Below are 65,773 nucleotides of genomic sequence, written 5' to 3' on the forward strand. Positions count from 1 at the left end.
AAGAGGGCACTGGATTCTCAGAGCTGGAATTCCAGGTGGGTCTGAGAGGACCAAAGAGGGTTCTGGAAGAGCAGCAAGTGCTCTTAACCACTAACCCGTCTTTCCAGCTACCATCACCCTCTTTTTACTATTTTATTACTTGCTTTAAGACAGTATCCTGTAGGTCAGGCTGCTCTTAACTTGCTCTATAGCCAAGAATGGCCTTGAACTGGTGGTCACCCTGCTTCCACCTCCTAAGGGCTGGAATTGCAGGCATGTGCCATCATGCACAGCAGAAACTAAATTCTGGGTTGTTTGTTTTGTTTTGTTTTTCTAAGACAAGATCTCATTATGTAATTTTGACTGACCTGGTACTCACAATGTAGACCAGGCTGGCTTTAATTTCACAGAAATCCTTCTGCTGGGAATAAAGGCATGCACCACCAAGCCTGGCTGTGACTAAATTCTTTTTTAAAGTGACTGTAGGTCTTTTTATGCTCAGAGTGTAAAGGTGCCTGCCTCCAAGTCTGAAAACCCGAGGTAAAGTCCCAGAATTCAAGTGGTAGAAGGAATGAGCCAACTCGTTTTTGTTGTTGTTTTTGTCTTTTGTTTTTCCGAAACAGTGTTTCTGTGTATTCTTTGTGTAGCTTTTGGAGTCTGTCCTGGAACTAGGTTTGTAGACCAGGCAGGCCTCAAACTCACAGTGTGAGCCAACTCTTACCAAGTCTCCTCTGAGCTACACACACTCATCCACACACACTTACACACACACAAATAAGTGCTTAACAAACTAAAAGCCAGTTGGCTGGTAGTGGCACATGTCTTTATTCCCAACACTCGGGAGGCAGAGGCAGGAGGATCTCTGAGAGTTCAAGGCCAGCCTGGTCTACAAAGCTAGTTCTAGGACGGGATTCAAAGCTACAGAAAAACCCTGACTCGAAAAACCAAACAAAATGAAGAAGAAGAAGAAGAAGAAGAAGAAGAAGAAGAAGAAGAAGAAGAGGAAGAAGAAGAAGAAAAGAAAGAAAATTAAAAACCAGTGATTGTATAACTATCTCAACACCAAACTTTGTAGTTTACAGGGCAGAGAAAACCTAAAACATTTCTGGCCCCCTCAGCTTTGAATTGGGTTGCTGACTAGAAGAAAACAGGGTACCTTTCCAATATGTGAAGATATGTCACTGTGATTGGTTTAATAAAAAGCTGAATGCCCAACAGCTAGGTAGGATTTGTAGGTTCAGAGGCCTCTGAGAAGAAGGCAGAGTTCCGAGGCGATGCAAAGGAGGCATGACATGTAGGAGATGAGGTATCACGCCATGAGCCACACGGCAGCACGCAAATGAACAGAAACGGGTTAATTTGAGCTAGAAGAGCTAGTTAGAAACAAGCCTAAACTCTCTGCCGAGCTTTCATAATGAATAATAAGTCTCTGTGTTGTGATATGGGAGCTGGTAGGCAGGACAGAGAAAGAGTCACAACATCACTTATATATGAACACTGGGCTCAGACTTGGCCTCCAGGAGCACTGACTTCATGTTGCCTAGAGATGTGGGGAGTACTGCCTTAGTGACAGATGACAGAATGCTAAGCATGGGTGAAGCAAATCCCAGAAGCAATTGGAAGTCTCCATACTGTCAGATTCCAATTCTTCCCAAGTTGATATACAGATTCAAGCCAGTCTCAACCAGGCCGAGGCTGTGTAGCTTAGCGGTCCAGTGAGTGCTTGGCCACTCACGAGGCTCTAGGTTAAGTCACTAGCCTAGAGAAAGAGGGAGAAGAGACAAAGGAGAGGAAGAGGAAAAAGCTAGGCAAGCTGTGTGTGAGAGAGAGCACGTACCTGTAATTCCAGCCCTAGGGAGGCTGAGGTAGAAGGTCACGAGTCCAAGGCCACGCTGGACTGCACAACAAATTCCAGGCCAATCTGGACAGCATAGCAAAAGCCTGTCTCAGAAAACAAGAAAGCCCTGTAATCGTGGGTATAAAGTTCCTGTTTTGAAGGATGGAAAAGCAAAGGTTTCATCAATCAGTTGCACAACAATATGTATATAGTTAACACTACTATATTGCACACTTACTCAAATGTTCTCTCTCATAGGCTGATTCTAGCCAATGTGGATGCTTTAAAAAACTGTGTCAAAAAATGTGGCACCAGAGATCAAACCCACAACCTTGGGGCATACTAACCACACATTCTACCACTGAACTACATCCTCAGCCCAAGACAAGGTCTCACCATGGGGCCTTGGCTAGCCTGGAACTCATAGATCAGGTTGGCCTGGAATTCATAGAGATCTGTTGTGGGATATTTATACACTGTGTGAAGATGTATTTACTGTGATTTCTGTGGTAAAAAGCTAATTGACCAATAGCTAAGCAGGAGGTATACATGGGACTTTTGGGAGAACCACCCAACTTGAGTGCTTGGAACTGAACTCAGGTCCTCTTGAAGAACAGCAAGTACTCTTAACTACTAATTCATCTCTCCAGCTCTAGTTTATGTATGTATGTATGTATGTATGCATGCATGTATGTATTTAGTGTGTGTTTGCATGCATGTGTCTGTGTGTGCCTGTGGGGGGGGGTCAAAGGACAACTTGGGGCGAGTCAGTTCTTTCCTTCTACTGTGTGGGATCTGAGGATTGAACTCAGGTGGTCAGGCTTGGCAGCAAGCTCCTTTACCAGCTGAGCCATCTTACAGGCCCATTATGGTATTTTCAAACATATTTTGCTCTTATTGATCCTCCTCCCTGCTCTTCTTCCCCATCCACTGCCCTTGTCCCTTGTACCCTTCCATCTCTGTGGCTTCTTTTTTCACTTGCATGCCACATGGGTCCTATTTTCCTCTTCCCTTCCTCAATAGCTCTTTTCTCTCCCTTGTGGTTTCTTTTCTAGTTTCATGACCTATACCCACACTCACAAGTATATATACAAACATTAAAAGTTAGGATCCAAGGTGGGGAGATGGCCCAGCGGTAAAAAGTACTTGCTATATAAGTGTGATGACGGCCGGGTGGTGGTGGCACACACCTTTAATCCCAGCACTCAGGAGGCAGGGGCAGGCGGATCTCTGTGAGTTCGAGACCAGCCTGGTCTACAGGAGCTAGTTCCAGGTCAGGCTCTAAAGCTACAGAGAAACCCTGTCTCGAAAAACCAGGAAAAATGCAAATTAAAACCGTGGGGCCAGAGTGATAGATAATTCAGTAGTTGAGAACACTTACTGCTCTTGAAGAGGACCCAGGTTTCCCACCCATGTGGCTGGTGTGGCATACAACTGAAACTCCAGTTTCAAGGGATCTGACCCCCTCTCTTCTGTACAACACTGGTACTGGGTTTGCACGTAGTAAGAAGGTCATGCGGGAAAAATCATCCATACACATAAAACAAAAATAGTGTTTAGTTGGGGACATTTCATTTCAAGACTGTGGTGCTCCTGTTTCAGCCTTCTTTTTTCCTTTTGTTTTCGAGACAGTGTTCCCCTGGGTAACCTCAGCTATCCTGGAGCTCACTCAGAAGACCAGGCCTCGAACTCATAGAGATCTGCCTGCTTCTCCCTGGGAGCTCTGAGATTAGAGGTGTGAGCCGCCACCACCCAGCCTGCTTCATCCTTTTAATAAGGGTTTTAATATTTTATTAATAGATGTTATGCTCTGCTGTTTGGTTGTTGTTTGTTTTGCTGTTTTGAGACAGGATCTCTGTGTTTAGCCTTGGCTGGCTTAGAACTAACTCTGTAGACCAGGCTGGACTCAAACTCACAGAGATTTGTCTGCCCCTGCTTCCTGAGTGCTAGGATTGTGGTTGGGTTGTTTTTTTTTTTTTTTGAGACAGGATCTGGAACTCAGAGATCTCCCTGTTTCTGCCTCCTGAGTGCTGGGTTTAAGGGGAGTGTCACCACAGCTGTCATGGGGAAATGAATCCAGGGCTTCATGCATGCCAGGAGAGCACTCTACCCCGAGCTTTCACACTTAATCATCATGCTTGGTCTTTTTGAGACAGGTTACATGTGGCCCAGGCTGCCCTCAAATTCTACTTAACCAAGAAAGGCTTTCAACTGCATGGTCCAAGTGCTAGAATTAAAGGCATGCAGCACCATGCCTGGTTGCCCTGTGGTGCTTCCTTCCCTCCTCCTTTTCTCTCTTTAAGATTTATTTATTTATTATGTATATAGAGTTCTACCTGCATGTGTGCCTGCAGGCCAGAAGAGGGCACCATATCTTATTATAGATGGCTGTGAGCCACCGCATGGTTGCTGGAAATTGAACTCAGGACCTCTGGAAGAGCAGCCAGTGCTCTTAACTGCTAACCCATCTCTCCAACCATATAGGCTATAATGAGATCTGGTGCCCTCTTTTGGCATTTAGGCAAATGTGCAGGCAGATCTATAAACAAAATAAATAATCTTAAAAAAATTTATTTGGGCCGAGAGGTGGTGGCGCACGTCTTTAATCCCAGAACTCGGGAGGCAGGGCAGGATCTCTGTGAGTTCGAGGTCAGCCTGGTCTACAGAGCGAGTTCCAGGACAGCTCCAAAGCGACACAGAGAAACGTCTCGAAAAACCAAAACCAAAAAGAAAAAAAATAAGTTATTTGGGGTTACAAATAGCCACTGACTAAAAAAAAAAAGGAAAAAGATAAGGGAGGGTGAGTTTATAAACAGAAACTTGTTCAGAATGCAAGATGGCAAAATGGGAGCTGGGCGGTAGTAGTAAAGGCTGTTCTGTCTCTTTAAGAGACAAGCCACGCCCACTCCCTCCCCCATCCCCTGAGGCCGGCTGGTCTTCCTTTCTGCTTGCAGCCTGAGTTCTCCTTCCTGTCCCTCTCTCCCATGCCTCCACTCCCCCTTCTCTGTCCCTCTCTACTCTTCTCCTCTCTCTTCCCTCCTTCCCCCTTTTTCCTTTCCCTAAATAACCCACCTAATAAATTTCCAACTTTACTCTACACGATGTGCCTATCTCTGTGTCTACCACCCGCTGCCTATCTGTTGTTGCCGGAAGACCAGCCACCTTCCCAGCCATGTGGTCTCTGGGCCTGGCTGCTTTTGAGTCCCCAGCAGTCCTGGAGACTCATAGCATCTGTGCCTCCCACCCACCGCCTGCCCACACTGCTCACCAGGACCAGCCAGCCGCCACTTTAGTTTGTGGACCTGCCCTGTAGTCTCGACCCCACAGCAAACTGCAGCAAATCCATAACAGTGGTGATACACGCCTTTAATCCCAGCACTTGGGAGGCAGAGACAGGTGGGTCTCTGTGAGTTCGAGACCAGCCTGGTCTACGAGTTCCAGGACAAGCTCCAAAGCTACACAGAGAAACTCTGTCTCGAAAAAAACAAAAAACAAAAAAAACAAGATGGGGCTGGGGGGTGTAGCTCAGTTAATAGAATGCTTACCCAGCATGGATGAGGTTCTCAGTTCAATCCCCAAAACCCAATGAACCAGGCACATCATCAAAGTCTGTAATCACAGTATTGAGGAGGAGAAGGCAGGAGAGGCAGAAGTTCGAGGTCATCCTGTGACTCAAAGCAAGTTCATGACCAGCTGGGATATATAAGAGCCTGCCTGTCTCAAAAGAAAAACAATGAGAGAATTTTAAAAGACCGTTTTCTTTTTAGTGGTGAACCTAGAGCATCAGACATGCCAGGGAAACCACTTTCTGCCAAAACTATGTTCTTAACCCCACCCCCACCTCCCTTTTTTAAGACAGGGTCTCTGTACATGACACAGGTTGGCCTCGAGCTCATAAATTCCTGATTCTGCCTCCCCGAGTGCAGAGATTACGTGGGCGCCAGCATTCACAGAAAATATCATTTCTTTTTAAACAGACGATGAAAGTAAGATCTCGAAGATATTTAAAATTTTAAATACAGATGCAAAAAAAGAGGGTTTCCTAGGTTCAGCTTAAAAAAAAAAAAGGTGCGGACGCTCTTTTGACAGCTGGCTTCCAGAAGCTAAATTTATGCGGATGAGACTAACATCACCTCACCATCCCTAGAAACTTCTCCCAAGGAACAAGGGAGGGACTTTTTCCCTCCAACGGTACGCCCCTGAGCCCCAGGCCTCCGCGCGAGGGCGCTCTGTCCGAGTTCCCTAGGGACCACGAGGCTTGAGCGTGGCGAGCTCACCACGCGGTGTCATCCTCTGGACCCAGAGCCCCAGCAAGGCGGAAGAGGATTCCAAGCTGATATTCCTTTATTAGGTTACAGAAATAGGAAAAAACGAGTGAATAAATTAATGAAATAAAATAAAAGAGAAATTTCCACTTTCTGACTTTACAGCACAGGCGAGAAACCCAGATGCCGCGAAATTCTTCCGCCCGGCACCAAAAGGAAACGGAAATGGCTTCTCTATCCAGCGCGCTGTGTCGCACGAATAACCCTCCCCTCAAGGAGGGGGGGAGCAGGAGGTGCGCTAACCTGGAGCTGTCCTCAGTTTTGCCTGCACAAAAAAATCTAACAGGACTGCAAGGAATACATTCCAAAACATTGTATCGTGTTTGTGAGTAAGGGTGCGGGTAGTTCCTGTGCAAATTCAAACAGAAAAGTCCAAGCAGTGAGATCAGTGCTGCATTTGCCATCTTTTTTACCAGGTCTGGGCCGTAGTCCACCTTCCCGCTGCTCCTTCTTCGCTCCGCCCAAGGGGACCTGCGTTAAATCAGGCTGTTGCCGAACAGTTTCCTTCCTCTCTGAGCAAGATGGCTGGGGGTGAGGTTGGAGTGACTCTCGGGCAGCCACATCTTTCCCGACAGGATCTCGCCACATTGGTGAGTTCTCGATTTGCGGCGGGAATGCACCCTGAGCTCGGGGGAGGTCATGGACTCTCGGAGGGCGTGGCGAAGAGACACCGCCCTTGTGTCTGGAGCGCGGGAGAGAGGAGCCATCCTAAGGCTGGACCCTCTAAGGCTAAGGCGTGCCATTTCCGCCGCCAGTACCTTGCCTAGTCCCCAAACTGGTGAACGATTGTGAGACTTGGAACTCCTAGAGTGTGTGGCTAAGCTTTGATGATAAATATAATTAAGGAGTATGGGGTTGCATCTCCCTGTGTAGAGTTCATACTTAGCAGGCGCCAATCCCGGAGTTCCATCTCCAGAAGTGCATAAGCGCACGCTAGTAATTCCTAGTACTTAAGAGATTCCAATAGGAAGATCAGAAGTTAAAGATTATTTTTGGCTACCTATCAAGCTGGAGGCCTACACGAGATTGTCATTAAGTCTGTAAAGAGTTGGAAACCGGATTACACTGCCCACTGTGCTGGACCCTTGAGGACTTGCTGAGGCCCCAGGATTAGATGGCCTCTTATCTCCAGACCTCTCTTAGTGAACGGTGTTGTCTTGCGACAGTGAAGGGCTCCTAAGGTTCCCAATCTTAGCCATTAAGGGACAAAGCACTTCAGCAGGAGAAAAGTGCTGCTTATACAGGACAGAGTTAGGTCTGGGGACTATCAAGTCAAGGAAGATTTTCTAGTTTATATTGATTTTGTGTTTTGAACTGTTCCATTGCAGGACGTCACCAAGTTGACACCACTTTCACATGAAGTTATCAGCAGACAAGCTACAATTAATATTGGTAAGATAGCTCGGACACTTGACTTAAAAGTAATTTTAATGTCTTCTTTTCTGAAGTTTCTTGAAGAATGTGGGCATTTCCTTGGAGGTTGGCCTGAGTAGGACAGTAACACAAAGAAAGCTGTGGACCCCTTGTGAACAAAGGGTTACTTCATTTTTTTTTGGAGATATATGTATGAAAAGTTTACGACAGTAAACTAGTACTCAGCAGTGTGTAATCATACGGTAGTACAAGTTTGAAGTGAAAATACGTTGTCATACAAGGACAGTTTATAGAAGTTTTATTTGATATATAGGCTATAATTAAGAAGAATTCCCCCCCCCCCCAATTGGCACCTAGAACTGTTGAGGCATATTGCTTGAGTATAAATGTGGTGTGGTCTGGTTTTTTCCTTTTTTTTTTTAGTTTGGAGTCAGACTTGTGAGGAACCTGCCTGACTCTGTTTTAAAGGCAGGAGCCATTATGTGTTTTTAAAAATAACTTTCTGTTCACTGTGAGAGTTTTGTAGCTCTGTTTCCTAGAACCTAACCTTCCCCAACCCATGGCCTTGATTTATTTTGAGAATACCCTGACCCATCCAGACCCTCCTTGACCCCTCCTAATCTCATGGTGGGTGACCACATGGTTTTTTAAATTTTTTTATTTTTTATTTATTTATTTGTATTTCCTTACTGCCCCATTATCTCCCTTTTGTAAAACTACTCCGGGATTTTTGCTCCTTAAAAGAGGATTCGTGGCTGTTCTTTTTTTGGTTTTTTTGAGACAGGTTTTCTCTGTGTAACAGTCCTTGCTGTCCTGGAACTAGCTCTTGTAGACTAGGCTGACTTCAAACTCACAGATCCACCTGCTTCTGTCTCCCAAGTGCTGGGATTAAAGGTATGTGCCACCACCGCCTGGCAGGACTGCTCTCTAACCAACTTTGGAGCAGTTGCTGGCCAGCTCTTGGATGCACCCCAATAAGAGGCAAGCTTGCTTTGAATTTGGCTCAAGTGTGGTAGTGGTTTAATTCTCGCCATTGGGATTAACACTTGCTATGCAACCCTGGCTAGCTTGGTAGTCACTGTATAGCCCAAGCTGACCTCTTAACTCAAGGCAATCCCCTTGCCTCAGACTTCTGAATTACTATGATTATGAGTGTGTTCTTTTTTTGTTGTGCAGGAGTTTGTCATATTAACTGGGTAAGCTTCAATGTTTCTTGATAGTTAAGATTTTTTTGTTTTGTTTTTTGAGACAGGGTTTCTCTTTATATCCCTGGCTGTCTTGGAACTCTCTGTAGACCAGGCAGGCCTTGAACTCAGAGATCCACCATGCCCCTGGCTCTTGATAAGCAAGATTTTGAGTATTTTTCTTTCTTAAAGTTTTATAGCAGGGTCTTCCTACATTGTCCAGGCTAGCCTCAAACTGTCCACCCTGTTTCTTCCTCTCAAGTACATATACTAAAATTAGTCTGAGAAGAAATTTATAATAGGAAAGAGCAGATAGGGAAAAATTGAATTCTCGTTAAACAGTTTTATTTCCATTGTGATTTTTTTTGTTTGTTTGTTTTGTTTTTTCGAGACAGGGTTTCTCTGTGGTTTTGGTTCCTGTCCTGGAACTAGCTCTGTAGACCAGGCTGGTCTCGAACTCACAGAGATCCTCCTGCCTCTGCCTCCCGAGTGCTGGGATTAAAGGCGTGCGCCACCATCGCCTGGCTCCATTGTGATTATTATTAGTGTGTGTGTGTGTATCTGTGTGTGTCCGTGTCCCCATGCACATGTGTGGAAGTCAGGAGAACTTTCAGGAGCTACTTCTCTCCATTCTGGTGACTCAGGCCTTGGGGCTTTTGTGACAAGTGCTTTTACCTGCTGAGCCATGTCACTAGCTCTATCACTGTTGGTTTTACTTTGATATCTATGGTTACCGTTTTTAGTTTTCTGGTTTCCTTCCTCCCTCCCCCCAAGACAGGGTTTCTTGTTGTTAGCCTAGCTGTCCTGGAACTAACTTTGTAAACCAGGCTGGCCTCAAACCCACAGAGATCCGCCTGCCTCTGCCTCCTGAGTGCTGGGATTAAAGGTATGTGCCCCCACCGCCTGGCCGGGGTTTTTTTTTTGTTTTCTACTCAGTGCTATTTGAAGAAATGTTTGTACTTGCGTGCAGAAGGTAATTTTGTTGTGCTTTGTCAATAGGTACAATTGGCCATGTAGCTCATGGGAAGTCCACTGTAGTAAAGGCTATTTCTGGAGTGCACACCGTCAGATTCAAAAATGAACTAGAAAGAAACATTACCATCAAGCTTGGATATGCCAATGCCAAGGTGATCTATGGACCATGAAACTAGAAACCATTTAACTTTGGTTGTTGCATAGGTAACAAATCCAGTTTTCTTTTCTCTTTTACATTGAAACTTTTAGATTTATAAACTTGATGACCCAAGTTGTCCTAGACCAGAATGTTACAGGTCATGTGGCAGTAGTACACCGGATGAGTTTCCCACAGACATTCCTGGGACCAAAGGGAACTTCAAATTAGTCAGGTAACTTTTATGTTAAAAGGTACTTTATGCTTTTTAAATCTCCGTTTTGTGCTTTTATAAACTTAATTGCAGAATGGTTTCATTGTTTTTCTATTATTTCATGTTATTTTATGTAATGATGACAATTGAAATATTTTTTTCAATTAATTTTAAATACTTAGAAAAAAGTTCTACAAACTGAAAAGTTGCATGAGGGAGCTGGAGAGGGTTCAGCTGTTGAATGCACTGGCTGCTCTTGCAGAGGACCCAGGTTCAATTCCCAGCATCTACTTGGTGGCTCACAGCCATCTCCAACACCTCTTCCAGGAAATCCCACACCCTCTCCTGGCCTCTGGGGGTACCAGAAATAACACTTACTCACGTAAAATAAAAATAAATTTTTTTTAATTCTTTTTTTTTAAGGCAAGTATTGCACAAGCAAAAAAGGAAGGGAGAGAAAATACAGCTTACTGAATTTCAACAGTGTCATTTGTTTGCTAGATTAGAAAGAATGAAGCCAGTTTTGAAATTACTTCTTTAAAATAAATAGACTCGTTTCCAAACTGTTTTTTTTTCTTTCTTTTTTGGTTTTTCGAGATAGGGTTTCTCTGTAGCTTTTTGGAGCCTGTCCTGGAACTCTCTTATTGACCAGGCTGGCCTCAAACTCACAGAGATCCGCCTGCCTGTGCCTCCCGAGTGCTGGGATTAAAGGCATGCACCACCACCACTGAGCTTCCCAACAGTTTTCTGAATATGATCACACATGTTGGTCCTTTACCAGAGGGTGCTGGTATCTGGTTACTAATGTCTTTGGGGATTGCAAGTCCATAAGACCATTTTAGATTGGGGTAGAGTCATATCTTCATCCCAGGCCCAAAATTTAAGATGGAGGAGAAGTCAAGAAATCTCAATAATCAGGATAAATACTTTAATGTGATCATTTTGTTGTTGCTGGTGGTGGTGGTGGTTTTTGTTGTTGTTTGTGAGACAGGGTTTCCTAGGAGTTATGGAACCAGCCCTGGAACTTGCTCTGTAGACCAAATTGGCCTCAAATTCACAAAGATCCTCTTACTTCTGTCTCCCTAGTGCGGGGATTAAAGGTGTGTGCCACCAACACCTGGCATTTATTTATTTATTTATTTATTTATTTATTTAATTTGTGTGTGTGCGTTGGTGTTTTGCTGCATGTGTCTCTGTGGGAAGGTGCCGGATTCACTGTGTGTTCCAGACAGTTGTGAGCTGGGAGTAAAGGTGTGCGCCACCACCACCTGGCCTTGCTTTTAGTTTTGATTGGTTTTAAGGCTGATTGTTGTTTCTCAACTGTTAGGCGTGTTTCCTTTGTTGACTGTCCTGGCCATGATATTTTGATGGCTACAATGTTGAACGGCGCAGCAGTGATGGATGCAGCTCTTCTGTTGATAGGTAATATCATCAGAACTGATCTGGACAAACCAATAAAGAACTAATTTGGGTAGACTATGTGAGGAAGAACTAAATCCTTTGGAGGCTATGTCCATTATCTAAGTGAGGCATTACTAGGAATGTGTCATCCAGAATGACATTTCCTTCTACAGCCAAAATACTCAGCAAAAGAGTCCTGGGGTTATGGCTTCTGAGAAGTCGGACAATATCCAAAAAGGCATATATGTATGTTGTGTGTTGTCCCTTCATGTAGAGGTGTGATTGTTATTCACAGTAATTGCCGTGATGTAGTACAACATGGCTGTTTCCAAAGTTAGTTGTGCCTCCTTATGTGAGCTAATAAGAGATTTGATAGGTATGGATATGGTGCTTTTAGGCATGCGAGAGGATATAGTACAGGACACATGAACAGGCTGGGCAAAGTGATGGCTAGCATGGTGAGCACTGTTGCTTGTCTTCACAGTGCTCTTCTTGGTTAAGGAATAACCTTAATCTCAGGAGGTTGAGCCTCCTAGGAGCTTGACTGTGCCAGAACATACCTAGACTAGACTGAGCTAGAAGGCCTAAACAAAAGAGCTCTTGAAGCCAGATTTGTTCATTGGAAACTTCTTGCTTAGAACCGAGAATGGGAGGTTGTAGTAAGCGCAGATAAAGGGTGAAAGCAAAGTTGGTAGAATTTGTGCATAATATAAAGCTTTCCATTTATTACTTAAAGGGGACAACTCAGTGAATGGAAGTACATTCAGCATTTCATCACCACAAAAGTGATGCCTGTTAAGAAGTCATTGCCCGATTGCACTCCCTCCAGCTCCTCACAACCAACAATCTTCTATTTTTGAAATTGCATGGTCTAGATATTTCTAGTTAATCTTATGTATCTTTTTTTATCCTCTGTCAACTAGCTGGTAATGAATCATGCCCTCAGCCTCAGACTTCTGAACACCTGGCTGCCATAGAAATCATGAAACTCAAGCATATTTTGATCTTACAGAATAAAATTGATCTGGTAAAAGAAAGTCAGGCTAAGGAACAATATGAGCAGATTCTTGCATTTGTACAAGGTAAGAAGCTATAATAACTTAAATCAGAGGATCACTTTGAAAGGTAATATAGCACATCATCTAAAACAAAGTCAATTTAGGTATCATAAATGTTCTCTTTTTTTCTACCTGCTACTAGTTAGTGATTTGATACAGTGTCCTGATAAGACTATAAATATCTATTTCTGAATTTAATGTACAAAATTAAAACTGAAGTTGGGAAGTGCTACCAGATTAAGTTTTTTAAATCCCAAGGATTTAGAGTAGCGCTCAATGGTAGAGGGCCTATCTGGCATACACAGGGTACTGAGTTCACATCATTGCCTCCCAATCAATCCTTAGTGACAAATGAATAAAAACATTTCAAAAACAATCTTTCTTCTGGGCCTCATGGCACATGCCTTTAATCCCAGGACCCTAGAGGCACAGGTGTGCACAGACTTCTGAGTTCAAGGGCAGCTTGTTGGTGTGTATAGCTGGTTCCAGGCCAGCGAGGACTGCATAGAGAGACCCTGCCTCTTTTTGCAGGGTTCCTTTCTCTAATACCATGGCGTGTTTCACTTTCAGAGAAGACATGATGCATATTACTGTTGACATTTAATTATTTTAGCCTTTTCATGTTGGGAACTTAATTTCAGCATAAAAAATAATTCATTTTGATTAAAATCTAATTATTTTGGTCTATTTCTTTGACCAGTTTGTCTGACATATGATTAATTTTTTTAAATGTGATATATGCCAGGCAGTCTTTGATCAGCAAGGAGTCTGTAATTTACTCGTGGCATTTATGGAAAGGTTAATTGCATGTTAGAATTCTTTGAGCTTGTAAAGAGCTCCTTCCCCGAAGTGTTCATATTTTATTCCTTTAAACATAGCATTTGCCTCTGTTAAATATACCCATTGATAGAATTTTAGCAGTTGTCCCCTTAGAGGACAATGAATTCATTTTGGGGAGTTAAAGATAAATATTGTCATATTTCTATAGACTACTTTCTACTTGCTGACTGGCATTTGTGTGGGAATGCTTATTCCTCTGTTAGCTCTAATTACTTTATCCAGCAACTGTATAGACCAAGTTTTGTAAGACCCAAGGATTTTGTTCTTTCTGAAATTTGTTAATGTAGGAACAGTGGCAGAAGGAGCGCCAATTATTCCAATCTCTGCTCAGCTGAAATACAATATTGAAGTTGTCTGTGAGTACATAGTGAAGAAAATACCGGTGCCCCCAAGAGACTTTACTTCAGAGCCCCATCTCATTGGTAAGTGACAGGAGTCACATTTAACTGAACTCTTCGACATTAGTGCTTCTCCTTCAAGGCTGTTTATTAATACTTTCTCTTTCTGCAGAGGTGATAAATCCATAAAACCTATTTGAAATAATGTCTTATATTGCTGGGTGACAGAGCCTTGAGTACAAAAGAAATTCTTTGTGCTTTTATATATGGTATTTTAAGTAGACAACATGGAATAATACCGTAGTTTCTAGGGAAGTACATCCTGTTGGGGCATTACAGTTCCATACAAATGATGACATTGTACCATTACTGAAAAACCACTAAGTTCAATTTCACTGGGCTGTGGTTAATGCTCAAAGATATAGGAACACTTTTAAAGCAGGTTTGGGCCCTTCCAGGCCTTCATTTGGAGCTGTTTGTGTGATTATTGGGGAACGTTCTCTTGGGTGACCTTAGAATTGCTTTTTATAATTTTTTAAAAGTTATTTTATATGGTAGAAGTCATATAATACAGAAATCCTATATATAAAAATCTAAGCATGGTGGTGCACTTGTAATCCCAGCTCTTGGGAGGCAGAGGCAAATGGATCTGTGAGTTCAAGGCTAGCCTGGTCTTCAGAGTGAGTTCCAGGACAGCCAGGGCTACAAAGTCAGACACCCTCTCAGAAGCACAAGATAAGTGGCGTACTGCGAGTGTCTATGTACAGTCTCCTGTGCACTTGATTGACTTTTTTGATGCTGCTACAAGGCAAGGGCTTACCACTGATCTACACTCCCAGTCCTGTATATGCCTTAAGTCATAATAGCTAATTTATTGTAAACGCTGTGTAAATAGTTATGAGACATAGGAGATGATGACCCTCACCAAAAAGAAAGAAAAGACTTTTGTGCTCATTACATAAATACTTTTGCTCTTAATGTACTTTCAGGCTATTTCAAATTTTTTTTTTTTGGTTTTTAGTTTTTTTCGAGACAGGGTTTCTCTGTGGTTTTGGAGCCTGTCCTGGAACTAGCTCTTGTAGACCAGGCTGGTCTTGAACTCACAGAGGTCCGCCTGCCTCTGCCTCCCGAGTGCTGGGATTAAAGGCCTGCGCCACCACTGCCCGGCCTATTTCCATTTTTTTACTCTCACAAGTAAGGCTTCAATAAGCATTAAAGCAATAATACTAGATTTTTTTAAGAAAAGTTAAGTTTTAAAAGAATGTGTCTTCTGAATCTAAAATAAAGAGAAATGGATTTAATTTGTGTTCATTTTTTTTTCTAGTTATCAGGTCATTTGATGTCAACAAACCTGGCTGTGAAGTTGATGACCTTAAGGGAGGTGTAGCTGGTGGTAGTATTCTGAAAGGAGTCTTAAAGGTACACTGGCTTGGAATTGTCGTGCTGTGTATTTGTTTGTTTTGTGTGTGGATATACGAGTGCTACAGTACCTAGGTGGAAGCAAGTCAACTTTTCAGGGCTTGACTCCTTCCGTCTAGTGGCTCCTTGGGATGGAACTCAGACATGGTGGTGAGCACCTTTACCCTCTGGGCCAGCTCATCAGCCCGCACTTGTCTTAAGCATGCTGGCCTCGAACTTAGAGATTCCCTTGCCTCTGCCTCCCAGAGTGCTGGAACTGAAGGTCTGCACCACTACACCCAGTTAAAAAATGTTTCTTCATGTTGTCAGGTATTGGATACAGATTTGTTTTTGTCTTTGAAAGCTGTCTGACCTCTAAACTTAGAGTTCTCTAGTGAAGGTGGAGTGTGTTTTATATAATAACAGGTTTACTTAGTAAATTGCAACAGTTAAGTTGATCTGATTTTTAAAACTTTTTGGATTTTTTTATTTTATACTTAAGGGTATTTTGTCTCCGAATATGCATGTGTCCATGGAGGCCAGAAGAGGGTGTTGGTCCCCTGAAACTGGAGTTAGAGATGGCTGTGAGCTACCATGTGGCTGCTGGGAACTGAACTCTGATCCTCTTCAAGAGCACCAAGTGCTTATTAACTGTTGAGCCATCTGTCTCCTCTATATCAGTTTTTTTCCACTGGGGAAAAGAAAAGCTGAGTGTAGTGATGCACACCAAACATTTGGGAGGCAGAGGCAGGTGGATCTCTTGAGTTTGAGGCCAGCCTGGTCTACAGTATGAGTTCCAGGACAGCCAGGGCTACAGAGAGACCAGGCTCAAATAAACCAAAAGGTAATTTTTTTTTTTGAGACAGGGTTTTGCAGTAGCTATCAAGCATGTCCTAGAACTAGCTCCTGTAGACCAGGCTGGCCTCAAACTCACAGAGATCCGCCTGCCTCTGCCTCCCGAGTGCTGGGATTAAAGGCGTGCGCCACCACCGCCTGGCAGTAAAATTTCTTTTTAAGTAATTTTAACCTGGCATAGTGGTGCACAGCTGGGAGCCAGAAGCAGGCTGGTATCTTGGTATCTGAGTTCAAGGCCAGCATGTTCTACCTAGTGAGTTGCAGGTCAATAAAAATAATAAGTAAATAAAAGGGGTAATCTTGAAATTAGAGGAAAGAGTACCTTTTTAGTTCTTGTGGTCTTTTTTGTGAGAACATTAGTAGGTAAATAGTAAATATGTTGTTCTGTAGTAATTCTCACTGCTAATTATGTGTTTACAGGTAGGCCAGGAGATAGAAGTAAGACCGGGTATTGTTTCCAAAGATAGTGAAGGAAAGCTCATGTGTAAGCCAATCTTTTCCAAAATTGTATCACTGTTTGCGGAACATAATGATCTTCAGTATGCCGCCCCAGGTGGTCTCATTGGTAAGTATTTCCCTGTCATCTCTTAATTGTGGAGATTCGTGACATGTTTCATAAGAAATATTAAGAATGGATTGTAAGGTTTGTTTTGTTTATGTGTATGAGTTTGTTTGCATATATATCTGAGCACTGTGTGTACTGGTACCCAAGAACGCCAAAGAGGTTGTCAGACCCCTTGCAACTGGAGTTTCAGTGATCGTGAGCTGCCTTGTGAGTTCTGGGAAACAAGTCCAGGTCTTCTGCAAGAGCAGCAAGTGTTCTTAACTGCTGAGTCATCTCTCTATCTGCCTCCTTCTGGTTGTTTGTTTGGGGTTTGTTTGTTGTTTCTTTGTTTGAGGTAGGGTCTCTCGATATAGGTCTGGCTGGCCTCAGACTCACAAAATCCACCTGCCTCTGCCTCGAGTGCTGAGGTTAAAGGTATGCCACCATATCCTGTTTTAATTTTTGACATAGGGTCTTGCCATGTATCTTTGGCTATATTAGGACTCACAGCAACTTTCTTGGATCAGCTTTCCAAGTGCTAGACTTCAAGGTGTACCACCACACCTGACCTTATTGGTACATCTTGGAAAACTGAAACAAAGAATACATTTTGGAGCTGGCAGTATGACTCAGGTAAAGGTGTTTGCTCACCCACTCATACAAGCAAATAATAAAATATTTTTTAAGGTATGTTTTGGTGGCTAAATACTTAATAGCAATAATTATTTCTGACTACTTTGTTTTGAAGTCCTAGGGTTTGGACCTAATGTCTAGAACATGCTAGGTAGAGTCTCTACCACTGAGGTATACCTTATATACCCTCTTTTTTCTTTTTTTAAAATTATTACTATTTATTTATTTTTATGTATAGGTGTTTTGCGTGTGTGTGCGCGCGCGCACCACATGGGTGTGTGGTACTCAAAGTCCAGAAGAAGGCATTGGGTCCCCTGGGACTGAAGTTATATACAGTTGTGAGCTGCTGTGTGGGTGCTGGAAATTGAAAGCTGGGTCCTCTGGAAGAGTAGCCAGTGGGTGCTCTCAATCACTGAGCCATGTCTCTAGCCCCACTCTTTTTCATTTTGAGAAAGGCTCTTACAAGGTTACCCAGACTGAGCTAGAACTTGAGGTCTTCCTGCCTCACTAGCTCCAGTAGCTGGAATTTCAGGTCTGTGTCACCGGGCCTGGCAGAAAATAAGCTTGACGGCCCTAGCATTCAAAGCAGCCAACTAGTTAGATATAGTTTGAGGATTTAGGTTTGTGTTACTATCTTGCTATATTTCCCAAGCTGGCCTTAAATTTCTTTATTCAAATGGTCCTCAAGTAGCTGAGACTACTACAGGTTTGCACTAGAGTGAGTGCCTGGTTTACTATTTGGTGAAACACTTGGTTATAGTGGTTGCTTTTATGTGTGTTTCATAAGTGTCAAGTTACTCAAAAATGTTAATTATACTGTGGTGGCGATGAAAGAAAATAACTTCTAGTAAGTGTGGTAGTGAGCACCTGTGGTCCCACATACTTGGGAGTCAGAAGCAGGAGGATTGCCATTAGCACAGAAAGTTGAGACCAGTGTGGATAGCATAACCCGACTTGAGATATAAGACCTTTCTCAAGTAAGACCTTGTCTCAAAAAAAAAAAAAGGAAAAGATCAAGGTGGTGGTACATCAAATAAGAGAACCTCTACCATGCAGGAGGTGCTGGAAAAGATCAAGGTGGTGGTACATCAAATAAGAGAACCTCTACCATGCAGGAGGTGCTGGATTGATTTAAGGGTTTTTAAATTTCTTAAAACTTTTTCATTACTGAGAAAAGGGCAAGATTGAATGAGAGTCCATAATTTACCCTTGGACTAAAGACTGGAGATGTGGCTCAGTGGTGAGGAATGCCCGCTGCTCAGGCAGAGCTGCTCGGAACCACCTGGAACTCAGCTCCAGGAGAGTCAGTGCCCTCTTCTGGCACCACATTTATGGGCACGGATCCACACACAGATAGTATACATATACACATAACTTAAAAATAGCTCTGCCGTGGTGGCACACACCTTTAATTCCAGTACTTAGGAGACAAAAGCGAGTGAGTCTCTGAACTTGAGCCTAGCCTGGTCTACAAAGCCAGTTCCAGGACAGCCAGAGCTGTTACATAGAGAAACCAATGAATGAATGAAATAGAAATAAAGCAGGAATTTTGTGAAGCTTAATTTATGTGTGTGAATACGGAAGTATGTGTAAAGGGGTATTGATTTATGCTTGTTTAACTAGTCTTTCAAACAAATCACTCCAGAGGTGTTTCAGGTAAGAAATAAGGCCAAATACTCTTGCTTTATATTAGGAGTTGGAACAAAGATCGACCCCACTTTGTGCAGAGCTGACAGGATGGTGGGACAAGTGCTTGGTGCGGTTGGAGCTTTACCTGAAATATTCACAGAACTGGAAATTTCCTATTTCCTGCTGAGACGTCTCCTGGGTGTACGAACTGAAGGAGACAAGAAAGCAGCAAAGGTAAGTGCTTGGTGTGACTCGTTTTCAGAAAGACACCAACAACAATGCTGAACTCAGTTTTGAGTTTTGGTCTTTTATAGCTAATGTGTAGTTAATTTATAAGTAAATTAACTTCCTGAAAAAAATCAAAAACAGCTCTCATGCAATCAATTTTGTGTTTTTTTTTTAAAAAATCCCTACTGAAACAAAAACTGTTGGTTTGGGTTTTATTTGTTTGTCTTGTTTTTGTTTTTTCAAGGCAGAGTTTCTCTGGAGTCCTAGCTGTACTGAAATGTGTTCTGTAGACCAGGCTGGCCTCAAACTCACAGAGAGCCACCTGCCTCTGCCTTCTGAGTGCTGGGATCAAAGGTGTGTGCCACCACTGCCCAGCTCCTATTTGTTTTGGTATGTTTTTGAGGCAGGGTCTCAACATAGCCCCTGCTGTCCTGGAACTTTCTTTATAAAGCAGGCTGGCCTCGGACTCCCAGAGCTCTGTCTGCTGGGATTAAAAGTCTTCACACTCTTCAGAGACCATTTCCTTATTTGTTTTTCCCTTTGTTTACTTTCCTAGGTCCAAAAGCTGTCTAAGAATGAAGTGCTTATGGTCAATATAGGATCCCTGTCAACAGGAGGAAGAGTTAGTGCTGTCAAGGCTGATTTGGGCAAGATTGTTTTGACTAATCCTGTGTGCACAGAAGTAGGAGAAAAAATTGCTCTTAGCCGAAGAGTTGAGAAACATTGGCGGTAAGTTTGTTTACCTTTGTCTAAACAGCTTAAGATTTTGGTGAGACACACACACATGCTTCTTGAATACAACAGTGTGGCTTCAGCTCTCACTTTTTCGTTTGAATGGTTTTAGAAGCTGTATTATAGCCTTGATTTGTATTCCTTTATATTAGTACAAATACTTCAATTGGCTTCCCTTTGTTTTAGGTGTAACCTATAAAAAAAATAATGAGTTATAATGTTCCCTTCATTTAGTGTGTGAGAGAAAGAATCAGAACAACTTGTGGAGTTGGTTCTGCTGCCATGTGGGTTCTGGGGATTGAATTCAGGTCGTCTGACTTTGCAGCAAGCACCCTTTTTAAATGATCTTCTTTTTAATGTGTGTATGAATCGAAGTACACACGTGCCACAGTATACATATGGAGGTCAGAGAACAACTTCTTGTTCCACTATGGGTTCTGAGGTTCAAACTCAGGTAGTCAGGCTTGGTGATGAGTACATTTATCTGTTGAGCCATCTTTTATCAGCCCTGGACTTTACTTTTTTTTTTTTTTTTTTTTGGTTTTTCGAGACAGGGTTTGGAGCCTGTCCTGGAACTAGCTCTTATAGACCAGGCTGGTCTCGAACTGACAGAGATCCGCGTGCCTCTGCCTCCTGAGTGCTGGGATTAAGACTTTACTTTTTTTAAATTAGTTTTTTTTTAAGAGTTTCACACATGCCAGCCAGTGGTGGTGCATGCCTTTAGTCCCAGCACTTAGGAGACAGAGGCAGGTGGATTTATGTGATCAGCCTGGTCCCAGGACAGCCAGGGCAACCAACCCTGCCTTGAAACAAGTAGTTTGACACAAAGTCCTGCTTTCCTTCATCTGTTGTTACTTAAGGGCTCAGGCAGAAGGGATCCTCTAAACACTGTCATAGTGCTTTGCTAAAGAATTTCTAATATCTCGTCACTGCTTGTGGATATTTGGGATCTTTCTAGAAGCCAGTTTTGGTCCATTTAGCCTTTTCTGTTGTTTTGTCAAAAATATACCGTCTAAATTAGACTATCCTGCAGCCTGGTTTTCTTCATAATTATTGCGCTGTGCCTTGGCTCTGTTCTTTCCTGCTTATTTCCTTTGTCAGCCCTTCTTTGATACTGTCTCTCATTGCATGCTCTCTAAAATTGATTTGAATTGTAACTGCAATTTAGCAAAAGTTAATCGTTTTGTTATCTCTACCACCACCACTACCCCTTGTGTAGCCCTGGCTGCTCTGGAACTCACTATACAGACCAAGCTAGCCTGGAATTCAAAGTGATCCATCTGCCTTTGCCTCCTGAGTGCTGAGATTAAAGGCGTGCATCACCAGAGCTATCAAAGGCCCTGCGGTGGAGAGCAGTCTGCTTATAGACTGTGTTCCTGTGGTTCTCTTTATTTTCCCAGATGATGTTATTTAAAGCCCATTGATCTACTGAGGCAGTCAGTGAAAAGAAAGCATTTCCCAAAGACAAGTAAAGAGAAGTGGGTTTGATTTGTTTTCAAATTTGAGCTGGATGTAGTGGCACAGGCCTTTAATCCCCAGCACGGGAAACAGAGGCAGGTGGACCTCTGAGTTCAAGAGCAGCCTAATTTACAAAGCAACTTTGTACATCCAGAACTACATAGTGAAACTCCTTTTCAAAACAACCAAACACATATAGAGACAGACAGACACACTCATGCACGTTTACATACAAACACATAATGTATTAGAGATGTAATTTGAGTGTACCATCTGAACAGGTAGGTGGATTCTTTTTTCTTTTGACTAGAGCAGTAAAACAAATATATCCTTTCTGGGGAGTATTTTTTGTTTTAAATTTTACTTTATGTGTTTGCCTGAATGTATGTATGTGCACCACATGTGTGCCGGGTGCCCGAGGAAGTTGAGATTTGTGTGATTGTGAGCCACCATATGGCTACTAGGAGCTGAACCCAGGCCCTCTGCAAGAGCAGTGAGTGCTCTTAACCATTCATTGAGCCATCTCTCCAGCCCTTAGGTTTTATTTCTCTTTGAGACAGGGTCTCACTTTTAGATCAGGCTGTCCTTGAACACCGATCTGCCTTCCTCTGCTGGCATTGTGCCACTACAGCCGGCAATTTTTGTTTAAGGTGGGAGAGCCTCTCACCTGGGTTAACCTCGAACTTACTATATAGCTGTGAACTAATTTTCCTGTCTCCCAAATGCTTGAATTTATTACCACACCCAACTTACTAGTATATTTATGACAGCAGGTTTTGTTTAGAACCTGAGAAAATAGTATGGGCGTTCTTTATAAAGAAGCAGCTTTGGGAACACATCTGAGTTTGGAAGGTGGGCAAGTAAAGCAACCTGTCAGATGATTGTGGTGATACCAGTGTGGTAGTACACAACTCATTATTTCTTCTAATTTTATTTTGCAGTTTAATTGGTTGGGGTCAGATAAGAAGAGGAGTGACCATTAAGCCGACTGTAGATGATGACTGAGGAGTCCAATTTAAACGATGCCTTGGGATGGAGTTCGAATTTCTTTTACTAGCCTAGGGTATATTTTCAAAGCAATACTAGCGAATTACTTTCATAGCTCATTACCTTGGTAGTAGCTGTAAGACTATTCTCATATTTTGGTGATGAAAATAGGGCCCACAAGTAAATGTGAAAAGTGGTATACTATATACTATATTGGATTAAATCTACATTTTAGCAGAAGTTAAGCATTCCAAAAACATGTCTAAAATCAATCAGTGCAATTTGAAGTGAAACTTCACCACAACCAGCCTTTGCTATAGCACACCTATCATGAACCTATCAAAGTGAAAATGGTCTCTTTTTTCCTGATTCCTCTATGAGGGGCTCCATAGTAAGGGACAGTTGTCCTCCTATTTGGTGTTCTGTTATCTGAAATTTGAAGGGAAAAGAAGACCAATGAGCTCAAATGAGCAAGGCTCTTAGAAATTGAGTGCTCACTCCCTTGCCACGGGCAGACCTTTCCTCTTCTCTTTTTCCTGGATGGGACCATAGGACTCCAGCATCAGAAGTTCTTGCCCTCTTCCAGTGCCCTGAGACTGTGTCTTTCTTATGCCTAAAATCTCAGTCTTCCCTCACTTGCAAATAGTATTATAACAATGGATGATTAATGGTAGTTGACAAAGTTCTGTCCAGGTTGTGTTTTCTGGGGTCTTTGTTTTAGTAAGCTAGGGATGGAACGGTCTCCTGCATGATGAACAAGCATTCTACTGCCCCTCGCCATGGTACTTTTCCTTAGTTGGTAGGATTATGGTGTAAATTGTGCTATTAGTAATCTTTGAGCCTTGGAAGAGAGAAAAAGTGTCAAAAGCAGAGTGTATTGGTTCTAAATCTATCCCCCATGTGCCTGCAATTTTCCTGTGCTGTACTTTTAAATTAACCATGTTTTTGCTTAATTAGATACTCCAAGAGCAGTGATTTCCAGCTCTAGCTGACATGAGAATTGCTGCGGAAGGTTTTTTGTGTTTTGTTTTGTTTTAATTTTTTTAAAAAAGGCCAGGCTTTTGTGGTGCAAGCCTTTCATCCCAACACGATGAAGGCAGAGAGAGGTAGGAGGATCTCTGTGAGTTCCAGGGCAGCCAGGGCATCACAGAGAAACCCTGTCTTGAAAAACTGGGGGTTTAAAAAAAAAAGTTCTCAACATTGAGAAAGAAGTTTAAGGAGTTAAGAAATATGCATACTAAATGATGTTACTGGCTTTTGATAGTTTGATCCTCTTGGTTTGCATAAAAATGGGATTTCATGCCACAATTACTGTGCTGTGATCTTTTGAATACTGAAGCTGCCTTATAGAGGTTTAGAACTGTGGCTGTGAGCCTTAAAGAGTTTTGAGGGAACTATTGACATTATGTATTTGATTGACTCTGAAGGGTTGTATTGTAGCATGAAGAACACATTTAAATAAAACAAAATTCTGAATCAAGCATTAATTTTATATCTATGTGCCCCGTGTTTTGTAGATACTTTCTACTAAAAATTCTAGTATGAGACTGAAAATACTGAATGGCTTATGTAATCTCATCAGAACTGAAATAAGAATCTCTTGTCATTAATTTCAAGCATTTGTGTGAATATCAATTTTGTAAAGCACTGTGCTTCGTGTAGTGGTCATATAGGTTTTAAAACAATGTACCTTGTTGTCTTAAGATCTGAAGTCCCTTCAGATCAATGCAATGGTTCTCAACAAAACATGTACCTGATTTAAAGTTAGTCTAAGAAGAATAAGGGGTGGGAATATGCCACCTAAGAGCTCTCTTTCTATACTCTGTATGTAACCTACAAGGATGAGATATGTGTGCTAAGTTTTTTTTTACAGAAGAATAGAACTAATAAGTGTGCAAATAACTGAATTCATAAATCTGATTTCTTAAAAAAAAGATTTCATTTGGTGATGCTTTCAATGAAATAGATACTTTGGGTTTTGTTCTTTTTTTTTTTTGGAAAACAAGTATACTTCAGATTGATGCTCAACCAAGCATAGTGGCACAGGCCCCTAATGCTATAACACTCGGAAGAAAATTGAGGCTGGAGGGCTGAACTCTAGGCCATACAGGCAAAATACCTATGTTTTTAAAAAAGACAAAAAGCTTCTGCAAAAAATCTTGACAAGCTAAGTATATATTTTGCTAGAAAACATCATGATGAAACCCATTACTTTGTTTATTATTACGAATTTCTGCTATGAAAACATGGACAAATTCTGTGGGAAATGGTTAGGAGGTATAGAGTGCCAGCCTAGTGTATATGAGGCCCTGACTCAAGCTCCAGCACGACAAACACAAAATGAATTGAGTATTTTCATGTTGGTATAAGGTCCGCGTTAAAACTTAGTGAGTCTATTTTAGTGCCTGAGTACATATATGTGCACCACGTGTGTAGGAGCCCACCAACGTCAAAATAGGGTGTCATCCCCTGGAGCTGAGTTGTGAGCTGTTGTCTGGGACCTTTAGTAAGAGCAGTAAACACTTAACTGCCGAGCCAGCCATCTCTCCAGCCACTTCTGCTTTCTTTTATTCAGTCTATGAACCAGCCATGGGATTGTACCACTCATATTCAGAGTGGGTCTTCCCTGCTTAAAGCTTTCTGGAAACATGCTCATATACAACCCCCAAAGAGATGTGTTTCCGTCGTGATTATAAATTATTCAGTCAAGTTGGTAAGATTAGTCTTCATAGCCCCACCCTTTGTCAACTACATCACTTTAAATCATAACATTGTACCCTAAAGTCCCATTTTCAGGGCTGGAGAGATGGCTCAGTGGTTAAGAGCATTGCCTGCTCTTCCAAAGGTCCTGAGTTCAATTCCTGGCAACCACATGGTGCCTCACAACCATCTGTAATGAGGTCTGGTGCCCTCTTCTGGCCTTCAGGCATACACACAGAATATTGTATACATAATAAATATTAAAAAGTCCCATTTTCATATCTACAAAATGCATCAGTCCATCTCTAAAAGTCTCCATAGTCTTTAAGTGTTCTTTTCTGGGACCTAAAGCAATGTCAAAATACAAATAATTTTGTGACACAAGGTAAATATTCCCATTAGCACAGGGAGGGATGGGTGCATAGGAACAAAAGGTCTAGGCAGAGTAAGGCCAAAACCCAGAACAAACACCAGATCTGCAGGTCCTTGGCAGGCATCTGAGGATCATGATGAAATCATCTGGGCTTCAGAAATTTTGGCTAGTCGCAGCCCTCAAGCTCTACTGCCTGCCAGTACACAGCCTCTCGGGCCAGCACTACATCACGCTTACACGGCCTGGGTACCTCACTATCCTGATAACTTCACTATTCTGTGGTCTCCACAGCAGTTTAGGCTTCACCTCCAGAGTGCCACCACACAAGAACCTCTGCCTCCTCAGAAGGAATCCTACCCTGTCACACATTTCTTGGCCTCATCGAATCTTGGCAGATTTTATGATACCACCCTATATGCCTTAGTGCTTTTGGATCTTGCATGCCCATAAAACCAGGGCCACGTGGGCAAAGCTGCCAGTTCTAGATTTAGTCAGATCAAGTAATACCCTGGCTCAGCACCTAGGTGGTGGTTTTAGAGCAGGGAATCCCTGTTTTCTATTTAGGTTAGGTTCCCTCCTCGCAATCAATTTGTATATTCACAAGATGGGGCCTTTGCTGGCTAGGATGTGGGCCCAGTGCCGTACAGGAGGTTCCTCTTCAACTGTGCTAATTACTTTCACAGTTAGAGCTGCAGTTTCAACACCAGACTTGTTTACAAATTGAAATTCCCCACCCCTGCCAAACAAGGTTTTTCCATATTTTACTCCCTTTGTTGTCCTACTGTGGACTTGAACAAAAGCAGTGACAAATGACAGCCTGAATACGATCTTGTCTTGACATTTCCTCTGCCAAACAGATCTTTTGTTTTTCTCTTCACAGGGTTTCTCTGTGTATTCCCAGCTCTCCTGGAGCTCATTCTATAGACCAGGCTGCCCTCGAACTCACAGAGACCCGCCTGTCCATGCCTCCTGTGTGCTGGGATTAAAGGCATGTGCCTGGCTAGACCATTAATTTTTAATCCAGCCCGACTCAAATTCAAATTCTCAGGATGGAGGTAGAATGCAGTCGCTTTTTTACCTATATTTATATTTTCAAAAAATGGCTTCTAGAGTTCGTGTTCCCTTCTGAAACCTCTCAAGGTGGGCCTTCGCTTCCGCATTCCTCGCGGCATTGTGGTCTTCTAAGTTCTCACCAGAACAGCCACTTCAGCTCCGCTTCCAGCATTCTAGCCCATAGTTCCAGACTCTTATTCCCCCTGAAAATAATTTCCACAGGCCCAAGACCGTGTATGTAGGTTTACCACAACAGTCTTACTTAGCAGTACCAGTTTTCTGGATTTGTTACTTTTCTCACTACTGGATACTTGGCAAAAAGCAGCTTAAGGAATGAGGGGTTTGTTTTGGCTCACGGTTTGGGGCATCAAGGTGGCTGTGAAGGCGGGGTGGGGGGGAAGGCAGCTGATCGACTGTAACAGTCATGAAGCAGACAGATGTTTAACTTGCTCTCTCCATTTTATTAAGTCCTGGAACACAGTCCAGGAGATGCTGCTGTTTATATTCAGGGTCAGCCCTTCCTACTTATCTAAACCTTTCTGGAAATAACGCTCATTGACACACCCAGAGGTGAGTGTCCATGGTGATTCTAAGTCTACTGAAGTTGGCAATGAAGATTAATAAACACATTTGGCTAAGTAGCATATTCCAAGCCAGCCTGGGCTACATGACACACGGTCTCAAAAAATAAAAGGGGATAAAGAGGTGGCTAACGAGTTCATGCTGTACCTGCAGAGGACCCATGTTCAGTATGCAGCACCCACATTGGGTGACTCCCAACTGTGTAGAGCTCCAGCACCAGGGTGGTGAGGGGTCTGTGTACACCTGAATTCATGTTTGCGGACACAAATGCATACATGTGTGTAGAGCTCCAGCACCAGGGTGGCAAGAGGTGTCTGCAGACACCTGAACTCATGTTTGCGGACACAAATGCATACCTGTATGCATAATTAAAATACACTTTTTTTTAAGAATGAAAAGAGCTGGAGAAATGGCTCAGCAGTTAAGCTACTTGCTGTTCTTGCAGAGGACCAGAGTTCAGTTCCCAGAAGCCAAATCAGACAGCTCACAAGTGCCTTGTGACTGGAGCTCCAGGGGATCCTGTGCCCCTTTCTGGTTTTTCAAAGTATCCTTGCACACACAGGTATACATACACACTCACACATATACACATAAACACAATATTTTTGTTGTTTCTCTATTCAACATCCCCTGACTGTCCTACAACTCGAGCTGTAGACCAGGCTAGCCTCAAATGCAGAGATCCGCCTGCCTCTGCCTCCAGAATGCTGGGATTAAAGGCATGCGCCACCATGCCTGGCTCATAAACATAAATATTTTTAAAATTTAAAAAGTAAAATCCAGCAATGATTTCATTCTTGTGTCCATATGAATGTTTTATAAATTGAGGGGGAAATGGCTTAGAGATGCGTTTGGTAGAATTTTACTATCAGAACCATCATATTTAATGAAACAGTGGGGCTAGGGTACAGCTCAGTGGTAGATTGCTTGTCTGGTATGTGCAGGGCTCCAGTTTCCACTCCTTACTTCTGTAAGGCAACCTTACTGAAACATCAGAGTTTAGTATGATCTCATAGTACCACAGATAGGGCAAGTTTTTATATTGCATAAAAACAAGAAAGCCACTGGGTGGTGGGAGCGCATGCCTTTAATCTCAGTACTCAGGAAGCAGAGGAGACTCACGCTGATCTCTATGAGTTCAAGGCCAACCTGGTCTACAAAGCAAGTTCTAGGACAGCCAGAGCTTCACGGTGAAACTGGAAAAACCAAAAAAAAAAACCACCAAAAAACCACCACCAACAACAAAAAAAGCCGAGAAAGTCAAGTATAGTCGTTCACATCGGTAGTTCAAGCACTCAGGAGGCCAAGGCAGGAGAATTGTAAATTTGAAGCTACTCTGAGTTAGTTACAAAACAAGACTGTCTCAAAAGGGAATGAGTGAGAACTGTGGATTAATGAAGTTGCTAGGATGAAATTCAGAGGATGACATTTCACTGGATTTGAATCCATGCTCCTAGTTAACATGACCCCAGCCTGACCGCTACTTCCCATTTCAGTTCTGCAGTTTTCTCACCCAGCACTTAGCAAATGGGGATACATATCAGTAATAAAAAATACAGAACATTATTTACAAAATATAGGTTATTCACTCAGAAAACCTAACTCGGGACAGGTAAGAGAATAAGGCGACAAAATTCAAGGTAAACATACAGAATTACTCCTTATCTACCAAGCATACACAATAAAAATGCAATCGATTAAACTATTCAGGCATGCATTTAACTGGAATAAGATATGTGTGATTAAATCTAGTATTTTCGATAAAAATCCAAAGTATGCTGGGCGGTTGTGGCACACACCTTTAAGTCTCAGCGCTTGGGAGGCAGAGGCACACAGCACGCGGCTCTCTGTGAGTTCAAGGCCAGTCTGGTCTACAGAGCAAGTTCCAGGACAGGCTCCAAACCTACAGAGAAACCCTGTCTTAAAAAACTAACGAAATAAATAAATAAACCCAGAATATATGAACAATTAGAAAATGGACAATATTCTTGGCTGAGACAACTGTATTATAGAGATGTCAATGCCTCCCAATTTTTCCTTCCATTATATGTGCTCTCAATCAAAATTTCACTATGTAGCATTGGCTGTTTGGAGCGCAGTATACAGATCAGGCAGGCTTTGAACTCACTGAGATCCTCTTCCACGTGGATCAGCCTTCCACGCCCAAACCATATATGTATTTATATTACACAATTCTATACTTTTAAAATATCTTCTTTTAAGAGGCTGGAAAGATGGCTGAACAGTTAAGAAGAGCATTGGTTGCTCTTGCAGAGGACCCGGGTTAGATTTTCAATACCCACGAGGCGACTCAACCGTTTGTAACTCCAGTTCCAGGAGGTCCAACGCCCTTTCTAGGCACCAGGCACACATGTGGTGCACTGTATACACAGGCATACAAAGAAAATATACAATAAAACAATAGTACAGTTTTAAGATTTATTTTTATTACTTTTAATTATGTGTGTGTTGTCTGGGTATGCACGTGTATGCGAGTGCCTGCCGAAGTCAGAGGTGTCCAATCCCTCTGGAACTGTTCAAAGCAAGTGTGAGCCGACGGATGGGGTCGCCTGCAAGTGCAGTAAGTACTTTGAACCGCTGAACCATCTCTCCAGCCCAGGCATGCCACATTTTAGAACATCTAAAAACATATGTTTGTTCAATTTTTAAAATTACATGCCTGAATAGTTTAATCGATTGCATTTTTATTGTGTATGCTTGGTAGATAAGGAGTAAATTTATGTTATTAATTGCGTGAGGGGTATTGTCACAGCCCATCTGGCGGTCCGAAAACTTCCTCCATGAGTCGCTGGATCGAACTCGCTGTTAGGCTTGGCAGCAAACACCTTTACTGTCTGACTCGCCACACCAGACCTAAAAGCATAATATTTATAACTGTGCAATTGCTGCAGGGACAGATCAGTCATTGCACCAAAATACAGCTACACGTGAAATTCTAGTAATGCGTTTTATAGGCAGCGTATGCTGTCAAAGAGGAAAAAGGCTTTCCTGCTTTCAACAGAAAAAAATAATACGTTGAGCAACAACAACAACAACAAAAAACCACGCCTAAGACATGGCAGTGTTAAGTTCCGGAACAGACAATTTTGATAGACAATTTTGTAATAAAAATGTCTAGCTGTTGGGAATTTTTTTTTCTCTCTTCCTTGTATTCAGGGCGGGGCATGCGGGTGGATGGCGGCGGCGCCCGCGGAAGGAGTCAGAGCCAAGTCCTGCGCTGAGTTCACTTCCGGTGCACGCCCTCAACCCCTCCTTTTTCCCCCGCCCGAGGTGTCTCCGCCTCCACCGTGGGAGTATGGGTGGAGACGAACCGTTCCCGGGTCGGCGGCCGCTTCCCGGGTTGGCGGCCCCTTCCCCGGTCGGCGGCCGCTTCCCGGAGCTCCGCCGAGCGTGCGCGGTGCGCTGCACCCGGACGATCGAGCCTGGAAAGCTATTCGACTCCTTCCGGCCCGAAAAGAGCCCTCGGAGCGTGTGCTAGGCAAACAGGAAGTGACGAGCTGGGAAAAGGGGTGGGCCCAGACCAGTCAGTCATTCAGGGAGCGGAGCTGACGCAGTCTCTGTACTTTGCCTGCGGAGCCATTAGGCCCCAGCCTCGCTCCACCGCGCCCCACGCTCGTCTTCCACGTGGAACGTCTAAAGCGAGCTAGGAGTGGCCTCCTTTAACTCCCCGCTTGTCCATCCGCCATGGAGGCACCCAGCACCTTTAGACGCATGCGCACTAATGCACGCGCCGCCTTCTCGGACGTGCACTCCAGCCTTGTGCAAACATCCGCCCCGCTGAGCGTGTTCTCTCACGCAGCTTTGCTTGGGACGCCTCCATGTCTGCTTCTCCTCTTGCTTGTATGCGCTCAACTAAACTATGTGCCATAAGCCTTAAGTTACACGTTTTGATTTTTTTTTCTATTTGAAGATGAAGATTGATTTTTTTCAGGTTTTTAAATCTAGGTTTCCAATTAAGTATATCGTCAACAGCACATGTGATAAATTATTTTTATAATAGAAATTGGGGGTGGAGTTTGCACGAATGCTTATTGTGTTTCATTTTAAGATAAAATTTTTATGGTGTATTAAAACATTCTGGCAAAAGCCATCGTGGATTTGAAATGCTGTGAAGAGCTGAATTAATCTCCAAAGCTGCCTGTCGATTAAATTAAAACCCCGAACTTCAATGGGAGGGAACGAGAGTCTTTGCTGCTATCAGATTCCCCACTTCCTCGCCTGAAACCCTCATTTTGTTTATTCCTTTTTCTTTTTTGGTGCAGGTTCTCATTCTATATCCCATGCTGGTCGGGAATTCTCTATGGAGCTGACAGCAGTCTTCCTGATGTAGCTTCCCAAATACTGGGATTATAGGATGAGCCACTGCACCCTGCTAACTCTGCCTTTTAAAGCACATCATTTTTCCTGTGATGATGGACACTAGCGCTATGTGTCGCTGGGCTACCAGGGAGCTCTGAAGCCTTCTTGACCTGGCTTAATTTGTTTTTTTGCATTGTGTTGTTTTTCTAATAGAGCTTCAGGACATTTGCAATCTCATAGCTATTCAAGCTCCATTTCCTAAATTTTAAGAACTTAAATTGAGGGCTGGCAAGATGGTTCAATAGATAAAAATACTTGCCAGGTAAGACTGCTGATCTAGGTTCTATCCTGGGGATCCATAGTGAAAGGAGAAAACAGACTCCCAGAAGTTGTTCTCTGTTCTCCACATGTGCTCACACATCTCTTTCACACACACTAATAAAATTTTCAAATTAAAAAAAAGATAGAGCTGGGTGGTGGTGGTGCACACCTTTAATCCCAGCCCTTGGGAGGCAGAGGCAGATGAATCTCTGTGAGTTCAAAGCCAGCCTGGTCTACAAGAGCTAGTTCCAGGACAGGCTCCAAAGCTACAGAAAAATCCTGTCTCGAAAAACCAGAAGAAAGGAAAAAAAGGAACTTTTGCCAGGCAGTGGAGATGCACACCTTTAATCCCAGCACATGGGAGACAGAGGCAGGCAGATCTCTGTGAGTTCAAGACCAGCCTGGTCTACATAATGAGTTTCAGGACAGCTAGTACTGTTACACAGAGAAGCCCTGTCTTGAAAAATCAAATAGTTAAAAAAAAAAGAAAAATCAAATAGTAATTAATAATATTACTTAATAAAAATAAATTTAAAATTTCAAGTTCTAGGGATTCTGATATCCTCTTCTGATCTCCAAGTGCAGCTTGCGTGCGCATAGTGTACATACACGAAAAACAGTCACAAACATACAATTTAAGAATGAATTATTTCATGGGGGCTGGAGAGATGGCTTTAGTGGTCAAGAACACTGGCTGCTCTTCCAGCACCCATGTGGTGGGTCACAGTCATCTCTAACTCCAGGTCCAGGGGACCCAACACTCTTGTCTGGTCGCTGTGGGCACATACATGTAGCACACATTCTCAGGTGCATGCATACATACATTTAATAAAAATAACTTAAAATTTCTTGTATTTTGTGTGTATGAGTGTTTTGCCTGCGTGTGTGCATGTGAACCACATATCTACAGTGCCCATGGATGCGAGAAGAGGATGTTGGAATCCCTGGAACTGGAACTCCAGACGTTTATGAACTATGGTGTGGGTGTGGGGGAACCAAACCCAGGTCCTCTGTAAGAGCAGCAGGCAAATCTTACCCACTGAGCCATCTCTCTAATCCCTTATTTATTTTTTGAGACAGAGTCTTACTGGTCTTTAACTTATGACACCCACGCTGGCTGGTCTTTAACCAGTGTTTGAACCTGAGTGTTGAGTTTGCAAGTATGCATCAGCAGGCCTGGTTTGGCTTCTCGATGTTTCCACTTAAAGTAATACTTGCAAACACTGAGCATCGGGGAAATCACACTGTGTCCTGGGGAATAAAGAATTACTACCATTACTTTGTGGCATTGAAGGCCAAGCTAGAGCCTCACATGGTAGGCAAGCTCTCTACCACAGAGTGGTATCCCCAGTCCAGGATAAAGCAGCTCCAGCAAACAGTACAACTGGCTCCAGGCTTATGAGAACGTGGAAAACCTCTTGTGCAATAGGCATATGTATATACTTGAGTAATTCATAAAAGAGAAGAATTGTCAGGCGGTGATGGAACACACCTTTATCCCAGCTCTTGGGAGGCAGAGGCAGGTGGATCTTTGCGTTTGAGGCCAGCCTGGTCTACAGAGTGAGTTCCAGGACAGCCAGGACTGTTACACAGAGAAATCATGTCTCACAAAAGAAAAACCACAACCATCACCACCCCGCCGCCAAACGAAAGCGAAGAATTGAAAACCACCAAACTCCATCAGTGAAGTGCCCAGACTATGTAGGCCCGAGAAACAGGAACACTAACAATGAGGCAGTGCTACCTAGGCCCACTCTGTGCCAGTAGTTCTATGTTACTCAAGTGACTAAGGGGGAAATCTTTTGATCCCACCTGTTCCAAACATTGACTATAGGTAGAGCCCACCCCCCCCCTCTTTAAAAGGTATTTTATTTATTTATTTATTAAAGATTTCTGTCTCTTCCCCTCCACCGCCTCCCATTTCCCTCCCCTTCTCCCAATCAAGTCCCCCTCCCTCGTCAGCCCAAAGAGCAATCAGGGTTCCCTGCCCTATGGGAAGTTAAAAGGTATTTTTTGATTTATTTATATTTTATGTACATTGGTGGGTAGGTGTCAGATCCCTGGAACTGGATTTACAGACAATCATGAGCTGCCATGTGGATGCTAGGAATTGAACCCGGGTCCTCTGGAAGAACAGTCAGTGCTCTTAACTGCTGAGCCATCTCTTCAGCCCCGAGCCCATCTCTTAAAATAATAACAGGGTAGGGGTTGTAGCTCAGTGGTAGAGTGCTTGTTTAGCATGTGTGAGGCCAGAGGGTCAATCTTCAGCACCACAAAAAGAAGAAAAAAAAATATTGTCTGTGGTGCCAGGACATATTTCTCCCTGAGAATTGTAAACCAATGGGATATTCTTTAAGGGTGGCTCTTTGAGAAAGCTACCAGCATTTTAGAGGTTGAGGCAGAAAGCGGTTTTGTTGATGTTGTTTGGTTTTGGTTTTTTGAGACAGGGTTTCTCTATGTAGACCTCTCTGTCCTGGAACTTGCTCTACAGAGCCGCTCCAGGGGATATGATGCCTCTGGCCTCTGCAGGCACCTGCTCTCACACACGATCTTCCCTCCCCCTGCACACATATATACACGTAATTAAAAATAATAAAAATAAAATTTAAAAGATCTTTCACCGAGTGCTGGTGGCACTGGCCTTTAATCCTAGTACTCAGGAAGCAGAGGCAGGTGAACCTCTGTGAATTCGAGACCAGCCTGGTCTACAAGAGTTTGTTCCAGGACAGGCTCCAAAGCTACAGAGAAATCCTATCTCGAAAAACCAAAAAAAAAAAAAAAAAAAAAAAAAAGTAAAATAAAATAAATTAACAAAAACTCACTAAACAAAAGATGGTTGGTAAATTGGCTCAGTGGGTAAAGGTAACTTGTTAGCCTTACAATCCGAGTTTGATCCTGGGGACCTACATAGAGGAAAGAGCCGGCTTCCCCAAGTGATTCTCTGACCCGCGCGCGCACACACGCACATGCTCACAGTGGCATGTACTTCTCCCCACAAAAATAACATAATAAATAAATAATAAATGTAGTAACTGGTTGAAGTCTCCTAATGACGGAGAAAACATTAAATTTCTATTTGTAAAAAAATGGGACTGGAAAGATAGCTCAGCAGTTAGGAGCACTGGCTGTTCTAGAGGACCCGGGTTGATTCCCAGCACCCATGTGGCAACTCACAACTGTCTATAACTCCAGTTCCAGGGGACCCCATGCTTTCTTAGATATACAGGAAAACAAAACACCCACACACATAAAATAAATTAATTAATTAAAAAAACAAGGAAAAAAGAAAACCTGTTTATGTTCAAAAGATACATGTACAAATATTAATTCTAGTATTATTTATTAGGACAAAATCATAAATCACCTTAATGTTAGTCAAGAGGATGATTAAACATGTTTTGTGGTTTATTTATTCTATTATAAAATGAAGGCATGAGCTGGCTTTCATTCTACCCTGGTTAAAATTAAAGGTGAAAATATTGATCCGGAAAGTGTTTTGTTGAAATCCCTGAGAGGAAATAATCATTTTGACTGAGAGTGATATGAGACTTCAACACGCAGTATCGATTATCACTCAGCTCAAGGCAAAGAAGAAAGAGGACGGTCAAGGGAACAAATGCCACATCAGTCTTAGACAAGCGCCTCATCAGTCTCATCATCGAATCTATTAGAGGCACAGCCTTCTTTTCTCTAACAGCTGTATAGGGAGAAACAGGGTATCATGTGTAGCTCAGGCTGACCGTAAACTTGCAATCCTTCTGCCTTAGCATCCTGAAAGCTGGGACTATAGGCATGCCCCACCGTGCCAAGCTCTGCCATGTTCATATTAGTATTTGGCTGAGGTATCCATTACAATAAATTTTCCTATCAGCTGTAATTTCGTAGCTGTGTGTGGTGGCACACACCTTTAATCACAGCACCCAGGAGACAGAGGCAGACAGATCTCTATGAGTTCAAAACCAGCCCAGTCTATATAGTGATACCCTGTCTCAAAAATCAAACAAACAGACTGGAGAGATGCCTCAGCAATTATTGTTCTTGCAGTGAACTTAGGTTCCATTTCCAGCACCCCACAGAGGCTCCCAACTATCTGTAACTCTAGTTCCAATTGGTTCAATTCCCCTTCTGACCTCTGAGGGCTCCTGCATGCACATGGTACACATACATGCATTCAGTCACACACCTACACATTAAATTCAATCAATAAATGTTTTAGAAAACAATATATCATTTCCTATTACAGTGAATCATATATTCTCCAACATGAATATCTGGTGGAGATTTAGCAGAGACAATTTTAAATGCTAGAGTCCAAAAGTGATAAGCTGCGTGTGTATGTGTGTGTGTGTGTATGTGTGTGTGTGTGTGTGTGTGTGTGTGTGTTAAAATGTCACAGTAAAAACTTCAAGGAGCCGGGAAGTGGTGGTGTATACCTTTAATCCCAGCACTCGGGAGGCAGAAGCAGGCGGATCTCTGTGAGTTCGAGGCCAGCCTGATCTACAGAGCGAATTCTAGGACAGGCTCCAAAAGCAACACAGAGAAACCCTGTCTCAAGAGCCCCCCTCCTCCACAAAAAAAAACCTTCAACTAATCAGGAATGCATTTTGGAGTTAGTAAGATAGATAATGTGTACTTCAAACTTAAACAAGAACTCTGCCCTGTTGTGAATTCCCCTTAAGTCCTAAAGACCTCATCATCTGTAATCATCAACCTCCAAAGGGTTGTGAAAATCCAACAAAACGTAACAGCTCTGTAGCAACCTCAAAAGCACTAATCCTATAATCTTGTTTGTCTCAAGGGTTCTTAGCCACATGACTTGTTGGTTTTTTTTTTTTCAATTTTACTATTCTTTTCAAAAGACCAGTTTTTGACTTTGTTAATTTTTCCTATTGTACTTTATTGCATGTGTCTGGTACATCTGCGTCACAGTGCACGAAAGATCAGCAGCCAGCCCTGGGGATACTCTTCACCTTTCATCTTTTTCTCTTCTTCTTGTTTGTTTCTCTGGTTTTTAGACACAGGGTTTCTGTGTGTAGCTCTGACTGTCCTGCAGCTCACTCTGTAGACCAGGCTGGCCCCAAATTCAGAGAGATCCACCTTCCTCTGACTCTCAAGTGCTGGGATTAAAGGTTGTACACCACCATACCGGGCTCATCTTGTTTTCTCTCCTCTCCTCTCCTCTCCTCTCCTCTCCTCTCCTCTCCTCTCCTCTCCTCTCCTCTCCTCTTCTTTCTTTCTTCCCTTCTTTCTTTCTTTTGTTTTTGAGACAGGGCTTCTCTGTAGCTTTGGAGCCTGTACTGAAACTCACTCTATAGACCAGGGTGGCCTCGAACTCACAGAGATTTGCCTACCTCTGCCTTCCCATCTTGTTTTCTTCTAATAAAAACATTTAAAGTGAAGCGTTTTCTACTTGAGACTTGCATGATTAAATCAAATAAAGTTTTGTTTACTTATTTTGATATCTAATAGTCAGTAAAATGTACAAATCTCAAGAATTTACTTCAAAAAGTTTGACTTGTTTATATATTCATGTATCTGTCAGACCAAGCAAGATACAGAATGTTCTCACACTCCAAAGATTTCCCGCATCATTCTACCACATGCAATGTTTTGGCATCTGAGCTGCTTTTCATTTTGTCCTTACTTATCTGAGAGGGGGCCATAGTGTCATGGCATGTGTGTAGAGGTCATAGGACATCTTACAGGAGCTGGTTCTCTCCTTCCACCATGTGGGTCTGGAGAATCAAACTCAGGTCATCAGGCTACACCTTTACCCACTGATCCATCTTGCTGGCCCACATCTGCATTTTTTTCACTTCAAATATTTTTGAGATTCATGTATATTGTAGTGAGTGCCAGTTTTAATCTTTTCATTGCAGAACAATATTCTACTGTAAAGATATGCCACGCCCTGCCCATTCATTCTCCAGTTAATGGACATTTGGACTGTTGGCATTTTACCTACTGTGAGTATAATGCTGTTGTAGACATTCACATGTAGGTCTGTGTGTAATGATAAGATTCTCTGCAGCAGATCTTAGAAGTGTGATGTTAGGTTATATGCTAAGTCTATGTCTGCTTTTTTAAAAAAAATATTTATTTATTTGATATGTATACAATATTCTGTCTGTGTGTATGCCTGCAGGCCAGAAGAGGACACCAGACCCCATTACAGATGGTTGTGAGCCACCATGTGGTTGCTGGGAATTGAACTCAGGACCTTTGAAAGAGCAGGCAATGCTTTTAACCTCTGACCCATTTCTCCAGCCCCTATCTCTGCTTTTTAAAAGAAAACTGTTATACTGGTTTTGAAAGTCACTACTCCATTCTATATTCCCATCAGCAATGGAGAAGGGCCTCAGTTTCCCCAAGTCTTCTCTAATGTTTTGTACTATCCTTTCCATGTTTATTGTACTGGGTGTGCAGTGTTTGTCATTTCAGTTAGTATCTTCCTAACTAGTGAACATCTTTTATGTGCTTAGTAGTGTTTCATACATTTACATGCATCCCCCCCCCCCTGCCCCTGTGTATGTTGCTGGGAATTAAATCGAAGGGCATGCACATGGTAAGCAAATTCTCCAGTCTTTCAACCTGTCTTTTCCTCCTTTTATTTGTTTATTTGTTTATTGGTTTTTCCAAACACAATTCCCCCCTCCTTTTATTGATTTTTATTGAGCTTTACATTTTTCTCTGCTCTCCTCCCTGACTCTCTCCTCCCCTTCAACCCTCTCCCATGATACCCATGCTCCCAATTTACTCAGGAGATCTCAGACAAAGTTTTTCTGTGTAGCCTTGGATGTCCTGGAACTCACTCTGTAGACCAGACTGGCCTCAAACCCAGAGATCTGCCTGACTCTGTCTCCCAAATACTGGGTTTAAAGGCATGCACCATCACAGTCTGGCCCTCCTTTTCATTTTTTAAACACATGTACTGATGTAGCCCAGGCTAGCCTCAAAGTTACAGGCCTGTACTACCATACATGTTTTTTGTTTGTTTTTTTGCTTTGACTTTTGACAGGTCTCTTTATAAAACCCTGGCTTGACTAGAACTCTCTACTTAGATCTGGCTGGCCTTGAACTCACAGAGATCCACCACCTTTCTGCTGCCTAAATGCTGAGATTAAGGGTTTGTGTTATCACACTCTGCCAATTGTGGTGCTGGGGATTGAGCCACACTAGGGCCAGACCCTCAGGCATGCTCAGCAAGCAGTGTGCCACCAAGTTACATTCCCAGGCCTTTGCTGTTGTTTGTCTTCATTGGAAAACATATTTAGCCCATCTTTCATTGTGTTTAACCACCCCCTCTTTGGGTGTGTGTCTTGTGTTGTGTGTTGGGGATCAAACTATACATTGCCGGGCAAGCACTCTACCTAAACCCTCAGACTTGGCTTTTTCTTTTGGTGCTAGAATTTGAACCCAAGGCCTAGCACACACCAAGCACACTCTACCACTGAGCTACAATCCTAGCTTTACCTTTTTTTTAAAGATAACTTTTGAAGTCCAGAAACTTCATTTTTATGAAGTACAGAATGTTTTTCTTGTAGAATGTGTTTTTAGTGTCATAGCTAAGAATTTGTTGCCTACTTCAAGAACTTCTTCTAGAAGTTTTTTTTAATATTTATTTATTTATTATGTATACAACATTCTGTCTGTGTGTATGCCTGCAGGCCAGAAGAGGACACCAGACCTCATTACAGATGGTTGTGAACCACCATGCGGTTGCTGGGAATTGAACTCAGGACCTTTGGAAGAGCAGGCAGTGCTCTTAACCTCTGAGCTATCTCTCCAGCCCTCTTCTAGAAGTTTTATAGTTTTTGTTTTGTTTGGTTTGACAGTGCTGAGGATGGATCCCAGGATCTCACACGTGGTAGGCAAGAACCCTAACTCTAAGCTACATCCCCAACTCTTTTATATTTAAGGCTGTTTTGACTATTTTAAGTTCTTGTTTCGGCTGTTTTTTAAGGCCTTGATTTCCATATGCTTTCAGTACCAGCCTGCTAATTTCTCCAAAATAGTCTGCTAGAATTTTGTTGAGGATTGTAATACATTTCTAGACCAGTTTGGAGAAAATTACCATCTTGACACTCTTGGGAATTCCAGTGACTAAGTGTGGAATCTTTCCATATTTCATTCTCTTTCATGTTTTGTTAATTTTCAGTGTACATGTCTTATACTTCTTTTGTTAAATTAATTCCTAACTAGCCATTTTATGTTATTTTTAATTTCATTTTTGAATTGTATATAAAAGTACAGTTGGCTTTTGCATATTGACCTTATTCAGCCTTGTGTGCCTGAAACATGTGCTTATTGATCTGGGTAGCGATTGTTTCCTTGTTTCTTTCACATGTGTGCATTATTTGGATTTTATTTTACTTGATTTTGGCAACAGAGTTTCTCTTTGTAGGCTTGGCTGTCCTGGAATGGGATTTTCATCACAGAGGATCATGTCTTCTGCAAGGAAAGGCAGCTCCATTCCCGTCCTATCTGAATGCTTTTCATTTTTCTCTACTGATTTAGTTTGCTAGTCAGAATCTCCAGAACACACAGATACTTTTTTTTCTTCGTTTGTTTTGTTTTTCAAGACAGCGTTTCTCTGTGTACCAACCCTGGCTGTCCTAGAACTGTCTTTGTAGACCAGGCTGTCCTGGAACTCACAGAGATTCACCTGCCTCTGCCTCCTGAGTGCTGCTATTAAAGGCGTGTGCCACCACTGCCCAGCGCACAAATAACATTTTCATGATGCTTAAGGTCAAACCCCAGGTCTTGCACAAGTTGGTAAGAACTCTGGCCCAGTGCCAAACCTAAGTGACAATAGTAGATATTCTTCTTTTGTCCCCAGTTTTATTTCCTTCTGAGAATGGAACTAAGAACCTCACATGCTGGGCAAGCACTCTACCACTAAACAGCATTCCTAACTCCTACTAATTGATTTGGGGATATTATATTAACCTTGTGTTCCTAGCATATCTTCCAATAGTAACATCTAACATGTTTAGGTTTAAATTCTATTTTATTTTTAGATTTTTGAGACAGGGTTTCTCTGTAGCTTTGAAGCCTTGTCCTGAACTAGTTCTTGTAGAGCCAGGACCTCAAACCCACAGAGATCCGCCTGCCTCTGCCTCCCGAGTGCTGGGATTAAAGGCGTGCGCCACCATCGCCCGGCTGGCTTATTTATTTTTTATTTTATGCGTATTGGTGTTTTGTCACGGGTGTAGGGTCCCCCCTGGACCTGGAATTACAGACAGCTGTGAGCTGCCATGTGGATGCCAGGAATTGAACCCTGGTCCTCTGGAAGGGGAGTCAGTGCTCTTAACCTCTGAGCCATCTCTCCAGCCCCATGTGTTTAGGGTTTTAAAAACCCATTAACTTGTTTCTTAGAGTGGATACACTGTTTTGCATTCTCTTAAGCAATGCATCCTGTTTTCCTGAATCCTTCCCAGGAATTGACACCACCCCTTTTCATTTGAACTATTCTAATAGGCACGTGATGGCCCCTCTAGCAGCTGATGGGGTTGGATGCCTTTCCATGGGCTTATTTGCCTTCTGTGTATCTCTTTTGACAAAAGTGGTTCATAACTTTCCCTCATTTTGTACTTGCATTATTTGCTTTTGTGTTGTTGAGTTTTGAGATACCCATCCTTTGTTTAACGTGTGGTTTGCAAATATTTCCCCCACATTTGTAGCTTGCCTTTTCATCCTCCAAATGGGTCCTTCCCTGGTATAACACTTGGATGTCAACTCTAAGAACATTTTGTCTGGCCTCAGATCCTCCTGTGTATTCGCTTGTTTGTTTCCCTGAAGTCTGTGTGTTTTACATGTAAGACTGGGATGTTGGAACTAAGTTTCTCTGAGACGTGAGGTTAGGCTGAGTAGTATTTTTGCTCATGGTACAGAATTGCTACAACATCTTTTATTGAAAAAAGTTGTTCTTTCTCCATTTAATTACTTTTGCACTTATTTTTTTTAAATCAATTGGGTGCTGAAAACTGAACTCAGGTTCCCTAGAACAGCAGGAAACGGAAGCACTCTAATGACTGAGCTAGCCCTCCAGCCCCTTTATAGACCTCATAGAGAGAATCATACCATCTAAATCAAGGGACAGTATAGTCAATTTCTGGTCAATTAAAAAAAAATCCCCTATTTTGTTGCACTTGCTAGAATTTCCAGTGTCGTGTTGAATAAGGTGACAAAAGGGGACAGCTTTGCCCTTCACTAGTGTATATGTGAACTAAAGAATTTTTTGGCAGCTTTTCTTTGTCAATATGAAGAAGAATTTTTTTCTAAGTTTTATTTTTATTTTTCGCCTGAGTGTTTTGCCGGCATGTGAGCCTGGTGCCTGTGAAATCCAGAAGAGGGTCAAATCTCTTGAAGCTGGAGCTACACAAGGTTGTAAACCATCATGTTTGCTGGGAGCCAAATCTAGGGGCTCTGCAAGAGCGGCCTGTCAGGGCTCTCAACCCCTGAGCCATCTCTCTGGCTAGCTTCTGCGAAATCTGAACAGGAATGGTGGTTGGAATTATAGATGCTTTTCCTTAATCAGTTGATATGCTCTTGTCCATGGTGGCACTTACCTGTAGTTCCAGCCCTGGAGAGGAAGAGGCAGGAGTGTCAGGAGTTCAAGGAAAGCCTCGAGTACATCCTGAGGGCAAGGCCAACCTGGGGCTACGAAAAACCCCCTCCTCAAAACCAAATTGAGGACTGGAGAGATGGCTCAACAGGTGCGACCACAGACTGCACTTCCAGAGGGTCTGGGTGTGATTTCCAGCCCCCAGTGACAATTCAGGACCTTCTGTAACTCCAGTCTGTCTTCTGGCCTCTCTATGGACACTAGGATTATAGGTGGTACACAGACAGACATGCAGGCAAAACACTCATACATATAAAAATAAAACCAAAAAAACCCTGATAATGATTTTCTGATCTTTCTTCTTCAGCTAATCAATGTAATAGGTTACACTGATTTTAAATATTGAACCAGATTTGCATCCATGAAATGAACCTAACTAGCTTGTAGTGTTTGATTTTAATTTTTTTTTACTTTCACACGAAATACATATCTCATTTTCACTTTTTTTTTTTTTGATTTTCGAGACAAGGTTTCTCTGTAGTTTTTGGAGCCTGTCCTGGAACTAGCTCTTGTAGACCAGGCTGGCCTCGAACTCACAGAGATCCTCCTGCCTCTGCCTCCCAAGTGCTGGGATTAAAGGCATGCGCCACCACCGCCCGGCTTCATTTTCACTATTTTTTTAAATGAGCAATTGATATCAAGGGCTTTCACGGCGTTGGGCAACCATTCCTGATATCTAATTCCAAGACATCTTCATCTCTCCCGAAGGAAACATTATACCCATGAAGTACGTACTGCGCATTCCCCTTCCCCTCTGCCCCCAACAACCACTAACACTTGTTTTTTGTTTATATGCATTTGCCAATTCTGGATAACTCACATAAATGGAGCCCCATATTCTGTGTTCCTCTGTGTCTGGTTTCTTTCACGTAGCATACTGTTTTCAAAGTTCATCCATGTTGCACCCTGTGGCAGTACTTCATTCCTTTCCGTACGTGCATTGCATGCCATATTTTGTTTATCTGTTCATCTGTTGATGGACATCTGGGTCGTTTTCATTTGCAGATAGTGGTGCAACGAACATTTGTGTTCAGGCCTTTGTTTGAACACCTGCTTTCAATTCTTTTAGGTACATACCTAGAAGTGGAATTGCTGGGCCAAGGTAATTATATATTATACCATTTGAGAAACTGCCAAACTATTTTTCCAAAGTGGCTGGACCATTTCACATGGCATTTTTAAGCTTAAGAATTCAGTGTCTGTGGGTGGGGGATGTGTGTGTGTTTCAGTGGTAGAGTGCGTGCCGAAGATTCGTGAGGCCCTAGGATGCTGTGCACCACTGAAAAGAAAAATTCCGTTTTCTTAAGAAACTTGGGACCAACCAGGCATTGTGGCTCTCGCCTGCAATCCCAGCTACTTGGGAGGCTGAGGCAGGAGGATTGAAAGTTCAGGGACTGCCTGGGTTACACAACACGTTCAAGATAAGTCTGAACAATTTAGGAAGATACTGTCTCCTAAAACTGAACAACAAAATTAATTTTAAATTTTCTTTTCTTTCAATTTATTTTTGAAAAAGTAGAGAACTGTGTTTCATATTGGGTTCTTTGTGGTAGCTTGTGGGTTATCTGAATTTATTCCATGTGCATTGGTGTGAAGGTGTCAGATCCCTTGGAACTGGAGTTACAGACAGCTGTGAGCTGTCATGTGGGTTCTGGGAATTGAACCTGGTTTCTCTGGAAGTGCTCTTAACCACTGAACCATCTCTCCAGTCCCAAGTAGTTTGTGTTTTGAAAGTAATTAGTGCACTTCATCGTATTTGTCAAGTTCTTGTGTGTTGAATTGTTATTGTCCATTGAAGTCCTCAGATCTCTACATCCCCGGTTTATTTCATGGTTGTTTTTTCTGTCCTTAATTCTTCTCTATCATCCTGTGGTCAGAGTGATTTCTGTGCTGTCTGTGTGTAAGGCATGTGTGAGGGTAGAGCAGGTCCTCCGCATGAGCAGAAGCCAGCACATTGGTGTCTTCAATAACTACTCTTCAAGTTTTTTATTTGTTTTGTTAGTTTGTCTATTTGTTTAGTTTTTGTGGTTTTTCTTTTCCTTTTTCTTTTTTTGATTTTTCGAGACAGGGTTTCTCTGTAGCTTTGGAGACTGTCTTGGAACTAGCTCTTGTAGACCAGGCTGGCCTCGAACTCACAGAGACCCGCCTGCCTCTGCCTCCCAAGCGCCACCACCGCCCAGCTATTTGTTTTTTGAGACAGTGTCTCTCACTGAACTTGCCGCTTGCCTTTTTTGACCAGACTGGAGGCCAGGAAATCTAGGGCCTGCAAAACTAGTGTTACAGACATGGGCCTTCACATGGCTTTTACATGGTACTGGAGATCTGAACTTTGAACTCAGGCCTCGTGCTTGTGTGGCAAGCACTTACCTCACTCAGCCATGTCTCCATCTCTTCAGGTCTAGGTGTTATCTTTATTATTTCTTTTTCTGCTTCTTCTTCTTCCTTTTTTTTTTCAAGACAGGGTTTCTCTGTGGCTTTGGAGACTGTCCTGGAACTAGCTCTTGTAGACCAGGCTGGTCTCGAACTCACAGAGATCTGCTTGCCTCTGCCTCCTGAGTGCTGGGATTAAAGGTGTGCGCTACCACCACCCTACTCTTTTTCTGCTTCTTTTGAGTTTAATGTTCCTTTTTCTCGAGTTTTCTGTCAGAGGCCTAGACAAATGCCCTGAGTCTTTGTCCTTTCAGCAGTGCTTTTGCTGGGTCTTGAGGAAGTTTGTGCACTTGTTTTCCTTCTGTAGACTGTCTTTAGTAATAGGTAATTTATTTTCCTTTCCAGTTTTTCCCTAATAGATAATATCTTTGCATTTTAAATTGTGATTTTTAAAAAAACAGAGTGAAGCCGGGTGGTGGTGGTGCACACTTTTAATCCCAACACTCAGGAGGCAGAGGCAGGTGGATCTCTGTGAGTTGGAGTCCAGCCTGGTCTACAAAGCAAGTTCCAGGACAGCCAGCGCTGTTACATAGAAACCCTGTCTCAAAAACCAAAACCAAAACAAACAAACAAACCAAAAACAAAAAATAAATTAATGAATTTTACTATCTTAACGTCTTCAAAACCATTTTTCATCTATTTATTTTTGGCGGGTGTTGGGAGTGGGTAGCACAAATACCATGGCATGCATGGAGGCCAGAGGACAACTTGCAGGAGCCTGTTTGCTCCTTCCACCACGTGGGTTCTGTGGATGATTTCAGGCCAGCAGGCCAGCAGGCTTGCCAGCAGATCTCCTTACCCGTTCAGCCATTTCACCCACCCCATCGTAATCTTTTTGTTGTTGTTGTTGTTTGTTTTTGAAATAGGGTTTCTCTGTGTAGCCCTGGCTGTCCTGGAACTCACTTTGTAGACCAAGCTGACCTCGAACTCACGGATCTACCTGCCTCTGCCTCCCGAGTGGCGGGACTAAAGGTGTGCACCACCACCACCCATCTTATCTTAGCCATTTTCAAGTGTATAGTTCAGTAGTAATAAATGTTCATATTTCTGTGAACCAGATTCCCAGGTATGAAACGAGCTAGCTTAAAACCCTTTACTCAGACTGTGGGTATTGCTCATTTATAGAAAAATTTCCTACTATATGTGAGAAACCCCAGCACCAAAATAGATAGATAGATAGATAGATAGATAGATAGATAGATCTGAGTGTGCTAACACACACCTATAATCCCAGTAGTAGGTAGACTGCGGTGAAAGGAGGAAGGGTCTCCAGTTGGAGGCTATCCTGGTCTACATAGTTAAGACTCTGTCTAAACAACCAAGAATTGATGTGGCTCATGGGTAAAACACTATTTTGCTTGACATGTGTAAGGCCCTAAGTTGGGTAACCAGAACCGCAAAATAGATAGATAGATAGATAGACAGACAGAGATAAAATTTAAAAACAGGTGAAGTATAGTGACGTATGCCCCTAATTCCAACACTAGAGAGTCTGAGGCAGCAGGATAATCATGAATTGAAAGTCAACCTGTTCTACATAATAAGTTATAGGCCAGAGTGGGAAAAATTAAATGCAGCCTTCATTGAATAGTCTTTTTAATTTTTTAATTTTATTTCATTGCTTTGAGACAGATCTTACTATGTAGCCCTGGCTCCCTGAAACTTGCTATACAGACCAGGCTAGGCTTGAATTCTCAGGGATCTTCACTGCCTTTGTCTCTTGAGTTTTAGGTGGTTTATGCCATCATGCCCAGCTAAATAGCTCCTCTTTATAATTTCCTCTGATCTCATGTTAATCATCATTAAAGTTTGTGTTTTTATGAATTTTAATGATTTAGACACCTCATATAAGTAGCTATATAATATTTATGTTTTAACTGTATTTTGGTTTCGTTTCCTTGGCTTTCCTCTCTGATCCAGTCGTTATTTAGAAGCCTATTTGTTCCCATGTATTGAGACATTTTGACTTCTACCTTTATTGCGTTGTTGTCCGAGAAGACTCAATATGATTTCAGTCCCTTTAAATTTATGGAGACTTGTTTTACTGCCTATGCCATAGCTTATCCTAGAGAATGTTCCCTGTGTGCCTGAAAAGAATGTGTCTTCTGAAGCGGTTGGATGGAATGTTCTAAAAGTGTCAGTTTGGCTGAGTTCGTTGCTAGTTCTGTGAGTCTTTCTTGTTGCTGTAGTAATTGCCACAAAAGTAGTCGTTTACAATAACAGGAATGTACTGTTGTGCATGCACGGCAGGCAAAAGTCCGAAACAGCTTTCACTGGGTGATGGTGATACTGGCAAGGCTGCATTTTCTTCTCGTGACTCTAAGGAAGTGGTATAGTTTGGATAGAGCCTCTCCCCTAATCTCGTCTCTCCCTGCACAGCGTTTGAGGTTGTCTTGCAAAGGTCCCAGCATTAGAAGCTTGGTCTGCAGTGATGTTCGGGGTGTGGGGTGGAAACTCTTAGAAGTGGAGCCTGTGGAAGTTTATTGGTCTCAGAAGAGATTTAAAATAAATCTTGGGCTGGGGAGATGGTTAAGTGGCGAAGATTCACAAGCCCGACGGCCCGAGTTCTATCCCTAGGACCCACACAGGAGAAGGAAAGGACCCTCCTTCTGTAAATTGTCCTCTGTCCTTCACATGTATGACTCGAAACAGACACACAAATAAATAAATTAATGTTTAAATTATATTACTTGTGGGAACCCTGAATTAGTTCTTTTTTACCCTCGCTTCTTTTCGTGCCATGAGATTTTTTTTATCATAATCTTCCTTCCCTCCCTCCCTCCCTCCTTCCCCCTCTCTTTCTCTTCGCTGATACTACCATGATGTCTTACACCGTGAAGGGAAGACCCTCCCCAGAACCAGCACCATGTTGTTCAGACTTTCAGCTACCAAAACTGTGTGCTCTTTAAACAGTCGCCCTTCTTTGTAAAGTAGCCAGTCTGAACTTTGTTGCTAGGATAACAGAAGATGGACTGATCCAGGGAGTAGACATTTCCTTGTCTTTTCAGCTTCTCCAGGCTGCCTTCATCCCTTGGCTCAGGGTCCCTTTCTGTCTTCAGTCAGCAAAGAACTGGTTGTGCCTTTCTCTTCTGCCATCACGCCGATGCTCACTCTCCTTCCTCGCTCTTTCAAGTAGGAGAACCTTTGTGGTTACACTGAGCCCACCCAGAGAATGCACGACAATCTCCCTATCTGAAAACCTTTCATTTCATCACACCTACAAAATCCCACTTGTCGTACAAAGTGCCATATTCATAGGCACCGGTGATTAGGATGGGGCAGCTCCCAGAGACCGTCATTATGGCAACGCTACCACATAATGTAATTTAAATTTTCTTCTTTTTCTTCTTTTTCTTTTCTCATCCCTTCCTCCTCTGCCTCTTCCTCCTCCTTCTCTTCCTCTTCTTCCCCTTTATCTTTATTATTTCTTAAACAAGGGTAGGGTTGGAGGACAGCATCTCAATACGTAGCCCAAGCAGGCCTTGAACTAGTTCTCCCGTCTCTCAAGCGCTGGGCTCACAGAAGTGCACCACCGCACTCAGCTACTTGCTGTGGATATCTTTGCCTATTGTTTCTGAATTAATTAATGCACCTTTGATGTCTTTCATTTTTTTTCATATGGTTTGAGGTTCTTTTTAGGTGTATATACAGTCTATGACTACTATATCTTCCTCACACAGTACCACTTATAGCCCCATGAAATAAATGTACCTGTCAGTCTCTGATAATATTTCTTGTCTTTAAGTCTGTTTTACTTGATGCAGCTCAACCAGGAATATGATTGCTCCTGTCACTATGTCATCACTGGGCTAGAAAAGACGTTGGTCCTCCCATCTCTACCTTTACCTAAACTGTCACTTCTTTTCTGACAGTGCTTGCATTGGCATCACTTCCTGCTCCAGTTTGAGTGAAATCACTTTGTAGATAGTAGCTCAAATAAGAAAAGCCCAGACACATATCCAGGTGGTGGTGGCGGCTCACATCTTTAATGCCAGTACTAGGGAGTCACACCTTTAATCCCAGCACCAAAGGGGAATATAAGACAGGAGGAGACAGAGGCTCAGCTCTGTCTGCTGTCACCCAGCTTTAGTAGAGGTAAGATTTTTCTAGGGATTTGGCTGTTTTGCTTTTCTGAACTTCAGCTTGAACCCCAATATCTGTCTCTGAGTTTTTATTCTTTGTGCCACATTGGATGAAAACCTGCCAGTTCCCATAGGTAACCCAACCACTGCAGACTTTCTATGGTAACAAACTGGGGAGGGGGAGTGCATCCAGGAGAGGCCTCCGGGGGACTGTCACAGTCTCCCATGAAGCTTTCGTGCATGGACACTTCACAGATCATTGTATGATTGTCCTGGTAAAATTTGCCTAACTTTATAGTCACTTTTTGGGGGAGGGAAGTTGACTACTATCCTCCTTGGAAGTTGCCTCTCTACTCCATAGTGTTTTTAATGCTCTGAAAGGAGTTTTTTGTTTTGTTTTAAATAAATGAAGATTTATTATCGCTTAGGGTTTTTTTGTTTGTTTTGTTTTGTTTTTCGAGACAGGGTTTCCCTGTAGCTATGGAGCCTGTCCTGGAACTAGCTGTTGAGACCAGGCTGGCCTCAAATTCACAGATCTGTCTGCCTCTGCTTCCTGAGTGCTTGGATTAAAGGCGTGCGCCACCACCGCCCAGCTTCTTTTCTTCTATTTTTTTTTTTGATCTCTTAGGTTTTCAATGTGAATCTATAAAATAGATCACTATATTTTTTGATGTGAAATTCTTTGTGATGTGTTACTACTGTCTCGGTTACTGTTCTATTGCTGTGATGAAACATCACAAACAAGGCATCTTAGAGGAAAAAGCATTCAGTTGAGGGGGAGTGGCTTGCAGTTTCAGAGGGGCTAGTCCATGGCCATCATGTCAGGGAACATGGCAGAGACAGGCATGCAGGTATGGTGCTGGAGCAGCAGCTGCGAGCTCACATCTGATCTGTAAGACGGAGGCAGAGGGGGAGCAAGACTTTGTGCCTTGTGCCATCTTTTGACACCTCCAAGCCCACCCTCAGTGATACACCTCTTTCAACAAGGCCACGCCTCCTAATCCGGTCCCAAACAGTTCACCCACTGGGGGCTAAGCATTCAAATATATGAGCCGATCAGGACCATTGAGAGCACCACAATGACTCATAAAAGCATACTTGATCACTCCACATTACTTCCTTAATACACTGCAAAAACCGAGTTTGTTATATTATTTAGAAGTTTTAGGGCCAGCAAGATAGCAAGGTACATACAGACACTTGCTATCAAGCCTAATGACCCAAGTTCAATCCCTGGTGGTGAAAGAAGAGGACTTACTCCTGAAATCTGTGCTCTGACCCCGACATGGGAGCTGTGGCAAGTATTCCCACTCTCACCCACCCCAGCCCCAAACTAAATAAATGTAACAAGAAGAAGTTTTACATACATCTTAATAAATATTAGGGGACTGGAGAGATGGCTCAGCGCTTAAGAGCACTGACTGTTCTTCTAGGGGACCTGGGTTCAATTCCCAGCACCCACATGGCAGCTCACAACTTGTTTATAACTCCAGTTCTAGGTGTTCCAACACCCTCACAAAGCCATACATGTAGGCAACACCAATATACATGAAATAAAAATAAAATAAAAATAGTATTGGTCTAAATATTATTTTAAAAATATTTTATGGGTTTGATACCAAATTAGCACTAGCTTATAGAAAGGACTAATGCATTTACTTACCTACTTTTTGTAGTTTAAATCTTTTAAGTTTATTTACTTATTGAAATAGATTATTTTCTCATATAATGCATCCCAACCACAGTTACCCTCCTTCCACTCCTTCCAGCCATCTCCCATCTTCCCTCTCCCTGAGATCCACTACTCCTCTATTTCCCTTCAGAAGAGAACAGGCCTTCTAGGGATATCAACGGAACTGGGCATATCAAGATACAACAAGACTGGACACAAAGTCTCTTATCAAGGCTGAACTATGTAAGCTAAAAGGGGGAAAAGGTCCCAAGGCCAGGCCAAAGAGCCAGACACCTCCATTCCCACTGTTAGGTGTCCCACAAAAACTCTAAGCTAAACAACCACAGCATATATCTCCAGGAACAAGCGAAGACTCATCCAGGCTCTGTGATTGTCCGTTCAGTCTTTGTGAGCCCCTTCAAATCTTGTTTAGTTGATTCTGTGGGCCTCTACTTTTGTTTTCTAAAAATGTACAGCACAATATAGAGATCATCTTCCCTTTGAAAGTCTGGGAAGATTTCTGACTAATTCTGACTGACCTTGCTAATTCTTATAATGAGAAACATTTATATTATTATTATTATTATATTTTTTAGACAGGGTTTCACCATTCAGCCCTGGCTGTCCTGGAACTTTGCTAAGTAGACCAGGCGCCCTTGAACTCACAGAAATTCTCCTGCCTCCTGAGTGCTGGAATTAAAGGCATGCACAACTATACCTGACTTGTTTTGTTTTGTTGCTTGAAACAGAGCTTCATGTCGTACGCCACGCTGGTTGGAATTTACTGTGTAGGCCAGGGTGGCCTTGAAAGTATGGTAATCTTTCTGCTTTGGCCTCCTACGTACTGGGATTGCAAGTATCCACCACCACACCTGTCTTAAAAATTTTGTTTTCTGTCATTAGTTTTCTGCTCTTCTGTTCTCACAGGCCCCTGACGTGACTTGCTGCCCCTTTGACTCTGCTGGAGATCAACCCAGCACCTAGCCTCCCACACTAGACAGGCATCTCTGACCCCAAATTCTTGGACTGTTTTTCATAGTCTCTTGTATATGAATTTTTTAGATACAATTATTTTATATACAATTCATCCAGCATGAAATTCACACGTTTAAAGTGTGTAATTCGGTGGTTCTATGCATACTTACAAAGTTACGTGATTACCACTCCCAGACTCCCCCACCGTTGAGACTGGGTCTCAAGTACCAGAGATTGGCCTTGGACTCCGGATCTTCCTGTGTTCACTTCATGAGTGTTGGGATCACAGATGTGTACCACCATGTCCAGTTTTATGTGGCACTGGGGAATTGAACTCAGGGCTTCCTGCGTGCTCTACTTCCCAACTGAGCTCCATCTCTAGCCCTACTCCTGGCTAATTCCAAAATGTGAAATTTCATATCCATTAGGCAGTCATTCCCAACCCATCACTACCCAGGCCCTGGCAAGGACTAAACCAATTTCTGTTCTTCATGGATTTGCCTCTTCTAGACATTTACATACAAGGAGCCATATAATATATAGACTTCTTTCATTCAATGTGATTTTTTTTCAAGGTTCAACTATTCATGTTGTTGAATGTTTTAGTATGTGCATTAGTCTTTAGAAGTAGTCACAACAAACCACCACGTGGGTGCCTTAAACAACAGTTTATTCTTAGTGTTCTGTGGCTGGAAATCTGATCTCAGACGGTGCTGTCAGTTACTGCTTTGAACGTGTCATTTTGACGAAGCCCAGTTAGTTTTTGTTTTGTTGGAGGTACTTCTGATAGTTCATCTAAGAATCCATTGCAAAGCCTAACTAAGGCCGTGAAGACTTGCTCCTGTTCTCTTCTACGAGTTTTATAGTTTTACCTCCTAACATTGAGGCCCATGAGCAACTCTGAGGTCGTTTTTGTGCATTGTATGAGAAGGGTCAAACTTCATACTTTTGCGTGTGTATCTGGTTGTCTCAGTAGCATTTTTAGAAGAGACTAGACTATTTTTCCCCATTGAATGATCTTGGAATCTTTTTCAAAATCTGTTGACCACAAAATATAAGGGTTTATTTCTGAACTCTTAATTCTGTTCCATGAATTTAATGCCTTTCTTAACATGCATGTGTGTATGTATATATATACACCCACAATTTTAAATATTTTTTTACATTTGATTTATTAATCTGTGTGTATATGTGTTTGTGAGGACCACAGCATGAGTTAGTGTAAGTCAAAGGACAACTTGTGGCAATCAGCACTCTCCTTCTAGCATGTGAATACCAGGGATTAAACTGAGGTCATCAAGCTTCATGGTGAGCATTTTTACTCACTGAGCCATGCAACCCTTGGGAGGCAGAGTCAGGAAGATTGCCACTAGTCCAAAGGACAGCTCATTTTACATAGCAAGTGCAAGGATAGTCTTAGCTACAGAATGTAAACACCAGCAACCATTGAAACCGCACCAAAACAGCAACAAAACAAAACGACATAATATATTACACAATATTTTTGCAATATTTAAATTTCAGTTGAGGTATATGTATTAACTTTTATTTTGTTCTATTCTTGTTTGATTTACTATAATCTATAGTTTGATCTTCATGTAGTCCAGGGTGGCCCAGAACTCACTATGTGGACAAGGATGGCCTAACTAACTTCTGATCCTTTCTGTACTTCCCAAGTGCGGGACTTACAGGCATGTGCCACCGTTCCTGGCTCAGTTTGGCAATTATGGACAAATATGCTATGAACGTTCACATACAAGTTTATTTGCTGACCTGTTTTTAGTTCATTTGGGGAAAATACAGTAAGCATGTATTTAATTTGGTAAAAAATTACCAATCTCTCCTCCAAAATGGTTGTTCTATTTTTCATTCTTACAATAAATCGGAGTTATTGTTGAAGATTTTAAATTCTAGCCTTTATGGGGCTGGAAAGATGACTGTTCTTGGAGAAGATCCGGTTTTGATTTCCAGTAACCACATGGCAGTTCGCAATTGTCTGTAACGCCAGTTCTCGGGGATCTGATGCCTTCTTTGGGCCTCTACGGGAACTGCACATGTACTGCACACATTTGGTGCCCAGATGTGCACAGACATGCACAGACATATATGCAGGGAAAACATCCATACACAGAAAAGTAAATAAATCTTTAAAAATTTAAAAAAGAAAGTTAGTCATCCTATGGGCTAAAAAGTGGCATCTCATGGCCATTTTGATTTGTCTTCTCCTAATGGTGAACAATGTAGGACATCTTTTGTGTGTGTGCTAGCTGTTTGCACATTCCTGGGAGAAATGGGAGAAATACAGGCCTTGTCTCCCTAGATCCTTTGACATTTGTTTATATTGGATTTTCAGCTGTTCCGAGTTCTTTATTTATTCTAGGTACAAAGCTCTTATCAGATCTGTGATTTGTAGATATGGTCTCCCTCCCTGTGGCTTTCCTGTGCATGGCATTGCTGGTGACCAGAGCTTTAAATGCCGATGAAGAATTTATTCATTCTCTCTATCACTGTAGCTTCTGGTGTTATCTAAGAATCATTTATTAAATCATGACTTACCAATGAACCCATGACTTATTTAGTAACATATTAGTGTCTACACACCTTTATTATTATTACTATTTTGACGTTCATTTGATACAGGGAATTCCCATATGTCCCAGGCTGGCCTTGGACCCCTGGTCCTGCTGCCTCAGTCTCCAGAGTGTTGGGATGACAGGCATGCACCATCATGCCTGGTCTAAACATTTACTTTTCATATTATCCCTTTATTGTTTTTCTTCATTCAAGCTTGGGGCTTGTTTAATCTTGATTCTTTGAAATGTATTGGAATTCTATTTGTCATTTATAAGTGATCATTTTAAATAAATACCTTCTATGTGATTGAGAAGAATGAACAAAATATTTTCAAGTATTGAATGATGATATGTACCTATGGCCTTGACTACTTGGGAGGCTGAGGCAGGAGAATTCACTTGAACCCAGGAATAACAATAACCTATACCAAGAAAGTTAATTTTTTTCTTCTTTTTAGTGAGTTTGCACTGCTTTGGGTTTGCTGATCATGAACCTTGATATTCATTTTTTCCAAGTTTGGAAATTTTCAGTTATTTCTTTCTTTCCTTTTCTTTTTTGTTTTTTCAAGACCGGTTTTCTTTGTGTAGTCCTGGCTGTCCTGGAACTTGCTTTGTAGACCAATCTGGCCTCAAACCTGAGATCAACCTACTTCTGCCTCCCGAGTGCTAGAATTTTTTTTTTTGTTTGTTTGTTTTTGTTTTTCGAGACAGGGTTTCTCTGTGGCTTTGGAGCCCGTCCTGGAACTAGCTCTCTAGACCAGGCTGGTCTCGAACTCACAGAGATCCACCTACCTCTGCCTCCCGAGTGCTGGGATTAAAGGCGTGCGCCACCATCGTCCGGCCCGAGTGCTAGAATTAAAGGCTTGTACCACCACCACCCAGCCAGTTATGATTTCTTCAAATATTTTTTTCTGTTCTGTGTGCTCTCCTGGGACTATGTTGTTATAAGTGTTAGACTTTTTCATAAATTTTCATAAGCCTGAAGTTCTGTTAATTTTTTTCAGTTTTCTTTCTTTTCATTCTTCAGATTACAGAATTCCCATTGTTCTAGCTTAAAACTCAGTGACTTTATTCTCTGCTATTTCTGATGGTAAATCTTAGAATTACATTTTGTTTATTTATTTGGGGGGAGCACACATATGCCACGGCACACATGTAGAAGTCAGAAGACAGCTTTCACAAATTGGATCTTCTTTCTACCTTGTGCATTGAACTCAGGTTGCTAGTCTCGACAAATGTCTTTCCTCACTGGGCCTTCCTGTTGGCCCAGTGGTTAACTTGGATAGATTATGGTACCTGTTGTTTGTTCAAACACTGGGGTAGATGTTGCTGTGAGTCTAATTTTTGGATTGGATTAATGTTTAAGCCTGTCGACTTTGAGTAAAGCAGATTGTCCTCTGTAATGTAAGAGGGCCTCACCCATCCCACCAAGGTTCTTGGGAGTAAAGATTGACCTTTCCTGACAAAGAAGGAATTCTGCCTCCAGACTGACTTTTGGACTCAAGCCTGCAGCCTCAACTTTTTCCTGGTTTCCAGACTATGGTTGTACTCTACAGATTTTGGGCTTGCCTATATATTGTATGATTATATTCTATTGGGTCTACTTCCCTGCAGAACTCCCCCTTTCTTTCTTTCTTATTTTTAATTTTTCAAAACATATAAATATTTTTCTCTGTGTAGCTTTGACAGTCCTGGAACTCACTTTGTAGACCAGGCTGGCCTCAAAGTCACAGAGATCTGCCTGCCTCTGCCTCCTCAGTGCTGGGATCAAAGACATGTGCCACCACTACCGCGTTTGTGTGTGTGTTTATGAGATCACTTAGTGATTTTTTAAAATTTCATATACTGTATTATTACTATTGAACATTAGTTTTTTCCTAGCTTCCTCCTTTCCTTTTGTCTTTGACATGATCTCATATAGACCAGAGAACTCTGTACATATAGCCTAGAACTCTGTACATAGCCCAAGCTTATTCAAACTTTTGAACTTCCTGTTTCAGCCTCCTGAATATTGAATGTTCATTTTTAAATAATTATTTAACTTATTTATTTATTATATCTGTGCATTGGTGCAAAGATGTCAGATCCCCTGGAACTAGAGTTACAGAAAGTTTTGAGCTACCATGTGGGTGGTGGGAATTGTACCCGGGTCCTCTGGAAAAGCAGCCAGAGCAGCCAGTGCTCTTAACCCTTAAGCCATCTTTCCAGCATTCTTGAATTTATTTTTATTTATTTTTGTCTATTTGTTTGTTTATGAGACAGAGCCTCACTATGTACTCCTGGCTATCATAAAACTTGCTATGTAGATCAGGCTGGTCTCAAAATTTCTATGCCTACCAAGTGCTAGGATTAAAGATGTGTGCCACAGCTGGACAGTGGTGGCACATGCCTTTAATCACAACACTCGGGATACAGAGGCAGGTGGAGCTCTGTTAGTTTGAGGCTAGCCTGGTTTACAGAGTGAGTTTCAGGATAGGCTTCAAAAGCTACACAGAGAAATCCTGTCTTGAAAAACAAATAAACAAACAAAGAAAAAACAAAACAAAAGAAAGACGTGCGCCACCATGCCTGGCTATAATTTCGTTATATTCTACCGAGACCTGTATCTTCATTTATTTAAAGCAACATGTTTGTACTCATGTAACAGGTATAAGGCTCTGGGTTCAATCCCAAGCAGTGGAAAATAAAAATAAAAATAAATTTGTTTACCTTTATCTCACAGATCAGTATTATAACAATGGCTTTAAAGTCATTGTTAAAGGGGGCTAGAGGGATGGCTCAGTAATTTATAGCACATGTTGCTGTTAAAGAGGAGCTAGGTTCAAATCCCAGCAACCAAGTTGCAAGTCAAAACCATCAGTAGCTCCAGTTCCAGGAGATTGTCTTTTGCCGTCTAAGGGCACCAGGCACGCACATGGTGCACACACATACACACAGGCAAAACATTCATGTACGCAAAATAAGCTAAATCTCAAAAGATAAAGCCATTGTTAATCTCAGCAACTGAGTCATCTTGATTTTGACATTTACTGAATGTCTTTTCTCTCAGAAACTAGTGTTTTCTTGGCTCTTTCTGCACCAAGTTTTGTTTCTGTTTTTGCTTGTGGTACTAGGAATGGAAGCCAGGGCTTCTCAAACGCTAGGCAAGAGCTCTAGAGTTATATCCCCGGGCCTGGTTTGGCTCAGATTTAAACTGTGTTTCATCTTCTGTACGCAGCTGTTCCACAAACAGCCCTGTTTCCAACGCCTTTGCCCAACTCCTTTGGGTTTGCTTCATCTACGGTTTACTCAGGGGTTAGTCTGGGTGGCGTGTGATATCATAGTTCAGTTCTCAAGGTCTTTGTGGTGTTGCTTTGAGGCTGACGAATGTTTGTCCAGTTTAGAGGTAAGCCTGGGATTCACGCTGTGTTCACACAAGATAAAAAGTTGCCTCCTCAAGCTCTCTTTGTGCTCACGTTGTGTGCTTTTCCGAGGCCCTAAAGATGGGATTTCTCAGAGTCTGTCCTCTTTCACAGTTTACAGCTCCTCAGAAAGCAGGGTTGATGGCATAGGTAATTCAGCCCTCTGAGAATTCTTTCGCTTGGTCTGGAGAGATGTTTCAGATTAAAAGCGCCTACGGCCAAACCTGACAATCAGAGGCCTATTCCCAGGACCCATCCGGAGGAGGGAGAGAAGCATCTCCAGAACTCTAACCTCTGGTCTCTACTGTGCAGTGTGCTACATGCTCCTTAAGAACTAAAGTGTAAATTAAAGTATTTTACGTATACATATTATATTTCAGAATATCTTCCCCGATACATTCTCCTCTCCCTCTTTTCTTCCCTCTTCCCATCCCCACTCCTCCTCCTTTTCTCTAGAAAACTTCTTAAAAAAAAAAGATTTATGCTAGGCAGTGGTGGCACAGACCTTTAATCGCAGCACTCAGGAGAGAGAGACAGGAGGATCTCTGTGAATTCAGGACCAGCTTGGTCTGCAAAGAGAGTTCCAGGACAGCTAGGGCTGTTATAGAAAGAAATCCTGTCTCCAAAACCAAAACCAAACCAAACCAAACCAAACCAAGGATTTACTTATTTTTAGTTTGTGTATGAGTGTTTTCCGTGCATGTATGTAGGCATACTGCTTGCATGTGCCTGGTGCCCATGGAGGCCTGAAGAGTTTCTGATCCCCAGGAACTGACGTTGTGGGTGGTTGCCAGGTGTAGTGGCACACATCTTTAATTCCAGCACTCAGGAAGCAGAGACAAGTGAATCTTTGTGAGTTCTAGCCTAGCTTGCTACATAGTGAGTTCCAGGACAGTCAAGGATATAGAGAGAGACCTGTCTCAAAAAAGAAGGAAGGAAGGAAGGGGAGAAGGAAGAAGGAGGAGAGTTCTGGACGGCTGTAACCTGCCGTGTGGGCCCAGCAACAAGGCTTGGGTTCCAGGCGAGAGCAGCAAGTCCTCTTAACCTCTAAGCCATGTTTCCAGCCTTTCTAGACAATCTCATTTCTACTGTTATTTAATCTATACATATAAGATTTTGTGTAGGAACTATAAATGAGAGGAAAAAGAATATTTATATTTTTCAGACTGATTAAATTTATGTAATATGTAATTTTTCCCTCAAATGTCATAACTTTATTTTCCCTTATGGGTGAAAAAAATTATATATAATATGTATACATATAATATCTATTTTCCTTATCCATTTCTGTCGTTTGAGACAGAGTTTCATGTAATCCAGGCTGGCTTTGAATTTGCTTTGCAACTGAGCCTAGTCACGAACTCCAGATCCTCTGCTTCGGTCTCCCAAGCTCTAAAATTACAGGCAAGTCAATTTTTCAAGTTTTCTGTTTTGCTTTGTTTTTCTGGAGATTGAATTTAGGGGTCTTGAGCATTTTTTTTCTGGCCGTCCCGGAACTCCGCATGTAAAGAAGGTTGGCTTCAAACTCTTAAAGATCGGCCTGCCTCTGCCTGAGTGTTCGGACTTAAGGTATGCGCCAACACGCCTAGTTTTTCAAGTTTTTTTTTTAAATTTGTTTGTGCAGTTTTGCACGTCACAGCGCTTATGTGGAGGTCAGAGGACAGCTTCGTGGAGTCAGTTTTCTTCATCCCCTAGTTCCGGGGACCAAGCCCCGGGTCCAGAGGGGCGTGGCTAGAGCCTTTATCTACTCAAAGCCCTCTCGCTTGCTCGCTCACTAGGCACGGAGGCGCGGACGGAGCCTGAAGAACGTTTGATCTCTCCTCCAGATCGGCCTCTTCTGGCTTGCTTCTCCGAGACCTCAGGTAATTCTTTTTCTTTTCTACAGAGACGTCCGGTTGCTAGAAGCAGGTAAGAGTGATTATTGTGGATTTATTCCTGTTTTGGTTGACACCAGAAATCATTGTTTCTTTTTTGAGTCGGAGAAACGGTAGACTTGGTCTTTGCATGCTTGTAAATTTTGCCTTGACTCTGAAAAGTGTGTTTACCTAGGTATACAACCTTTGGAGGCGAATAACTTTTTTTCCCGCTTTAAAATGTTCAGAGCTCTTCCCAATGGTTGGCGGTTAGCTGCTAATAATCTAACTTTTATTTCTTAGCGGTAAGGAATTTATCTCCTGTGGGATTGTTTGTTCATTTTTTTTTGGAGGCAGAGGCAAGTGAGTCTCCGTGAGTTCAAGGCCTGCTTGGTCTACACAGCAAGTTCCAAGTCGGCCGGGGCCTCTGCCTCCCACGTGCTGGGAATTAAAGCTGTGGGCCATCACGCCTAGCTTCTTGTGGTTTTAAAGATTCTCTTAGCATTTCTGTTTTGCAGTTTTGTTTTATTGTGTTAAACAAACAAACACATACAAACTTTGAAAATGGTCGGCGGAGGGCAATATCACCCATAGTATCCATAATATTCTTGGGAGAAAATCTCTCCTTTGTCTGTGTCTCTGTGTCTTTCTCTGTCTCTCTCTCTCTCTCTCTCTCTCTCTCTCTCTCTCTCTCTCTCTCTCTCTCTCCAGGCAGGGTCTTGCAATGCACTCCAGGCTGGCCTGGAACGCAGGATTCTCCCACCCCCCACTCCAGACCGCACTGAGATAGCAGAAGTGCGACATAGCGAGCGGCTCAATTACTGTCCCTTTACCCTGAGGTTGCTTTTGGACAGAGACTGTGGTTTGTGAAATTTGGGCTGCAGATCTCCAGTTTCTCCTAAATTCAAAGGCCTGGCTAATCTCCTTTTTATAGACAAAATATAGATTGTGAAGTTTTAAAATACAGGATGCGCACAGGATCTTCACCCGTGACCATCTGTCCTGCTAATGCCCGCTTCTTTTATTGGTTCGTGGAAAACTCTGCAGCCTTCACCAGTGTCCTGGATGACCTTTGCGTTTCGTTATTCTTTTTCAGATATTTCAAGTATTTTGAATAATTACTTTTGTGTGCACGTATGTGTAGCACATGCACGCCTGGTATATTCATATGTGTGCAGGTGTGTCTTCTGTGCATGACCACGTGGAGGCTAGAGCTCAACAGGTAGGGGCCCTTCCTCTCTCGATCTCCACATTGTTGCTATTAGTCTTTTGAGTGAGGGTCTCATTATGTGGCCTTGCTTTCCTGGAACTCATTAGGTAGACCAGGCTGGCTTGGAATTCACAGCCACCCGATCCCGACACCTGCCCTCTAAGTGCTGGGCTTAAAGACTCCAGCACTCTGCCTGGCTTCCATCTTAGTTTTTGAGTAGGTCTCTTGCTTGACTTGGAGTGTTGATCCAGTTAGACTGGCCGGCCAACAGCAAGCTCCTGCAACTCTCCTGCCTCCACCCAGCACAGCACTGGGGTTACAGCTCCTCATGCTAGTGCAGCAAGTGCTTTTGTCCACTGAAAAGGGGGTGTCCCCAACCCCCCTTTTCTGATATTCAGATATATTTTATCCTAAAAAAAGGCACTTAGGGCCATCTCATCGACTCATTTGTCCTTCCTTCCTTTCTTTCTCTTTCCCTCCTTCCCTTCTTTTTAATTATCCACTTGTTTGTTTAATATTAATTGAATTAAAATACCAGGTTCTGTACTAGGCCTCGAAAAAGAACAATAAATAAAAGCTTTCCTCCAGGTTCCCTTAGCCTTTCCTGCACACTGTTCATCCAGACAAAACAGTTTCATGTCCTAGAACAGAGGCTTAAGGAACATGTGAAGCTGTAGCAAGTTTTTCACTTAGTTCATTTCTAGGGTTTTTTTGTTTGTTTGTTTCTGAAGGTTCTGTAAAGCTAGCCTAGCTACTTTCTTTCTATGAGAAATCCATTACAGAAATACTTAGAACCCTGGCAGGGTAGTTAGGAGGTATTTCACAATGCTTATTGTCAGGTCAATGGAGAAATTGCTACAGGATTATCACTTTGGGGAAATGCTTTTTTGTCAGGCTGTGTTATCCCTATAATGCCTCCTGTTAAATGACATACTTGAGATAGAGTATCTAAAATGAATCTGAGTAATTTTTCAATCAACCTAACAACGTTTCAAATGAACATTTTAAATTATCTAATTTTTGTCTGTCTGAGACAGGGCCTCTCATGTAGCCCGGGCTGTTCTGGAACGCAACTCTGTAGACCAGGCTGGCTTTGAATTCGCAGAGATCTTTCTGCCTTTGCCTCTTGAGGGCTGGGATCGAAGGTGTGCAAGGCTATGCCTAGCCCTAAAATATATGATTTTTGAGCCGAAACATTAAGCTGTAAGTTGTGTTTCTTCCTCTCTTCTGACATTTATTTGTTCCTTGGGGAGAGGTGGGCACGCGTGTGCTGCAGCATGAGGACAGCTTGCAGGATCAGTCCTCTCCTTCCAGCACGTGGGTTCCGGAGACCCAATTCAGGTGACAGGCTCAGCAGTAAGCACTTTTATCTACTGGATCATCGCGCTGTTTTTTTTTTTTTTTTGAAAAGTCATTTTTAAAGCATGCAGGTGCCCTGTTCGGGGGAATAAGTACTTGCTGGCAAGCAAATGATTTGTATGATAATTTTGCCTCCCACCGCATTTCCGTGAGTTGAACAATATTCCAAAATTTATTAGAGAAACTCATGTATGAAAAAAAATCCTTTAATCCCACCGCTTGGGAGGCAGATCTCTGAGCTCCGGGATAGCCTGATCTACACAAAGAAACCCTGTCTTGAAAAGTAAAAGAAAAAAATATTTTAAGCCACATAATGCTACATTAACAGGGGATATTCAACTTTTGTTAAGAGTTGAAGGGAATTCAGGCTACCGCATTGCAGAGTGCTTTCACAGACATAGATGACTGAAAGAAGCAAGCTTTAGAAATAAAGAATAATCGGTTCCTTTGGGGGAGGGGGCAACACGAGGGGAAAGAGCCTTTATTTTCATTGCTGTTGTTCACAACTTGAGTCGTGCTCTTCCAAGGAGGAGTCTCAGTAGGATAAAAATCCAAGAAATTAAGGGAAACACCATATGGTGAGCTGGAATTGAAAACATTTCTGTAAGCACATGGCTGAGAAAAACACGGCTGGAGAGTTGGCTCAACAGTTAAGCGTACTCGTTAGTCTTGCAGAGGACCCAGGTTTGCTTCCCGAAATCCGTGCGGTGACTCAGTTCCCGAGGTTCTCATACCTTTTTCTGACCCCCACACACCAAGCACTGAAGTGTCTGGCTACAGGCATATATGCAGGCAAAACACTCATACACATTTCAAAAATGAAACAAACTTAAATTTATTATTTTTTAGCTAGAACTATATCAGTTATCTGTTCCTGTTCAATAGTTCTACACAGCGTAGAGGTTTGAGACACATGGCTTTTGCATGCTTCCTGTGAGCCAGGAGTCGGAACATGGCTTGCGCCAGGATGCTGATTTAAGGAGTGTCTGCACTGTCTGTTTTAGGGTCTCATAAATCTTCATGCACAGAGGGTGAAAGGGTGAATGTGGGCTTAGTGTACCTGAAGCCCTGGCTTCAATGTCCGACTCCCAATTCCCCGCCCCCCCCCCCGCAAAAAAAAAACCAACAAGCCAGAAGCTGTCCCCAGTTTTTTGCCACATGGCCTCCTTCATAGTTAGTCTGCTTCTGTAAAGCCAGCAAGGGAGGAAGTCTCCCTACAAGAGGGACAGCCCATCATGTAATCATTATAAACATAATATAATCACGTATGTGTCCAGCTGAGGCAGGACTATTGCCAAGAATGTGAGGCCAGCCTAAGGGGGGAAAAAAAAAGACATGGTGACCTGAGTTCAATTCTGGAACCCACGTGGCAGGAGAAAAGGAGAAAACCAATTCCCACAAGTTGTCCTGTGACCTTCACACGCACGCACCAGGGTGTGCACACCCACAAACATACACACAAAAATGTAGAAAAAAAAATCACAAAAGCCGCGATGGCGCACACATAATCCTACCACTAGAGAGATGAAAACCAAAACCAGGCCTGGGAATGTTGCAGTTGATAGAGTGTCGCCTAGCATGCACGGTGGCCTGGGCTCAATCTCCAGCACCTCATAAACCTGGAATCCCAGCTTTCTGGATGTTGAGGCAGGAGGATTAAAAATGCAGGGTCATCCTCAGCTCCACCGAGCTATGTGAGCTCCTATCTCAAAAGTAAAATAAAATAGCAACAGCAATATTGTACGTCCCATCACCTCTGCTATATACTACTGGTTAGATGAAAGGAACCAGTGGTTTGGGAGGTCCTCTTTCGGATTATGGGGGCAGCTGTAGAGTTTGTCTGCCCCAAATGCGTATGGGTTTCCCAGCTTTGTAATGAGTGTCACCAGTGCTTGGGTTGTTGTCTTTTAACTCGTTCTCTGTTAAGAGGAAGTTGGGTCCTCTGCAGAAACGGCTTGTTCCAGATAAGGAGGGAGGAAAGCACGCACAGAGCCAGGGGTAATTTTATGGTGCTGGAAATCAGTAACGTTCAAGCCAGACATGGTGGCGCATGCCTTTAATCCCAGAACTCGGGAGGCAGAGCTCTGGCAGATCACTCAATTAGAGGCCTGCAGGGGAGGGGGGGGAGGGAGAGAGAGAGAGAGAGAACAGAATCAGTAAGGTTCTCAAGGATGAACAGGGTTGTGTTTCATTGGACAGTCATGATATTTATAGCATATAAAGGCTAATGGTGGCAATGAAATGAGACAGATTGAATTTACATGAAAATTCACGGCCAAATCATGATGTTCAACTTAGGGAAGGTCTGAAAATATTTGTTAGTATCTAAAGAAGATATTGGGGCCAGGGAGATGGCTCAGTGGGTAAAGTGCTCGCCGTGCAAGCCTGCCACCCTGAGTGCTATCTATCCCTGGGATCCACGTGGCCAGAGAAGTGAGTCTACAAAGCCGTCCTTTGACTGCCACATGCTCAGGGAGGCATGCCCCGACCCACGCCCACAGACACCATGTGCTCACGGTCACAGTAAATAAGCTTGTTAAAAGAAATAGATTACATTTAACTGCTGATGGGGCTAGAAAACTGGCTCAGCAGTTAAAGAGCACTGGCTGCTCTTCCGAGGACCCTGGTTCAGTTCCCAGAACTCAAATGGCAGCTCAGAACTGTCTGTGGCTCCAGTCCCAGGGGATCTGATACCCTCTTCTGACCTCCAAAGGTACCAGGCAGGCACATGGTGTACATACATACATGAGAGCAAAACACTCATAGACACAACATAAAGAAATCTTAAAAAAGTTAATTCATCTTAAAAAGCCAGGTATGGTGGCTCAGGTCTTTAAGCCCAAAGCCAGCCTGGTCTACACAGTGAGTTCCAGGACAGCTAGGACTATATAGAGAGACCCTGACTCCAAAAAAAAAGGTTAATTAAAAATGAAAGTTAAAGAAGTTAACTATTTGCTTGTAGGATTTAGCTCAAAATAATATAGGACTAATGAAGCAGATAAGAGCTTGTAAAAAATTAAGTTAATTATTTACTGTGAAAAGTGGTCATTAATAATGCAAAATTAAGCTTTTTATCCAGCCTTCCCAGAATGTTATATATATTTTGTCAACTAAATATCACTAGACAATAAGGAGAAGCTGTACTCAGGTAAAATCCAACTAATAAATGTGGAAAGGATGGTGGATTTAGCAAAACACAACAAAGATTTTTAAAGTTTTTAAAAGCTTCATGTGTGCGTGTGGGACTGCATGCACACAGACCACGTGCGTACAGGCGCCCAAACTTCAGAAGAGGCCCTCGGATCCCCTGGAACTGCAGTGAAAGGCAGTTGTAAATTGTCATGTGAGTCTTGGGAAAGCAGCTCCAGTTCTCTGGAAGAGCAAACACTCTTTAGTTACTGAGCCAACTCTCCAGCCCCTGTCCCTCATACGCTTTAATGAAATTATTAGGATAATGATAATTTTCACGTTGGTCATTAGATTCAGACATGATGACCAACTGTTGTCTAGTGAGGAACTTGGTGTGACAGTGCATGTGCGCACTCCTAGAACTCAGGGAACAGGCAGTTGAATTAAGAATCTGAGGCTGAGCCGGTGGTGGTGGCGGGGCAGGGGCAGGCGGATCTCTGTGAGTTCGAGACCAGCCTGGTCTACAAAGCGAGTTCCAGGACAGGCTCCAAAGCAACAGACAAACCCTGTCCTGAAAAACAAACAAACAAAAAGAGTTTGAGGGCAATGAGAGACCAAAAAAAAGCAAGGGCTGACCGGCTCATACTTGTAAGCCCAGTTTTGGGGAGGCAAAGGCAAGAGGATTGCTGTGAGTTTGAGGCCAGTCTGGGCGACTCAGTGAGTTCTGGTGTAGGAATCAGCCTGCACGCCTATCAGCAGATGAATGAATAAAGAAAAGGTGGCATAAACACACAATGGAGGTTTCTCAGTGATAGCAAAGGGAATTTGTCAGGTGTGGTGGCACAGGCCCGTAAGTCCAGCACTCGGGAAGCAAAGGCAGACAGATCTCTGTGATTCAAAGCCAGCCTGATCGACATAGCGAGTCCCAGCCCAGCCAGGGCTATGTAGTGACACTTATCTCAAACGGAAAAAAAATATAGTTAAATAT

General features: G+C 42.6%; 1 protein-coding gene across 1 annotated transcript; it reads left to right on the forward strand.

Annotated features, from left to right (window-relative positions):
• Positions 1-6,629: 6,629 nt before the first annotated feature.
• LOC121445575 (eukaryotic translation initiation factor 2 subunit 3, X-linked-like) lies at positions 6,630-23,155 on the forward strand. Its single transcript, XM_041647713.1, has 12 exons — positions 6,630-6,731; positions 7,470-7,533; positions 9,699-9,826; positions 9,924-10,045; positions 11,352-11,446; positions 12,349-12,507; positions 13,611-13,745; positions 14,986-15,080; positions 16,335-16,479; positions 18,785-18,954; positions 19,505-19,677; positions 22,080-23,155. The coding sequence occupies exons 1-12, from the start codon at positions 6,663-6,665 to the stop codon at positions 22,141-22,143; spliced, it is 1,419 nt and encodes a 472-aa protein (XP_041503647.1). The 5' UTR covers positions 6,630-6,662; the 3' UTR covers positions 22,144-23,155.
• Positions 23,156-65,773: the final 42,618 nt, after the last annotated feature.

Source organism: Microtus oregoni, unplaced genomic scaffold (genome assembly GCF_018167655.1).
Source record: "Microtus oregoni isolate MIOR12 unplaced genomic scaffold, Mior012 000211F_ref0000028, whole genome shotgun sequence".
NCBI lineage: Eukaryota > Metazoa > Chordata > Mammalia > Rodentia > Cricetidae > Microtus > Microtus oregoni.

Bases quoted from the DNA above. Each gene is read 5' to 3' on its own strand.
- LOC121445575 (XM_041647713.1), top strand. From the start codon at position 6,663: ATGGCTGGGGGTGAGGTTGGAGTGACTCTCGGGCAGCCACATCTTTCC. The intron at 10,046-11,351 runs GTAACTTTTATG...CTCAACTGTTAG, and splicing joins GGGAACTTCAAATTAGTCAG to GCGTGTTTCCTTTGTTGACT. The intron at 12,508-13,610 runs GTAAGAAGCTAT...TTGTTAATGTAG, and splicing joins GATTCTTGCATTTGTACAAG to GAACAGTGGCAGAAGGAGCG.